The sequence below is a fragment of the Notamacropus eugenii genome, chromosome 5 (genome assembly GCF_028372415.1).
Source record: "Notamacropus eugenii isolate mMacEug1 chromosome 5, mMacEug1.pri_v2, whole genome shotgun sequence".
Taxonomy (NCBI): domain Eukaryota; kingdom Metazoa; phylum Chordata; class Mammalia; order Diprotodontia; family Macropodidae; genus Notamacropus; species Notamacropus eugenii.
In genome coordinates, this window is record NC_092876.1 from 16,577,245 (window position 1) to 16,649,333 (window position 72,089).

At 37.3% G+C, this 72,089-nt stretch overlaps 2 protein-coding genes, 1 long non-coding RNA gene and 1 pseudogene across 3 annotated transcripts; 3 read left to right on the forward strand and 1 right to left on the reverse strand.

The window, feature by feature from the left end:
- Positions 1–4,597: 4,597 nt before the first annotated feature.
- Positions 4,598–29,158, reverse strand: LOC140508512 (uncharacterized). Its single transcript, XR_011968458.1, has 3 exons — positions 28,997–29,158; positions 25,433–25,516; positions 4,598–5,413 (listed from the first exon to the last, which is right to left on the reverse strand). It is a non-coding gene; the product is annotated as an uncharacterized lncRNA (long non-coding RNA).
- On the forward strand, positions 15,473–16,420 carry LOC140503158 (olfactory receptor 2AJ1-like). The gene has a single exon (XM_072606973.1). It carries the CDS (start codon positions 15,473–15,475, stop codon positions 16,418–16,420), a length of 948 nt encoding a protein of 315 aa, XP_072463074.1.
- Positions 29,159–32,693: 3,535 nt separating the features above from the next.
- On the forward strand, positions 32,694–33,528 carry LOC140508513 (olfactory receptor 2AJ1-like; annotated as a pseudogene).
- A 33,158-nt stretch (positions 33,529–66,686) lies between these two features.
- On the forward strand, positions 66,687–67,652 carry LOC140507368 (olfactory receptor 2AJ1-like). The gene has a single exon (XM_072615472.1). The coding sequence runs from the start codon at positions 66,687–66,689 to the stop codon at positions 67,650–67,652; it is 966 nt and encodes a 321-aa protein (XP_072471573.1).
- Positions 67,653–72,089: the final 4,437 nt, after the last annotated feature.

A 72,089-nucleotide genomic window follows, 5' to 3' on the forward strand; every position in this document is an offset into this window, starting at 1 on the left:
TCAAGCAACCCTTTAGATATGCCAGCTACCAATCATACAATTTCCACTGGGCTTTGGATTACTTAATTGTTCCATGAAGTGTATGATTCTTGCAATATTTACTGCCAGAGTAGTCGTGGACCATTGATCAATATGTATTTGCTATCTAAGTGGCACAATGGAGAGAGAATTGGGCTTGAAATCAGGAAGACACATCTTTCTGAGTTCAAATCTGACCTCAGACACTTAGCTCTGTGACCCAGGGTAGTCACTTAGTCCTGTTTGCCTTAGTTTCCTTGTCTCTAAAACGAGCTGGCAAAGGAAATGGCAAACCAGTCCACTATCCTTTCCAAGAAAGGCCCAAATCAGGTCATGAACAATCAAACTCAAGTGAAACAATTGAGTAACAACCCAGAGTGTCCGGGACAATCAAATGGTATTATATTTGCAAGTCTCAAAGCCCTACATAAATGCTGTTACTAAATGGAATGAACCTTCATGTCTCCCTGCATCCTCAGTCTTCACTAGGCATGAACAGAAAGTTCATGGTCAACCTGTTTGTCCTCTCCCAATCACTCTTCACAAACCCATTTGGTGAACCATCCATAGTTCTGCAGAAAACATTCAATTAATCTATAAAACCAGTAGGGGAAAGTGGAGCAAAGGGATTCTCAGCAGGACCATAATAAATCCCAAAGGGGACTTTGCTGTGTTTTAGACCAACAAATAGGCATTTACTTCAGCAGCACTGGCTTATATTTTGTACATCCTTGGGCTTTGCAGTTTTAGTGGACAGTGATAAAGAGCCAGTACCACCATTCACTTTCTCCATGCTCAGGCTGTTTTTCCATCAGATCATTTTGACTACATTGATCAGGCAAGTTAGTATAAAACAAGCAGTTTGGAAACATAAATGTTTTAAATTGTATCACTCTTTTCTTATTTTAGTTACCATCAAGTGATTTCATCCTTTGTAGATGACAAAGGGATCTCCTAGGTGTGTCCTAGCCTTTTGGGATAGTAGTGAGAAAGAGGGTATCCCAGGAGGTAAGAGACTGGTTCAGCTGATCTCTGGGTTCTGTTCCTGAATTTTCACAAAATTTAGATCAGAGGGTAAGAATAACCATAGCAGCAACAATAAGAGATATTTTAATAGTGTTTGTCAATTTGTGATGCTTGCAATATTAGATATGTTGTCATGATCTTTTAAAAAAAAGTTTGTGTATTGACTGACTCCTTACATCGTTATCCTACTTGTTCTTCACAGCAAATGTGGGATAGTTATTATTTTTCCATTTTATAGATGAAAACACTGAAATTCAGAGAGGTTAAGTAAATTGTCTGGGGTCACTGTCATCTTCAACCTGACTGGAACTTAGATCTTTATGATTCTTGTTCCCCACTCCCCCACCTTAACCCTTAGTGTTATACTTAATTTGTGGACCTGGAAGTTTGATTACAACAGGCAAACAGCCTAGGTAGTATATAAATTCATGTTGTTTATTCCCTGAAGGCTAGCGAATTTATATGTACATGGAGCCAGATTCTAATTCTGGCTGTCTTATAAAAAAGAACGCGATCCCTTAAATACATTTTAGAACAATCCCAACTCAGTATGTCTGTCACCTAGATTTACGATTTCCATGTATGTTTAACCATAGTATGATAACGGGATTTCAAATTGTCAATTGAAATTTCAAGCCGGGATATCTGTTTCCTTTACCATTAACATGACACAACATAGTATATACATATATATATATATACATATATATGTATGTATATAATATAATATTATATTATATAATATAGTAAAATAATTAAGATAAGAAAAGTCCCATCTTGAATAAGCTTTTGTCTTGGGTTAAAGTGCCTCATTCTTAATGGTCAAAAAAAGGAAAAAGCTCTTAGTCCGTTCCACGTAGCCTTGTAGTTGCTGACACAGGAAGAGGTATTGTCTGGTTTTCCTCAGTGATCAAAGACCTGTATATCTCTTAGGCCAAGGTTTTTCTGGTAGATGGATTCAGGCTTTGGTCCGTATTGGGGTTCAAGTGATCTTAAATGATCATCAAAAGAAATTGAGGACCTAAAAGTGGACTGAGTGACTGATGGTCATAGAAGTAGTGAACAGCAGGGGAATTTGAACTCATACCCTCTAACTTCAAATCGAATATTCTTTCCATTATAGTCTTTTGATTACACTGCTATTTTTTGATTAAAAGGGAGTGTTTACTTGATGACAATGTATAAAATGTTTGAAATGAAATGATCAGGTATTCAATCTAGCAACCAAATCTGCTGCCTTTCTGGTTGAACAATTCTTTTTAAGTAATTTCAAATCTTTTATTCAGGAATTGAGAGAGAAGTTTGAGATCAGCTGGTTCACTTCTCTATCCAATACAGGAGGTGGTCCCTTTAAAACATTTCAGACAAGTGGTTATCTAGCCTCTTTTTTCAATGTCTCCCCTAACAGGAAAGTGACTAATTCATGTCAGCACATCCCTTTATTCCACAGTACTCAGAACCTGACTTTACTTCCTTCTTTTAAAACTAAGATGCTTTCCCTAAAATGTTTATGCATCTTTCTGGCAAGTTGGACCCTAGGACTGCAGGCATTAGGAGGAGATTTGTAGATCCCCTGACAGTAATATTTGACATGGTTTATATGATTGCTTTCATTAGAATCTAACTCCTGGAAAGGTCAGAGTTAAGTGTGTAGAAAGGGAAATGGGTCAGAAGGTGAGATAACAACGTAAAAATGAGGGAACCTTTACATAACACTTTCTCCTGGCTTCTGGGCCAGGAGACAGCAGAATATATGGTTCTTTTGAAAGACATTAAGCATGCCTTTCCATCAATTTGATTGACTTTCTTTTTTTTTTTCTTTTCTCTTTCAATGAATTGACTAAATGGGAAGGAGGGGATTACTCTTTCTATGCAAGAAGTTAGATCCTACTTTGTCTGGAAAAAAAATGTAAGGCTGAGTGGTAATGGATAGTCTCCCTTTAGTCCAGGAACAGTTGCTGAGATCAATGATGATGACGAACTAATCTCTGTTGAAGGCAGTAAGAGAGTAATTCTGCTTCAATGTGGACTAAGATCTTAATGGCATAGGATGTTTTAGATAAGAGGAGATGGTGAAATAAGTGATTTTGAAAAGTGAAAGGTTATTCTTCTCTGGTAGTGATCAACTGTGCTGTGCCCACCTACAAAAACTGGTTTAAAAACATTAATATTGAATAATGAAATGGCATTGATGTACTAAATGAATATACTGGGTGGCGCTAGATGTTCACAGTCCTTAGATTGTGTGAGTACCTGGAAAAGAGATCACAACTGCTTTTCTTCGTACATCCATTGCTTAACATAATGCTTGATGCATAGGAGGCATTTAATAAATACTTACTGATTTACTATTGGGTTTACAATCATTTCAATAGTTAAAAGCTCCTTCCAAAGAGCTTACAGTTAAATATAGAGGACCAAACAGGCAGTCAGCTGAGTAGAATGTGATCAGAGCTAAGAGCTCTCCAGGCATGTTGCTCTGAGAAAGCCATAAGTAAATAAGAGGAAGAACAGTTCAAGGTCATCCTGTAGATAGGGAAGATCCTGGGTAGTGTGAGGGGGGTAGGCTAGCAGTGGAATTAGGACTGGAAGGAAGAAAAGAATTTCTACCTGCAGAGAGAGGAATCTCTATGCCAGGCACATGGTATAGTCTGTAAGAGGGGGAAAAACAAAGTCCTAGACTGCTCCAGGTGAACTGGAGAATGGGCACTTTTTCTTTGTCTCTGTATGCTCCTTGCAAGGTGCAGTCTTCTACATATTGCAGGACTTTAAGAGAATCTTGATGATTTGAACTGCATGATAATGTTGAGAGCATTGAGGGGAGTCTCATCGTCACAGTCCAACACTCTGAAACTTGACTCTAGCATAGTGGTGTCATTTTAGTCATCTTCCAGAACAAAGAACAACAACCAAGCAACTGTAAAATGGGACTGGATACAGAGATTAGAACCCGGTTGTTAGGGGCCTTAAATGCCAGGTTAAAAAGTCTTTTTTATATTATCAATAGTGGGAAGTTAGGAAAATCTAGGAACAAGTTATTGTTTATTTCGATGGATCAAATCCTAAGACAGAGAGATTCTCTGAATCTAATTTAAGATCGCAGGAACAAGCAGAAATGGACTTGACAGACTGAATAAGTGCGAGACATTGCTATGATAGTCACCCAAGTAGGTTGAACAATTAGACAGTCTAATCAGATGCATGGGGCTCAGCCTAAGGGCAGAATAGCTCATCTTCACTAGAGTATTTGGAACCCAGAAAAATTTTGGGCAGTCCTTGGTGCTAGGGTGGACTACTTCAAATCAGGCTGGCTGGATCGCAGAGGTATTTCCGAGAACACTTAAAACGTACTACATATACAACCTACTAATTTCGTTAATTAACTCAAACAACAGTTACTTTGCTAAGTTCAAATATACCAGTTGTATTTATTCTCTGATTAATTGTATGTATTCTCTGATTAATTCTCTCAAGATCAGATCATAGACATAGAACTGGAAGGATCTTAGAAACAAGTGAGTCTAATGACTACATTTTGTTGATTTGACTTTATTTTACAGTTGAGATGTAGCAAAGTAAAATGGTTTTTCCCCAGTCACACAGTTCATAAAGATTTGATAAGGGATTTGAACTCACCTCCTCCTGTATCTAAATCCAGCACCCTCTCAACTATACCACAATCTTCCCTCTAGAACCTAGAACACTTTGTTAATTTTTTGAAAATTACTTTTCATTTTGATATCTCTCATAACAATGCATTCTAGAAAATCCAATGTGTAGACTGATTCCTCCAGTGAAATACATTCTCTGCCTCCTGATGATTTCTTGGAGAAGTGAAGTAGCACTGAGTGACATTTCAACTAATAGTCACATATGCTTTTGTATGAATAACTTAGAGAAAAGTGTGAAAGCAGATTTTAATAAAAGGTAAGAAAGATGAATCTTAAGAGACAGTTGCCTGAAAAGGTGCTATCAGATGGGTAGCTTGAGACTGCATCTCCTGAAGATAAAGTTGGTGGATTTTGCAATTTTGCTAAAAAGTTGACAATGAAATAATAGCTTCTAAAATCAGAGTTTCCTTATTTTTTATCTCAGAGACATTTATTGAAAGACATTCTCCAAGGTACTTTGTGGGATGTGTGTAAGATAGGACACCGAAATTTCTGTTTCTTAAGACAACAATAAAATGAGATTGATGAGGAAAGCAATTGAGAGTATTCTTTTAACTATTTGGGGTGGAAGAGCAAGAAGGGGAAGACCATTGCTCAGTATGATTAAGATGAAATTCACTTGCCAGCAGACAGAAGTGAGAGCTGTTCAGTTTATATTCGACTTCCTTTTTTTTCTGTCAAGGAGGATGACTTTAGTGCTGGAAAGAACATAAGAAAAATGATGATTATAATTTTATTACTCAGAGTTTGAGAAGGGATAGTGTATTAAGTGATAACCCTTTGCAAATTCAATTAAGCTAACTTATAGGATCATAAGCAATATTGATAGCGTTATAATACTCTCCATGTGGTTTTCTGGGTAAAGATATTGGAGGGGTTAGCTGTTTCCTTCTCCAGTGGACAAAGCTATGGCTTTTCCAATAGCAATGCGTGGCTATGAAAGATAAACTATAAGAAAAGTTGAGTTTCACAGAACTAGCACTTTTGAAATGTGGTGCTAGAGAAGACTTTTGAGAGCCTAGAAAAGCAAGATCAAATCAATCAATACTGGAAGGTCAAAAACTAAGGTTGAAGCTTAATACTAAATGAAAGGCTTAATCCATCTGGAAAAGGAAGCAATGATCACAAAGAACTAGTATAGTTTCATCAAGAGTAACTTAGGCAGCATTACCGTATTGAATTTGTTGGCAGGGTTACAAAAGTAACAAAACCTATGAATACTGTGAATATAGTTTAGACAAATTGAGTTTTTTGTCAGAATCCTCTATGGACACCCCCACTTTCTTCTACTTGTTCATTTTATTACTCATTATCATCCCTAGTTCTAAAGTGACTAATGAATTTATAATATTTCCTCACAGACCACTTAAATTAAAATATCCCTCATTAATTAATAAACTCTGAGCTCCCAACATAGTTAATAAAGTATTTATAAAACCAACTAGAGAAATCTCTTTTCTCATCATATGTAGTTCACCCCTTTTTGTTGTCTTTATGTGTGTGCACATGCAAATGTGCTTGTGTGTGTGTGTGTGTGTGTGTGTGTGTGAGTGTGTTGGGAAATATAAGATCTCTGGTGACTATTTCAAGAAGACTGTACAGTGAGACCATATTTCCAGAATTGAGAAGTTACCAGTTGTACGTGTATGGATGATGGATATAGGTAACTCTGCATGCAATCTATTTCACCACTTTTACATTAGAAACAATCATTTATGTCTGCTTCATTGTTTTTATGCTATTTGTCAATTGCAGTGTCAGAAACCTTGGTGTTGTTTTAACCGAAGTAGTTCAGAGGGCCTGAGATTATCTATTTATCTATCTATCTATCTATCTATCTATCTATCTATCTATCTATCTATCTATCTATCTATCTATCTATCTGTCTGTTTGTCTGTCTGTCTGTCTGTCTTTCTATGTATCTCAAACGTGTCATATATGTTAAGATGTAGGAACATAACAATATTATGACACCATAAAAGTACTAAGAGGCATGGATTCAGAGACATGTGGCAATATTTGCACGAATTGAAATAGAGAGAAGTGAGTCTAATCATGAGAACAATTTATACAATGATAAGAACACTGTAAAAAAAACTATGAAAAACTTAAGAATCAATTATCAATACAATTATAAACCAATCTATCAATATACATTTATTAAGCACCTAGTGTGTATCAGGAAAAGTATACCTGAGCCCTAGGAACACATAAAAAGCAAAAGGCAGTCCTAACACTCAAAGAATCTAAAATCTAATGGAGGAGATAACATGCAAAAAATATGTACAAATAATCTACAGACAGAATATATAGGAATATATCAACCTGGCGAAGACAATGGAATTCAAGAACAGGAAAGATTGAAAAAAGAATAGGGAGTGTGTCTTGTAGAAGGTTAAGTTTCAATTGGGTCTTGAAAGCAGCCAAGGAAACCGAGAAGCAGAGAAGAGAGGGCCTTCCAGAGAAGGAGCCCAGTGAACATGCCCAGAGTAGGCAGATGAGAGTCCAGTTGGAGGAGTAATGGACATCAGTATTGCTGGATCACAAAATGCCTGGTAGGGAGGTCATGTATAGAAATTCAATGCCATTCAGTCAGCATTTATTAAATGCCTGCTTTACACCAGCAACTAATCTCCATGCTAGGAGTCACATATTTTTGTTGCCAAAGATCTGACAATCTAGAGAAAATTGGAAACTATGGGTACAGGTTATGAGAGGCTTTGAATGTTCAATAGACAATTTTCCATTTGCTCCTAGAAATAATAGGGAGCTACAGGAGTTTATTGGTGACACTGTAATTCCTGTGCTTTAGGAATATCACTTTAGCAGCTGAGCAGAGAATGGCCTGGTTTTAGATAAAGCCTGGAGGTAGGGAGGCCAACTATCGGATGATGGTCATTGTCCAGTCATGATGTGATGATAGCCTTCTCCAAGGTAGTGGTAGTTTCAGAGCTGAAAGTGGGCATATCCAAGAGATGTGTGCAAGATAAATTGAGAGCTATTGGTAAGAGATGTATGGTGTGGGCTGAGGGAGAGTGAGGATGACGCCTAGATTGTAAGACTGGGTGTCAACAATCTAATATAAACTCATATATGCTTTAATACTCAGGGCATTTAGTACAAAAGTTGATTAATGGGCACATGTTAGGAAAATGCGACTTATGAGGAAAGAATGAAAAGATCAAAAGTTTATTGACTGGGTCAACACTATGCAAATATGTGATGAATACTTTAATTGAAAAGAGAATTAGGAGGTGTGAGACATGATGGATATCAAATAGAATAAACAGAACAATATGAAAATAACTTCATTGTATTTGATATAAAGTGACTGGTTATCAAGGCAGGATTCATTTCCAAATAAGCTGCTGACAATAGTCAGTCCTATGACTTGTTTATTTTTTTTCAGATGAAGGGTTATGCCCTACTAAAAAATATTTTTTATTTTTATTTCCGTATTTCAATTTTTAAAATTGATTTATTTTACTTGTTTTCAGTATTAAACAGTCACTTCCATATAATTTATATTTTTTCTACTCCTTCCCCCTTATTCCTCCCTCCTTCCCTCCCCACTCCTTCCCTGAAACGACGTACAGTCTTATACAGGTTCGACACATACATTCCTATTAAATGCATGTTTCATAGCAGAATTAAAATGAATGGGGGAAACCATAAAACAAAACAAAACACAATATAATACAAAAGAAAATGATTTGTTTCTGTCTGTGATCTAATCCCATAGTTCTTTCTCTGAATGTGGAAGGTGTTATGCCTCAAGAGTTATTAGAAATTTTTTAATTCCACGTATTTCAAAGAAATACTAAGTCTACCAGAAAAATTCTTCGCACACTGTGGTTGTGGCTGTGTACAAAGTTACCCTCATTCTGCTTCTTTCACTCAGCATCAGTTCATATAAGTCTTTCGACACTTCTCTGAAGTCATCCTATTCATCATTTCTCATAGCACAATAGTATTCCATTACATTCATATGACACTTGTTTAGTCATTCCCCAACTGATGGGCATCCGTTTGATTTCCAGGTTTTGGCCAACACAAAGAGAGCTGCTATAAATATTTTTGTACATGTGAGACTGTTTTCCATTTCTATGATTTCTTTGGGATAGAGTCCTGGGAGCGATATTTCTGGGCAAAAGGGTATGCACATTTTTGTAGCCCTTTGGGCAGAGTTCCAAATTATGCTCCAGAATGGCTGGATCACCTCACAGCTACACCAATAATGAATTACTGTTCCAACTCTCCCACAAAGTCTCCCACATTTATCATCTTCCTGTTTTGTCATGTTAGCCAATCTGATAGGTGTGAAGTGCCACCACAGAGTTGTTTTGATTTGCATCTCTCTAATCAATAGTGATCTAGAGCATTTTTTCTTATGATTATAGAGGGCTTTAATTTCTTCCTCTGAAAATTCCCTGTTCATATCCTTTGATCATTTATCAATTGGAGAATGACTTCTATTATTCTTGATCGTTTGACTCAGTTCTCTATATATTTTAGAAATGAGGTCTTTATCACAGACGCTAGTTGCAACAATTCTTTCCAAGTTTTCTGCTTCCCTTTTGATTTTGGTTGCATTGGGTTAGTTTGTGGAAAAACTTTTCAATTTAATGGAATCAAAATTATGCATTTTGCACTTCATAATGTTCTCTGTCTCTTGTTGGGTCATAAAATTCTCCAATCTCCATAAATCTGACAAATATACTATTTCCTGTTCCCATAATTTGTTTACAGTATCAGTCTTTATACCTAGAACATGTATCCATTTGGACTTTATTCTTGTGCATAGTGTCAGTCATTAATCTATGCCCACTTTCCACCACGCTGTAATCCAGTTTTCCCAGCAATTTTAGTCAAACAGTGAGTTCTTATCCCAGAATCTGACGTCCTTAGGCTTATCAAACAGTAGATTACTATATTCATTGACTAATGTGTCTTCAGTACCTAACATTTTCTACCCCTGTGTTTCTAAGCCAGTACCAAGTGGTTTTGATGATTGCTGCTTTATAATATAATTTGAGATCTGATAGGGCTAAGTCACCTTCCATACCATTTCTTTTCATTAGCTCCCTCGATATTCTGGACCTTTTGTTCTTCCAGAAGAAATTTGACATTATTTTTTCTAGCTCTAGAAAATAATTGTCTGGTAGTTTGAGTGTGGTGGCACTGAACAAATAAGTTAATTTAGGTAGAATTGTCATTCTTATTATATTAGCTTGGCTTACCCACGAATAACTGTGGTTTTCCACTTACTTACATCTGACTTTATTTGTGTGAAAAGTGTCTTGTAATTGTGTTCATATAGTCCCTGAGTTTCTTTTGGCAGGTAGACTAGCAAATATTTTATAGGAACTATGGTAGCTTTAAAGGGGATTTCTCTTTCTATCTCTTGCTGTTGGGCTTTGTTAGAAATATTTAGAAATACAGATGATTTTTGTGGGTTTATTTTGTAACCTGCAACTTTGCCAAAGTTGTTTATTATTTCAAGTAGTTTTTTACCTGATTCTCTGGGATTCTTTAAGTATATTACCGTATCATCTGCAGAAAGTGATAACTTAGTTTCTTCTTCGCCTATTCTAATTCCTTCAATTTCTTTTTTTTCTCTTATAGCTACAGCTAGTATTTCTAATATACCAAACTGCATAACAGTGGTGATAAAGGACTTCCTTGTTTCACCCATGATCTTATGCATCTAACTTGTCCTCATTGCATATAATGCTTGTTGATGGCTTTAGGTAGATACACTTATTATTTTATTGAAAGTTCCATTCATTCCTATGTTTTCCAGTGTTTTCAATAGGAATGGGTGTTGTATTTTTGCTGCAAAAGCTTTTGCTGCATCTATTGAAATAATCATGTGCGTTCTGTTAGTTTTCCTGTTGATATGATCAATAATGCAAATAGTTTTTCTAATATTGTATCAGCCATTCATTCCTGGTATAAATCCTACCTGATCATAATGTATTATTCTCAAGATAAGTTTCTGTATTCTTTTTGCTAATATCTTATTTAAAATGTTTGCATCTATATTCATTAGAGAAACCGGTCTATACTTTTCATTCTCTGTTTTGACTATTCCTGGTTTAGGTATCAGAACCATATTTGTGTCATAAAAAAATTTGGTAGTACTCCTTCTTTGAAAATTTTCCCAAATAATCTATATAGTATTGGAATTAAGTGTTCTTTAAATGTTTGATAGAATTCACTTGCAAATCCAACTAACCCTGGAGATTTTTTCCTAGGGAGTTCATTGATGTCTTGTGCACTTTTTTTCTGAGATGGGGTTGTTTAAGCATTCAACAACCTCTTCCGTTAATCTTTGCAATTTATATTTTTTAAAATAGTCATCCATTTCATTTAGATATTTTACATTATCCTCTATCTTTTCATTCTTTAGATTCTGTTTGTCTAATTACTGATTCTTGATGTCTCATAGATTCATCAGCTTCTGCTTGCCTAATTCTATTTTTTGTCAAATTGTTTCCTTCAGTGAACTTTTGCATCTTATTTTCCATTTGTCCAATTGTTCCTTTTAAGGAGCTATTTTCTCCAGTTAGGTTTTGTACTTTCTTTTCTATTTGCCCAATTATCCTTTTAAATTTTTCTGTGATTTCTTTTTTCATATTTTTAAAGTCATTGGTCAGTTTTTCTTCCATTTCTCTAATTTGGGTTTTAAAATCCTTCCTGAGCTCTTCCAAGAAGGGTCTTTGTGATTCAGACCAGTTCGTATTCCCTTCTCTAGTTTCAGATGAGTGTACAGTGTCAATGCTGACCTCTTTGGTATTTGTGTTTCATTCCTTGTCCCCAAAGAAGGATTTCATGGTCCTTTCTTTTCTGCTTTGCTTCTTGCTCATGATAGCCACCCTTTTCCTAGCTTTTAAAATAGATCTCCGCATCTGTAGCACAGGGAGCTCTGTCCCACAGTTCTTGTGCATAAAACTTGAGGCTTTGTGTGTTGTGGCCTCTGGTTCTGTCAACTAGAAGATAAAATACTGCAGCTTATCTTGTGCTGAACTGGCTGGTATTGGAAAACAGAGACCAGGTGAGGTCTTTTTGGGGTTCCCCACAGTTACCCTGAAGCTAGCTAGTTAAGTGTGGGGGAGGGGTGATCTAGACACCAGAGGTCTTTTTTGCTGAGGTAGAGCACAGAAAAGGTCAGTGGTTGGTGATCCTGTGTGTGCTAATGTGTTTCTGATTCTCCTAGGGTGCTGAGGCACGCTTGGGGTCCTGGTGTTGGCAGTTGTTGGCTTCAACCCCTGGGGCTCAGGAGCTTCTCCTGGTTTGTTTAGGTGAGTCTGTCTGGGATAGGTCTGATCCTGCACTGGTCCCCTTCAGACACAGCATGAGGGACCCTCCTAGGAGATCTTCCTAGCCTCATGTGCTAAGAGTCTGCTTACCCCTTCAGCTGCTCCCACTGTTCCAGGGTTTTTCCCAGGGAGATATTTTCTGGGCTTGTCAAAGTAAACAAGGGTAGTGAGGTAGAAATTACTGATCACTTCACCATCTTGGCTCCAGGAACCAGAAATCCCCCACATGACTTGTTATAAGAAAATATTCAAATGAGGAGAAATGTCCATTGTAAATGACACTCGAGCACGTGAATTTGGGAAGAGTGTCCAGGATAAACCAGCAACACATGTTGGAAGGAATCCTGTTTTGAAAACACATAAATTTCCAATATAATTTCCTTTTAGACACAATTATGTTCTCTTGAGTAGGATAGTTAAGTGGTACAATAATGGATAGTGCTACACCTATGATCAGGCAGTACCGAGTTCAAATGTAGTTTCAGACAATTACTAGCTGTATGACCATAGCCAAGTCGCTTAACCTTCGTTTGTCTTACTTTCCTTATCTGCAAAATGAGAATAATAGCAGCACCTCCCTTTAAAGGTATTCGTTAGGATCAAAAGAGACCATAACTGTAAATCATCTGGTGCTATGACTGGAATATAGTAAGAGCTACAGGAACATTAGGCATTATTGAACAGGATGACATCAAAAATTTTATTCAAAAAGCCTTAGTTTTAACAAGAATATTAAGAACATCTAAATACATGAGGAAATATTTAATTGTAAACATATCAAAAATAAAAAAATACATTATTTAACTCAAAGACAATATCAAGATGATATAGTTAAGTGAAATGGTTTTTGCTCATTTCAACAATTTTAGTTTGCAAAAAGGGAAAGTGAGTTTTAAGATATTTGTAAAAATAAGATGATATCATTGTCTTGAAAAATTTCAGACCTTGTTATTATGAAAAGGTCATCTGCAAAACTATATTATTTTTTCTCACTCCTATATGATTTTTCTAAGAGTCAACACAGACAGTACACTAGAAAAAGGTTTGAGAAGAGGATAGGCTGGATTTGATATAAATATGGTAGTGGAGTAGTGTACCCCAAGCTTTTGGGATAAATGAGGAATAAGCAGTATACCTCAAGCCTTCAGTTTAAATGTGGGAGATGGACAGTGTCCCCTAAGCCTTTCGTTTAAGTGTCGGGGAATGGCAGTATCACTCAATCCTTTGGCACAAATTTCGGAGATGGGCAGTATGCCCCAAGCTTTTGATACGAGTGGGGGAGCGTCAGTGTTCCCAAGCCTTTGGTAAAAATGTGGGGGACAGGCAGTATCCTGCAAGACTTTGGGATAAATGAGGGGAGGGACAACATCCATCAATGATTACCAAAGGCAAAAATTTCCAATTTAGCCATTCAGAGGTTAACTACGTGTGAAAAAGCCTATTTATCTCTTTTGAATTAATTCATAAATCTCTGGATTTGGTTCAAAAGTGGTCGGTCAAGTTTGAAGTCTTTGAAATACATTAGATTAAAAGGAGCAAAAAGGATATTTAGATTACTTGAGGAGCTATGGTAATGTTCTGTATTGGTGGTTGTTGTTCAGTCCTTTCTCAAACATATCTGACTGTTCATGACCTTATTGAGTGTTTTCTTGGTAAAGATACTGGAGAAATTTGTTATTATCTTCTCTAGCTTATTTTACAAACGAGGAAACTAAGGCAAAGAGTGTTAAGTGGCTTGCCCAGGGTCATACAACTGATATCTGAGGCCTGGTCTCAGGTCTTCCTGACTGGAGGCCTGGTTTTCTATCTATTTTCACCTAACTTATGTGTGCCTGAATGGATGAATAGGAGAAGCATTTCAAATAGATGTGGAAATATTAAATTATAAACACACTAAAAGTAAAAAGCTATTTCATTTAAATAGGAAAAAATATCAAGATAACATGACTGTCCCAATGTCCTAGGCCTTGTATAAAAGCAGCAGTCTAGTTTGGAATCAAGTTTGCAAACACGGAGCAGACTAAAGAAACCAAAGTCAAGTTCCTGTGATGGAGTGTAGATCAGAATTGGAGGGATTGGGAAGAGAGTGGGAGCTGGATTCTTGGAGAAGTGGATGGGACTGGGAAGGGGAGAATGAGGGGGGGGAGGAGATAAGGTAATGGGTATAGAGTAAAAAGAGAGGCTGACAAAGAAAATAGAAAAACATACTGAGGGAAATTTAAAAATAGTAATTATAACTTTGAATGTGAATGGGATGTTTATAGCAGCTTTCTTTGAATTGGCAAAGAACTACAAATTTCAGGAATACCTATCAGTTGGGGATTGGCTGGACAAGTTGTGGTGTATGATTGTGATTGAATACTACTGTACTATAAGAAATAAAGAGTTCATTGATGAAAATATTTTGGACAAAATGGTGGGGTGAAATGAGCAGAATCAAGAGAACATTGTATACAGTAACAGCAATATTGCGTTCAGAATGACCTTGAGTAAGTCATTTAGAGAATTAAAAATGCAAAAAAATTAAAAATAAACGAAGTATAAAGAAGGAATCTATCAGCATTCAAAGGCAGAATTGACAAATACAAGTGCATATATGATAATTTGACATATATACGTACATATTTGTGTGTAATGGTAACCATCTAAAGGGTGAGTGGGGGTTAGAGGGAAAAAACGAAAAAAAAGAATTTTACAATATTATTTTAATTTATTATATATTTAAAAGGAATAGCAAGTTGTCCATAAATGATTTGAAGTTTCATATAATATCATTTTTATTTTAATATGTTTAAAAATGCTTGCTTATTTTAAAAATTAAAATATTTTTAAATGATGATCATGGTGACAGTGAAAATGATGATATGAACAAAACAAACCTTGAAGTAATTTAATTCATGTTTCTCAACAGAAATGTCTAGAAGAAATTCCCATTCAGTTTAGATTTCTGTATCCAACCCTTTTTTACTCCTGAGTTGGTGTATTTGCAGAATTTACAAACAAACAGTTCTCTCCCAAAGTTCCTTTAGTTTACGATGTCTTCACTGTATTGGAAAATGTTTCTGGCAATTAAACTGGAAAGAAAGACTAGACAATGAGAGGCTGAATCAGCTTACTGATAGCTTATCAAGCAAAGAAATCAACTAAGAATGGAACATGAATGTAGAATAAACCAGATGAATCACTTTGATTTCTTTTGCAGCAATTCAGTGGATTCAGATTGATTCAGTGAATCAATCACCCCAAGGACTCAATTAGTTCAAATAATTCCTGTGACTGATTTTTTTGAATTGTAACCTATTGACCAAATCAATGAGATGACTTTGGCTGACAGTCATTATTTGCAGCAATAGGCACAGTCCTGGGCTTTGTATTTATTCAATATTCTTCCTTTTTTAAAACTTGTTTTTTGGGCTTTAGGTAGAAAGTGAAATAATGCTAACGTGGGAAGAAGAGAATCAGACTTTTGCTAGAGATTTCATCCTACTAGGATTATTGCATCCAAACCAGTATGGATTGCTGTTCTTGACACTTATTCTCATCACTTTTATGGTGGCAATTATGGGGAACACAGTCTTGATTCTTCTTATCCAACTCGACAGCAGGCTCCACACTCCCATGTACTTCCTTCTCAGCCATCTCTCCTTCATGGATAGCTTGCACATCTTCAACATCGTTCCCAAGATGGCCTTTAACTTCATATCTGGTCAGCAGTCCATCACATTTGCAGGTTGTGGGTTCCAGATATTCCTTTCCATCACCTTTTTGGGAGCTGAATGCCTTCTTCTGGTAGCCATGTCCTATGATCGCTATGTAGCCATCTGCCACCCACTGCGTTATCCCATCCTCATGAACCATCGGATCAGTGTCCACATGGCTGCTGGGTGTTGGATTGTGGGAACCATCAACTCTACAGTTCATACAACTTATGCACTGCATCTCCCCTTTTGTGGCACAAGGGTCATTGACCACTTTTTCTGTGAAGTCCCAGCCATGTTGAAGCTTTCCTGTGTTGACACATCATCCTATGAAGGAGGAGTCTATGTGAGTTCTGTATTCTTTCTCCTAATTCCCTTTTCCATCATTCTTGCCTCTTATGCTCAGATTCTCCACACCGTGCTTCACATTAAATCTGTGGAAGCCCAGAAAAAAGCCTTCTCCACTTGTTCCTCCCACCTGACTGTGGTTGTCATGTACTATGGGCCATTCATCTTTACATACATGAGGCCAAAGTCCTATCATACTCCAGGTCAGGACAAGGTCTTGGCCCTCTTATATACCATTTTCACTCCCATGCTCAACCCTATAATCTACAGCCTCAGAAATAAAGATGTCTTGTGCGCCCTAAAGAAGGTTTTAGGAAAGACACTTAGGCAAAAATAATTAAGTTTTATTTGAAATTGGATTCAATGCATATGACTTTTTTCTTTCATTCTCGAAGACAATTTAAATGGAGGTGATTCCGTTTCCTAGCATGGCGCTGATATTTTGTCCAGGTTTCACAAGAATACAGCAATGAGGTCACCACATTGCTTCTATGTCCACGGATGACCTATTAGAACTATGTTGAAAATGTAACAAATGGCATTCATGATTTCTGGGGTTGACACCAAAAATGATGCTTCTTATTACTTTTTAAATATACAATGAAATGAACTCAACCAATTCACATATTTGCCTCTTGTAAGAAAATCTATTGGCAATCCTATTTGTTTAATTTCTTTAATGATTGGTGATTAAATTGATACCAAGAATGATGTTATTTATTTGAATTTCAGTTCCTTCAATACACAACAATCTCTTATGTACAGGGTACCAATCAAATGTTGAAATAATATGTAACGATTATTTAAACGCTTTGTGATTCATAGCAAAATCTTCCATTGTCATGTATACCTCAAAGGTACTATCACATTGCATTGTTCTTGGTATCCTAGGTTGAAATTGTCAATGAATTCCTCAGCAGTCAACCATCTGGAATCCAACTTCTCTGTGCTCAGAGGGGCTTACTCACAGACATACACACAGACACACACACAGACACAGACACAGACACACACACACACACACACACACACATACACACACTTCCTTCTTCCCCAATGACTTTGTCTTAAATATAAAGAAAGGTCACTTGTGATGGTGCAGTTGCAGATGATCTTGGGTTTTCCCTTTGAACTACTAAATAACCCTAGTAGGAGTAAGGATTATTGGTTGATATGTGAGTCCATCGCTCTACTGATAAAGATAGAATGTAAGCCTTCCACAACAATTCATCCTATGAATTGTTTGTGATACATAAATGTTTTATAATCTATCCAATATACTGAAAACACACAAGCACATCTCTCTCTCTCTCTCTCTCTCTCTCTCTCTCTCTCTCCTCTCTTCTCTCTCTCTCTTCTCTCTCTCTCTTCTCTTCTCTTCTCTCTCTCTTTCTCTTCTCTCTCTCTCTCTCTCCCTCTCTCTCTCTTTCTCTCTCTCTCTCCATATATGTGAGTATCATAGATATCAATTTATTTATCAACTTATCCAACTCCAGCTTTTGATCTTTTCTGTATCTCCAAACAACCTCCTTTTGTGTTGTCCAGCTAATAGAATAGGAAGTCCTTGGGAGTCTGAATTGTCTGCTTTCTCCTCATGGACATCCATTAAAATATTGATGAATTAAATTTTAAACAAAGGCTATAAAAACATGCATACCGTTTGATCCAGCAATGCCACTTCTAGGTCTGCATCCCACAGAGATAGTACATATGGGAAAAGGACCTACATGGACAAAAATGTTTATATCATGTTTTTTTTTTAGTGGCCAACAATTGGAAATTGAGGGCATATCCATGGATTGGGGAATGGCTGAACAAGATGTGGTATATGAATGTACATGAATGTAATGGAATAATAACATGGTATAAGAAATAATGACCATGGAGATTTCTTAAAAACCTGGAAAGACTTTTATGAATTGTTGCTGGGTGAAGTGAACAGAAACAGGAGAGCATTGTATACAGTAACAGCCACAGTGTGCATTAACTGACTTTGTTAGACTTAGCCCTTCTCAGCAATGCAAGGACCTAAAACAAATCCAAAGGACTCATGATGAAAAATGCTAACTACATCCATAGAAAGAACTATGGGGCCTAAATGCAAAACAAAACAGACTATTTCCTTTTGATTTTGTCTCATAGTTTCACCCATTCATTATAATTCTCCTATGAAACATGAGTAATGTCAAAATGTGTTTAAGAAGAATGCATATAGACCCACAACCCATAGAACATCTATAAAGAAGTAATTCACGGCGAATTCTGCACCCAGAGGCCACAGAACATTGGAGTGAGGGAGATTTCTGTTCCAGAGAGACCTGCAAACCTCTCGCGGAGGGTCCTTCACGGCGCAGACTGGGCGCCGGGACTGGGAGCTGAGTATAGCCCTGCCTCGGCCACGGCACTGAGAGGAAAAGATCCGAGCGGGCTTCAGGGACGGGATCTCCAGCGCCCACGCGGGTCCCTCCACCCACAGGTGACAGGGGTCGGTGAGAGGGTCTCTTTGGCGGGTCGAGAGGGGAGTGGGGTGCTCCCATAACTCAGGCCCCCTCGGGAGGCAGAAGCTGAGTCAGTGGCAGACCAGGGCTCTCCAAGCAGGCAGGAGCCTGGATCCATTGTTGAAGGTCTCTGCATAAACCCCCTGAGGGAACTGAGCCCGTGAGGCGGCCCTGCCCCCACCTGAGCAAATGAACTTAATCACACACTGAATAGCAGCCCTGCCCCCGCCAAAAGCCCTGAGGCTGGCAAGCAGCATTTGAATCTCAAACCCCAAGCGCTGGCTGGGAGGATCCGGAGGCGAAGTGGGTGTGAAGAGAATATTCAGAAGTCAAATCACTGACTGGGAAAATGCCCAGAAAAGGGAAAAGAAATAAGACTGTAGAAGGTTACTTTCTTGGGGAAGAGGCATTTCCTCCCTTCCTTACTGATGAGGAAGAACAATGCTTACCATCAGGCAAAGACACAGAAGTCAAGGCCTCTATATCCCAGCCCACTCAATGGGCTCAGGCCATAGAAGGGCTCATAGAAAATCAAGTTAGAGAGGTGGAAGAAAAGCTGGGAAGAGAAATGAGAAACATGCAGTCAAAGCATGAACAGCAGATCAGCTCCCTGCTAAAGGAGACCCCAAAAAATGCTGAAGAAAATAACACCTTGAAAAATAGGCTAACTCAATTGGCAAAAGAGGTTCAAGAAGCCAATGAGGAGAAGAATGCTTTCAAAAGCAGAATTAGCCAAATGGAAAAGGAGATTCAAAAGCTCACTGAAGAAAATAATTCTTTCAAAATTAGAATGGAACAGATGGAGGCTAATGACTTTATGAGAAACCAAGAAATCACAAAACAAAACCAAAAGAATGAAAAAATGGAAGATAATGTGAAATATCTCATTGGAAAAACAACTGACCTGGAGAATAGATCCAGGAGAGACAATTTAAAAATTATGGGCCTACCTGAAAGCCAGGATCTAAAAAAGAGCCTAGACATCATCTTTCATGAAATTATCAAGGAAAACTGCCCTGAGATTCTAGAACCAGAGGGCAAAATAAGTATTCAAGGAATCCACAGATCACCGCCTGAAAGAGATCCAAAAAGAGAAACTCCTAGGAACATTGTGGCCAAATTCCAGAGTTCCCAGATCAAGGAGAAAATATTGCAAGCAGCTAGAAAGAAACAATTCAAGTATTGTGGAAATACAATCAAGATAACACAAGACCTAGCAGCTTCCACATTAAGGGATCGAAGGGCATGGAATATGATATTCCAGAAGTCAAAGGAACTACGACTAAAACCAAGAATCACCTACCCAGCAAAACTGAATATAATACTTCAGGGGAAAAATTGGTCTTTCAATGAAATAGAGGACTTTCAAGCATTCTTGATGAAAAGACCAGAGCTGAAAAGAAAATTTGACTTTCAAACACAAGAATAAAGAGAAGCGTGAAAAAGTAAATAGCAAAGAGAAGTCATAAGGGACTTTACAAAAGTTGAACTGTTTACATTCCTACATGGAAAGACAATATTTGTAACTCTTGAAACTATTCAGCATCTGGGTACAGGGTGGGATAATACACACACACACATGCACACGCACACGCACACACACATAGAGACAGAGTGCACAGAGTGAACTGAAGAGGAGGGGATCATATCTTAAAAAGAAATGAAATCAAGCAGTGAGAGAGAAATATATTGGGAGGAGAAAGGGAGAAATGGAATGGGGCAAATTATCTCTCATAAAAGAGGCAAGCAAAAGACTTTTTAGTGAAGGGAAAAAGAGGGGAGGTGAGAGAAAAACATGAAGTTTACTCCCATCACATTCCACTAAAGGAAGGAATAAAATGCACAGTCATTTTGGTATGAAAACCTATCTTACAATACAGGAAAGTTGGGGATAAGGGGATAAGCAGGGTGGGGGGGATGATGGAAGGGAGGGCAAGGGGAGGAGGGAGCAATTTGAGGTCAACACTCATGGGGAGGGTCAGGATCAAAAGAGAGAGCAGAAGTAATCGGGACAGGATAGGATGGAGGGAAATATAATTAGTTCCTACACAACACTACTATTATGGAAGTCATTTGCGAAACTACACAGATTTGGCCTATATTGAATTGCTTGCCTTCCAAAGGGAAGGGGTGGGGAGAGAGGGAGGGCAGATTGGCAGACAGGGGCAATTAGAACGCTCGGTGTTTTGGGGTGGGGGAGGGGACAAAAGGGGAGAAAATGTGGAACCCAAAATTTTGTGAAAATGAATGTTAAAAGTTAAATAAATTAATAAAAAAAAAGAAACAAGAAAAAAAAGAGAAAAAAAGAAAAAGAAAAAAAGAGAAGAAAAAAAGAAGAAGAATGCATATAATATGTGTAAATCCCATATCAGATTTCCTGCCATCTTGGGGAGGAAGTGGAAGAAAATTTAAAATTGATGAAAGTGAATGTCGAAAAGGAAAAATAAATGAATTAACTAAAAAAAAAAAAAGAATGAGCCAACAGAAGCTGAGAGAGGTTAAGGTACTTCCACAAGGTCACACAGCTAGGAAGTGTCACAAGCAGGATTCCAATTCCAATCTTTCTAATTTGAAGTGTAGCAAAGTAACCACTGCCCTGTCAAGCACTTTCCAATATTCGGCAGATATTTCTCTCAACTCTCATTTGATGGAGTCAGAGCAAGTACTGTTACACATTTTACTGTTGAGTAAAGGGAACAAGAATCCAGTAAGTACTAAAGATAGGAGTAAAGCTATAGATTTATTGTTAGTTCGAGGACACACTCATCATGCCATCCTGAATTTCTTCAAATTTTAATTAGGAAAAAAGTGTGCTTTGGCACACCAGCCAGCTCAGCACCAGGTGGTCTTTAGCATTCTAGCTGAAAGAGCCAGAGGTCACAATACACAAAGATTCAAGTTCTAAGCACAAGAACTGTGGGACATAGCCAACTGTGGCTCCGAAGCAGAGATACATTGCAAATATAGGGAAAAGGCAATCATGAGCAGGAAGGAAAGTAGAAAACACTACAGAATCTTACTAAAGGGAAAATGATCAAAACATGAATATCATGAGTGAAACAAGGATGATCATTATCACTACTGTTATTCAATATGATAGTAGAAATTTTAGCTATAGCAATAAGAGAAGAAAAAGAAATTCTAGGAATCAGAATAGGCAAAGAAGAAACTAAGTTTTCACTCTTTCCAAATGATATCACTATATAAAATATCCTAGAGAATCAAGTAAAAAACTACTTGAAATAATGAACAACTTTGGCATAATTGGAGGTTACAAAATAGACCCACACATGTCACCTGCATTTATATATGTGTGTGTATATATATATGTGTGTGTGTGTGTGTGTGTGTGTGTGTGTGTGTGTGTGTGTGTGTGTGTGTATATATATATATGTGTGTGTGTGTGTGTGTGTGTGTGTGTGTATATATATATATATATATATATATATATATATATATATATATATATATATATACACATATTACTAATAAACTACTAATAAAGTCCAACAGCAAGAGACAGAAACAGAAATCCCATTTAAAGCTGTGGTAGACACAATAAAATATCCGGGAGTCTGCCTGCCAAAACAAACCCAGGCACTATATAAACACGATTACAAAACTCTTTTCACACAAATAAAATCAGATCCAAGTAGGTGGAAATATATCAGTTGTCCATGGGTAGGCCAAGCCAACATAATAAAAATTACAATTCTACCTAAATTAATTCACTGATTCAGTGACATACCAATCAAACTACCAGAACACTATTTTCTGGAGCTAGAAAAAATAATAAATTTTATCTGGAAGAACAAAAGGTCCAGAGTATCAAGGGAATTAATGAAAAGAAATGCTAGGGAAATTGACTTGGTCCTACCAGATCTCAAATTGCATTATAACGCAGCAATCAACATGTGCACCTTAACCCTAAACGCAGCAGGTGCCTTCAGTATTTGCATCAGGACCACCTGAGTAACATGAGCCTATTATTTTGTTGGTCATCACTTGTTCACATGAGAGGGGCATCAGAACTGGGATAATAGACTGGGGTCACTGAGATTCCGTATTTAGAGTTGGAAGGACACTTGGAAATCATCAAGTCCAACTTACTCATTTGACAGATGAGGAAACTGAGGCCAAGTGAAATGAATGCTCTTTCGAAAGTTCTCAAGACCAGTAATTTTCTGAGATAGAATTAAAAATCAGGCCGTTCTGAGTCACAGTCCATTGCTCTATGCTCTATGCCAAGTAAGCATGGAGGAGATCTGTAGAAAGTCATTGACTCTTTCCATTGAGTTCTACATGGTAAGACGTACTTCAACAGATAAATGCTGAAAGCAGCTCACATTTATATAGTATTTTTTTCCTTATACAGAACATTTTCTCAAGAGACCTTTCATTCCAAGCATTTTTATCCAAATTAAAGATGAGATAACTGAGATTCAGAGAAATGTTGTAAGTTTCAGAGGCATGACCAAAACCCACATTTTTATATGTTGTACACTTATTTCAAATCAACTGTCTCCATCAGACAATGCTGCCATCAATGAAATGTGAATTAGAAAAAGAACAAAGTCCTAGATGTGGAGAAGCAATTAAAAAACTTGTGGAACATCTTCCTCTGAGAATCATCACCAAAACCAGGTTCTCTTGCCACGAACAGGATCGCCATGGCTCTCGTAAAATGTAAGAAAGAGGTCACTTTGCAGAGACTGTTCTTACATAAATAATCTGTGATTGCTTGAGGGAGTCATTTGGTGGTAACACATCACATATGTGCAAGTGCTCTGAAAATCAAATAAGTAGGAGCCCAGGGACATGTCTGCAGCTGTGTGTGGAAAGATGGGGGAGGTATAGGAGATCTACAAAAAGAGTAAGCAGTGCCAGAATGTGACAGAATCCCAGTGTGGCCTTGGACTCAGGCAGTGTGCCGTCTTCCAAGCCATGCTACCACTGAAACTGCCAGGCACTCCATTCCTCATACCAAACCTCCAATGCCCAAGTTCATTCCTCAAAAGATGGGTATTCTGTCCTTGACTCCCCAGCTTTGTGCCTCCACTGTTGAGCACCTCCATGGCAAGGAATAATGACTCTACTGAAAGAGAGAGAAAAGTCCAGAATTCATTTATCTGATTTCTTTACCTGAATTCCTTTACCTGAAAGGGCAGCCCTAATGAGGAGCAAGGTAATGTCAAGAAAGACTTATTTCTTCAAAAGCTGCTGAAATGGAGGAAGTATTGGGGTCTGTGTATGCATTCTCTCTGAATGTGAATGTATCTGTGGGTGTGCCCACATACATATATGTGGTAGTCAAGGTGTGACAGTTTACTGACTTAACTCCTTCATTCAGTGAATCTAATTCACAACACTTTTCAGCAAATGCACCTTTTCCAGTCCCTGAGATGTCACTTTCTCTTCCTTAGTTCTCTTTAAGCTCTTCAGTGTGGGTTTGCATTGGGCACGTTGGATACCACAGACACCTTTATTTGTCCATTTGGGCTATTTGTCACCACCTGATTGACATTCGTTCACCTCTACAGTCTGAGGGACCAATGCTACCGTGTTTCTTAATATTACACTCAAAAGACCCAGTCAAATGAGAAAGAAGAACACTAACATTTATAAGGTAAAAGGACCCCAGAGATCATCTGACCGAATTTTCTCAATTTACACATAGGAAAACAGAAGATCAGTCAGGTGAAGAGTTTTCCTATGGCACACAACAAGGGCAGAAACATCGAAACTCAAGTCTTCTGATTCCCAAACCATGCTAAAGGCAGTGTCCCTACCTAGTATTTCATAGTTGTGGGGATCTCCTTGTGTGGAAACTCTCCAACAGTGCAAATTAGGACCTTCTACTCAAATAATGTCCTGTATTGTGCAGAGCTGACAGACCTTGTCAGGATGCTGAATCTGTCCTTCCACCCACCTCTCAATAGTTTCCAACTCTGTTACTCAGCAGCAACAACAGCATTAGTTCATGCTTACATAGTATCTTAAAGTTAGCACAGCAGTTTTTATCCACTTCTTCTACCCAGGGCTTTAAAATTATTTCCTCTAAATATGCTGCTTCACCAGGACCATGCCAGGTTTCTGAGGCTTTATTCTTCCTTCTTGGAAGATAATTTGCTTAAACTCAAGTGCTTATAAGTCAACTGAGACAATTGCTTTGATTATGTCCTTACTGTTTTAATTGTTAATGTTATTATGGGGTGCTAGAAATGAAGTACGCTATCAGGGCATTCTTTGATGCAGTGGCTAAAGGGATGCAAGAACCTTCTGCAGTCTATCTGTGTTTCATTCTCGAGACAGATAGGGACTGGCAAGTGATGCACATTAAGTAAAGACTCACATTCTCACCTGACTTTTTTGAGGACCTAAGGGGAAAACAATCAAAAGAGTCTTCATATTCATGTCAAATGCAAAATGAATATATTTATATGTCCATCTTCAATATAAGATGATGATGATAATAAGACATTAGCTAGTAATTACAAAACTATGGCATCACCTGAATATGGTGCTTTATGAACGTAAAGTACGTTGAATAAATATTATACCCTTTGAGTCATGAATAGGTCCATGAATGAGAAGATTGAGTATGAACATGGTGAAATAATTAGCGCCAGATTATCCAAGTATAGTTCTCTTGACTCTGTGGTTACTACTCCTTCTGAAGTTTCCATTTCATGGTAGCAGATCAAAATGACCAGAAACCCTGAGTGTCTACCTCTCCTAGATGGATTTTTTTTTACTAGGTAAAGAGGTCATTCTCTGCCATATTTCCCATTACCCCTTAATAACTCCGTGGGCATTGCCTCAGTCAAACTGAACCCTGTTAAAGACCTTACCTGGACAAATTCTAGGTCTCCCACTGCATCTTGGTTCATCTCCAGTTGTTCTGATCTATCTTTTGCCGCTTGACTCAGATGGCACTGGAAGAAAAAGTGAGACTGGTGAAATTGCACAGCCCGCTCTGACTTAAATACAACTCACTTGTCCGTTATAGCATCTTCCCTCTGACTTCTTGGTCATCATCTAGAATGAAGGATAAACAACAAGACAAACATTTAGATTATCTGTCTGTTTCAAGTTACTATGGTCTTGGTGAAAGATGTTGATCTAACCCTAGTTGCTTCCTGACTGAATGCCAGTTTTCCTAGTAATCCCTATGTAATAAGGAATTCTTTCTTAGATAACAAGTTTTTCAGTTTATTTTTATATTCTACTAATTCTGTTCAAAGGTGTCATAGATATATACATAGATATTTTAGTCAGATTGGAGTTATCCTCTTTTACTGAGACTATAGGTATTTGCTTGGATTAGGTGAATCAACAGCTTTCATGTGTCAGTAGGACTCATCTCCTGAGGAAGAATAAATTGGGAGGTGCGATCTCAGGTATGGAATATGTTTTCAGATTTCAAAATAAGATACCACCTCAGAACCGGTGTTTCATAATAATACATACTCAGATTTTACAATGCTTTGAATTCTACAGGGTTAAAATGATTTAGGAATGCTTTGAATTCCTTGGTATGATTTGATTTGGTTTGACTGGAATGGTTTAATTCCTGTGATATGCGTTAAAGTTGAATACACACACACACACACACACACATGCATTAGTACATTTATAGCTATCATATATCTGGCATGTACTCAGGTACTTACTGTGTGATCCTGGGCATGTCACTTAAGTGTTCTATGAATCAGTTCCCCCATCTATGAAAAGATATAATAATAGCACCTATCTCCCAGGGTTTGTGTGAGGATAAAAGAGGCAGACAATTCACTGCACTTTTAAAACCCCAAACCACTATACAAATTCTATGTACAAATATACAATGTATTTATATAAATTGATTACATAAATTAATATTTATAAATAAATTATATATGTATGCATATATACATTCTACATATGTATGTGTTCATATATGTGTCTATGTACAAATGTGATGAATTTTTATATGTAATAATATGGTAGTATAGGGGCAGATATGGCAGGAGCATTTGGAGAAGTGAAAGGAAGGTTTTGTGCCCTCAAGGAAGATACTGCTCCTTTGAGGAAGGAAAACTTCAGTGTCGAAAGCCATTGGCATTGCTAGATACATTAGGACTTCAGCCTGCAGAAATCTGGGGGAAGCAGGATAGTAAGCAAAGGCACCTGGACGGACTGGAGGATTGCCAGGACCCTGAACGATGAGAAGGCATAAAAGGCATCTTTCTGAGCAAAAGCAGCCTAGTCTGTGCTGGAGCTCATTGCCACTGTTAACTATTCAGGGTGAGCATTCACACCTCAGAAATCAGCAGCTGTGCATCAAAGTTTAGGGGATTTCTCTCTTTCATTGTTTTAGACCTAAGAAAGTGATGGAGAGCATGTCAATATTGCAGACTCAATTTAAACTCTAGCCAACTTTTCAGATGACTGGTTGTTTAACATTTACAAATCCATGGAAGGGAATATACAAAGCATGATGTGAAGAGAAGGTGCTTAGGAAATAATTATTCTGTAGATGCCATAGGATCCAATTCACTCATTAGAGATGTACAAAATGGCTCAGACTGCTAAAGGGTACTATTCCCATCGCAACTTGTTAGGTACGAAGTAGCGTCTGGAGTCCCAGTCATCTTAGGGCATACAGACACACACACACACACACACACACACATACACACGCATACATATATGTGTATATATGTATGTGTGTGTATGCATATATGTGTGTGTGCGCATTTGTATGTATATATGTAGTCCTAAATGAAGATCTAGGAAAGGAAACATGGATTACAAAGAACCAACATTGCTCCATCCAGGATAAGTTAGGCCAGATTTGCTTTTCTGTCTTTTTGGATAGGGTTACAAAAGTGGTACATCATATGCATACAATGAATACAATTTATGAGCACAACTGAGCATTTTGTCAGTACCCCCTATGGATACCCCCCTCTTTCCTTCTACTAACTCATTTTATTGCTCATCATCATCTCTAGTTCTAGGGCAACTAATGACTATATACTATTTCCTCATAAATAAGACTAAATCTTAACTTTACATTTTAGATTAAATTATCACTCACTAATTAGATTTAAATTTGCTAGATTAAAATATCCCTCTTCAATCAATAAACTCTGAGTCCCCAATGCAGTTTTTAAAGTATTTACAAAATTAGCAAATCTGTTTTTTCATCATATCTAGCTCACCAGTCTTTCTACTCTTTCTTTGTGCGTGTGTGTGTGTGTATGTGTGTGTGTGTGTGTGTGTGTGTGTGTGTGTTTCTGGATGTGTGTGTGTGGGCGGGGGAGTGGTGGTGGGTGAGTACATGTGCATTGGGAAACATAAGATCTCTGGAGGAAATTCTAAGAAGATTATCCAATGAGACCCTGGGATGAAATAAATTTCATCACATATATTGAAAATGATCATTTATGGCAGCTTGATTGATTTTTGTGCTGTTTATCAATTGTAGTATCAGTAACATTGATGATTCTTTAAGCCATGTGATTTAGGAGCCTGGGATACCTATCTATCTATCTGTCTGTCTATCTATCTATCTATCTATCTATCTATCTATCTATCTATCTATCTACCTATCTATCTATCATCTATCTCTAACTTTCTTTTTCCTCTCTCTCTCTCTCTCTTTCTCTCTCTCTCTCTCTCTCTTTCTCTCTCTCTCTCTCTCTATTTCTTTCTTTCTTTCTTCCTATCCATCCATCTTTCTCTCCATCTGTATGTCTGTCTGAGAGTTGTCATATGTATTAAGGCATAAGAACATAACAATATTTTTTCATAAGAAAATAGTAAAAGGGATAGATTCAGAAAAAATGTGGAAATATTTGTATGAATTGAAATGGAGAACAGTGAATCTAACCAGAACAATTTACATAGTGATTCTGATGTACACAAAAACAATTTTATAAAACTTAGGAACAATTGTCAATTCAATTACAAACGAATAAGTCAATAAACATTTATAGTGCACCTACTCTGTACTAGAGATTTTTCCCAACGCTAGGAGTATGAAGTGGGACAAAAGACAGTCCTGAACCTCAAGAAGCTGACAATCTAACGGGGAACATAACACGCAAATAGCTATGTTCAATCTATAGATAGAATATATAGGAAATGGTTAACCTAAGGAAAGCATTGGAATTCAATGGAGAAGGTTGAAAAAGAAGAGAGAGGGTTTCCCGTAGACGCTGGTAGTTCATTTGTTATGTGAAGACAGTCAAGGAAACCAAGAAGAAGAGAAGCAAAAGCCTTCCAGAGATGGAGCCCAGTGCACGTGCCCAGGGCTGCCAGTTGAGTATTCAGTTGGAAGATTGATGGACGTCAGTATCATGAGATCACACAATATTTTGGGTAATATGATGCATACAAATTCTGTCCAGTAACCCTTTAGTACATACCTGCTTTACATGAGGAACTAGTCCCCATTCAGGAGGTACGAAAAGAAGCAGACGATTCTCACCTTCAAGGAGCTTACAATCAGGAGACAACTGAAAAGTCTGTGGGACAGATGTGAGAGCGTTCAACTGTTAAAGTGACAGTTTGACATTTCTTCCTAGAAGTGATAGAAAGTTACAGGAGTTTATTAGTGACACAGTAATTTCTGTGCTTTAGGGAGATCATTTTAGCAGCTGAGCAGAGAATGGCCTGATGTTTAGAAAAAGCACTGAGGCCAAGAGACCAAGCAGGCAGGTGATGGTCATAAGGCAGGCATTAGGGGATGATGGCTTTCCCAAGGTAGTGGCAGTGTCAGGGCTCAGAAAGGGAGAAAGTCTCAGAAAGTCCAAGAGATACTAGGAAGGAAAAATTGAGAGGTTTTAGTAAGAGATTAATAGTGTGAGCTGAAGGAAAATAAGTATGATGCCTAGGTTGTAAGCCTTGGTGTCAACAATTTAAAATAAACTCGTCTATACATTAATACTCAGCCCATTCAGTGCAGAAGTAGGACAATGAGGATATGTTGGGAAAATGTCACTTATGAGTACAGAATCAAAAAATCAAAGGCTAATTGACTGGGTAAAAACATTCTGTCAATGTTATGAATTCTTTAAATGAGAAGAGAAGTGGAACATGGGAGATATGATGGATACCAAACAGAATCACCAAAACAAATAAAAATAACTCCAAAGTAACTGAAATAAAGTGTCTAGATATCAAGGTAGGATTGATTTCTAAATAGGCTGTCTAACAATATTCAGTCCTATGACTTGTTAGAAGAAAGATTTCAAATGAGAAGTAATGTCCATTGTAAATCACATTCAAGAAGGTGAATTTGGGAAGAGTGACTAGAGGAGACCAACAGCACATGTTGGAAGTAAAACTGTTTTGAAAGCATTAAAAGCTATAATCCTAGTGCAGAAATCTCTGATAAAATTTTCTTTTAGATAAAATTATGTCCCTCGAACTTGGCAGTTAAATATGATTATAATGGCTATCGCCAGGCCTAGAGACAAGAAGACCTGAGTTCAAATCTAGCCTCAGATATTTACTAGCTGTGTGACCCTGAGCAATTCACTTCACTTATGTTTTCCTTAGTTTCCTCATTTATAAAATGAGGATAGTAACAATACCTCTCTCTAAGTGTTGTTGTGAGGATCAAAAGAGATCATAATTGTAAATCAGTTGGTGCAATGACTGCAATATAGTGAGAGCTACTGAAATGTTAGGTATTATTATCGAACAGGGTGACATCACAAACTTCACTCAAAAAGTCATAAGAATAAAAAAATACGTTTTATATAGATGTTGAAATATTAATTTGCTAACATATCAAAAGTAAAAAATATATTTTACTTAGCCAGGAAGATATTATCAAGATGATATGGTTAAATGAAGTGGTTTTTGCTAATTTCAATCATTTAATATTGCAAAAAAATGGAAACTGAATTTAAGATATTTAGGTGAAACAGAAGATATGACTGCCTTGTAAAGTTCAGACCTTGGTAGTATGAAAAGAAAAGCAGTTATAGACCTCTGCCATTTTTTTCTCTCCTGTACACAATTTTTATCATAATCTACACAGAGAATATCCTGGATAAAGGTTTGAAAAGCAATTAGGTAGGTTTTGATGTTCATATGGGAGTGGGTCAGGATCCCCCAAGTCTTTGGTATAAATGGGGGGAGAAGCAGTGTTCTTCAAGTCTTTGTTATAAGTGAAAGGAACTGCAGTGTCCCTCAACACTCTGCTATAAGTGTGGGGGAGGGGCAATGTCCCTCAATGATTAACAAAAGCTTAAATTTCTCAATTAACTCAATCCAAGGTAAAGAAGGTGTGACAAAGCCTACTTTTCACTTCTGAACTAACGTATAAGGCTTTAGACTAGGTTCAAAAAGTGCTTTGTCAGTTTTCAAGTCTTTGACATCCATTAGGTTAAACAGAGTAATTTTGTACAAGAAACATATTTGAATTTCTTGAGGAGCTATACTAATGGTATTAGTGGTTGTTTTTCAGTGCTTTTTCAAACATGTCTGACCCTTCACAACACTATTTGGGGTTTTCTTGACAAAGATACTGGAGCAGTTTGCCATTAGCTTCTCCTCCTCTTTTTTTTTTTTCTTACAGATGAAGAAACCGAGACAAATAAAGTTAAGTGGTTTTCCCAGGGTTACAAAGCTGTGTCTGAGTCCTTGATCTCAGGGTTTCCTGATTCCAGGTCTGGTTTTCTATCTATTGTTACTTAGCTTCCCCCCTCTACCTACTTGCCCCCAGTATCCTGTAGGGCTCCTACAAAAGAAACAATCTAGCTTGAGATTAAATTTTCAAGCATCTAGCAATCTAAAAGGGAGAGAGCCAAGTGCTTCTAATGGAGTGTGGATTGAGATTGGGAGGGTGGAGAAGAGAGTTGGAGCTGGATTACTGTAGAAGTGGATGGGATTGGGAATGGGAGGATTGGGGGAGATAAGGTAATGGAAATAGGTTAAAAGAGAGACTGAGAAAGAAAATAGTGGAAAAACAATATGGAGAGTAAGTTTAAAATAGGAATTACAACTTTGAATGTTGTTTAAAGCAGGTCTCTTTGCTTTGACAAGGAGCTACAAATTGTAAGGATTCCTATCCGTGTCTGTGATGGATTTCTGTTGTACTCTAAAAGATAATGAGTTCAGTGATCTTAAAAACGCAAAGAAAGACTTATGCAAGATGGTGGAATGAAGTGAGCAAAACCAAGAGAACAGTGTATATAAAAAAAGCAATATTGATTTAACAACGGCTTTGAGTTAATAGGTCTTTTTGACCACTAAAAATACAAAAAGTAAAAATAAAGGACGTATAAAGAAAAAAGTTACTTGCATCCAAAGAAATAATTGCTGAATAGAAGCATGTATAAAGTAATTTTACGTATGTACATATATATTTGTGTCTAATGATAACTATCTATAGCGTGAGTTAGGGGTAGGGAAGAAAAAAAGAAAAAATGGAAATGAACATGATAACTTTAATAAATACTTAAAAGAAATACAAGGTTGCATATTACTGATTTGCAGTTTCATATACAATCATGTTTTCATTATATTATGCTATAAAAATTTATTTTATGAATTAAAAATAAAATATATATTTTTAAAAAGTAATGATGATTTTGGTGACACTGATAGTGATGAGGATATGAACAAAATGATTCTTGCTTGGCTTAGGAACTTTTTTTTTCCTGAATCTGTTGTATTTGCATATTTTACAAATTGTTCTCTTCCAAAGTTCTTTTAGTATCTGAAGTCTTCATTGTATTGGGAAATGATTCTTTCTATTCAACTGGGAGGAGAAGCAAGGCATTGAGAGGCTGAATCAGCTTCTTGATGGCCTATCAAGTAAAGAAATTAACTAGGAAAGGAACATGAAGGTCGACCTACTCAGATGAGAAACTGATTTCTTTTCAGTGCTTCAGTCAATAAATTGATCATCCCAAGAACTCAGTTAATTCAAATAATTCATTTGATTGATTGCTGTGAATTGCAGTCTATGGACGTAAATCAATGAAATGACTTTTGCTGACAGTCATTATATGTAGCCACAGACTCAGGCCTGGGATTTGTATTTGTTCAATCTTCTTCCTTGCCTAAAAATTGTCTTTCGGGCTTTAGGTGAAAAGTGAAATAATACTTATGTGGGAGGAAGAGAATCAAACTTTTCCTAGAGACTTCATCCCATTAGGATTATTGCATGAAAACCAGTATGAACTGCTGTTCTTAACAGTTATTCTCATCATGTTTATGATGGCAATTATGTGGAACAGCCTTCATTCTTCTAATCTGCCTCAACAGTCAGCTACATACTTCAATGCCTTTCCTCCTCATCCATCTCTCCTTCGTGGATATCTTGCACATTTCCAACATCATTCCCAAGATGGTCAGTAACTTCATCCAGCAGTCCATCACACTTGGAAGTTGTGGCTTCTAGATCTTCTTCTTCCTCATCTTTTTGGGAGCTGAATGCCTTCTTCTTGTAGTCATGTCCTATGATTACTATGCAGCCATCTGCTGCCCACTGCGTTGTCCCATCCTCATGAACCACTGCATCAGTGTCCGTATAGCTGCTGAGCGCTGGCTTGTGGGAACCATCGACTCTGCAATTCACACAACTTTTGTGGCACAACGGTCATTTTCCACCCTTTCTGTGAAGTCTCAGCCATGTTGAAACTCTACTGTGTTGGCATATCACACTACGAAGGAGCAGGCTATGTGAGTGTTGTAATCTTCCTCCTAATTCTCTTTTACATCATTCTTGCTTCATGGTCAGATTCTCTGTAATGTGCTTCACATTGGTTGTTATGTACTATGAGTCATGTATCTTTATGTCCCAGGACAGGACAAGATCTTACCCATCTTACACACCGTTCTCACTTCCATGTTCATACCTATTACATACAGCCTCAGAAATGAAAGTATCTTATGTGCCCTGAAGCAACTTTTAGGAAAGGTACTTAGGCAGAGAAACTAAGATTTATTTAAAATTAGATTCAATTCCCATGGTTGTTGTCTTTTATTGTTGAAGAGAACCAAAATAATGTCACGATGCTAGAGTCAACTTACACTGTGTCCCACTGTAGCTTATCAGACTAATGCAAGGTCAGAATTCTCTGCCACAGGTCAGGCACAGAGTCCATATGAGCATTTGGGGTGGATCCTCTAAATTTGTGTATCTCATGTTTCTTTGAGCTACTTCAGTTTGGCTTTGCTAATAGTGCACCACACCTTTTCTGATCTGGGTATGCCATGGGGGGTGGTCCTTTGCCAGGGTCTCCCATGTCACACAATCAATTCCAAAGAAAGACCATGAAACTGTCCTTGTATCATTCCTTCTCAACGCCATGTGAGTACTTGCACTGTGTGAATTCCCCATAAAATTGTCTTTTTGCAAGTGGGGTGTTGCAATGCAATCTTATTTGCTTCAGTTTAGCTTTGGTTTGGATTGGCTCAGAAATGACATAGTCTCAAGTTTTCATATACATGTATATATATATATATATATATATATATATATATATATATATATATATATATATATATATATATATATATATATATATATATATAAAATCATGCACACATACATACAGATACATGTACATAAATGTGCGCATGTGTACATATACATACATGGATATATAATACTAGTATTTATTATTTATGATAGTAGTAATAACGATAATGGTGATGATGATGTACATCATACAATGAAGGTATCAATGAGTAAAAATCAATGGTTATGTCACAATCAGTAAATCTCAGCAATTGTGCCACAATTAGTAAGTGTAAATACATATGTCACAATCAGGAAGCCTCAACATATATACAATATTACAACAATTGATCAGCACCAATGGGAGAATTATCTATATCTGAATCACATAACTTGGGAATCCTGGGTCAGCCTCCAGAGTCCCTTTGGAAAAATCCCATGCTATATGTCCATGAGAGATGGGGAGAATCCCGAAGATGGCTCAGGGCTGCCGATCTTCAGTAGTTCTTTCTAACCAAGAAGGCATTTTGCAATGAAACGCGTGATTTATAGGAAAGGAGCTGTTCTCAAAATATCCTTGAGAGCATTTCTGTTAAGGAATGTTTGATTCCAGAAGGGGTGGCCAGTCCTACCTGAAAGCAGATGTCGTAAACAGTTTTTTTTTTTTAATTTCTAACTAGGAATGTGATTAGTTAAGGGTCCTGTTGCAGGCATACTGATAGAGGTCAATATGTTCTAACTGGATTTATGCATTATAAGTGGACATTTTGAATTTGGGCAATGTGGCCAGAGCATTGGAGTTGGACTCTCTGCAGTAGAGTTTGAATCCTCAGCAATTTGGTTCAAGAAAGGATTTCAGTGCCTGGTAACTTCTCCTGCCAGATGATTTTTGCAATCATCCTAAGACAATTTAAATGGAAGTGATTCAGTTTCCTGACATGGCATTGATATACTGTCCAGGTTTCACAAGCACACAAAACGAATTCACCTTAATGACCCTGTGCCCGTGGACATGTTAGAACAATGTGGAAAATACAGCAAATAGCATTGCTGCATTTGGGGCATTGAAACCAAAACATGATGCTTCTTATTAGTTTTAAATATACAATGAAATGAATTCCACCAACTCACAGATTTGCAGGTCCAACGCAAAGCTATTGGCAACTGTATTTGTTGAATTTCTTTCATAAATGATGATTTAACTGATAGCAAGAATGATGTTATTGATTTGTGTTTCAGTTCCTTCAAAAAAGACAATCTCTCATGTAGAGGGTAGCAACTAAATGTGGAAACAATATATAAAAGTGATTTAAAAGGTCTGTGATTCATAACAAAATCATCCATTTTCATGGCTACATCAAAGGTACCATCAAAGTGTTCTTCGTATCCTAGGTTGACATTGTCAATGAATTCCTCAGCGGACAACTATCTGGAATTCAACTTCTGTATGCTCAGCAGGGCTTACGCACAGACAGCAAACAGTACACACACACACACAGAGACAGACATACACACAGACACACACGCACATGCACACACACACACACACTTCTCTCTTCTCCAGTGAGAAAACAGAATTATTTTACCCTGCATATATAGAAAGTTCACTTATGATGGGACAGTTGCAGATGATTTGGGGTTTTCCATTTGAACTACTGTATGCAATAAGCTAGGATTCTGGATTATTGTTTGATATGTGAGTTCATCACTCTACTGTTATAGAATGTAAACCTTTTATAATTTTTCATCCTATTAATATGTTTTGCTATATAAATATTTCATAATCTATCCAATGTATTAAAGCACTTTGTATAATACACACACATGAATATATGTATATTCGCATATGCATATACGTGTACATCTTGGTGTTATCAATTTATTTATCAATGTATCCAACTACTGCTTCTGATGTCTGCTATATCACCAAACTGCCTGCTTTTCTGTTCTCTAATAGAACATGAAGTCCTTGGGATCCTGGGCTATCTATATTTTCGATAGGTATTCTGAGTGCATAGAAATGTGCTTTGCACATAGTACACACTCTGTACTCTCTTGAGTCCCCTCTCTCCTCTCTCATTACACCATGTATTCAATTTTTTCTCATTCCCATCATTTATTAACTTCATTCCTCCACACATTCTGCTTAACAAAAATGAAGACAATCATATAACTATTTTGAATGGGACAACTACACATTGATGATTCACAACCTCACTTGGACCCTCATGGCCTCTGGATATCGTACAACATTTGCCTTATCGACTAACTATTCTAGTCTTCACAGTGGCTCTTACAAACTCTTTCATCCTACTTTAAGTCTCACTTGGGTCTCCCTCTCCCTACCCTGTCAGTTAAGATTTTGTTGTCTCATATTTTGCATAAAAATGATGCAAAAAGCTCTCTTTTCTCTCCTCTTGCACGTCTCACATCACTTATATGGCTTTTCCAACTATTTCTTCCCTCACTTTAACTCACATGATGAGGTAGCTTTAATCTTTACTAAAAGGAACCCCTCTACCTGCTCAAGCAATCCATTTATTCTTGTGTCCTGCAACAGACTGTCCCCTCAGTTACCCCTAATGTATGACTTATTTCCAATATCTGCCTATCCAATATCCACTTGCTCATTTTCTACTATCTACAAACATATCCATATCTTCCCCATCTTAAAAAGAAAAAAAAAAACCTTGCTGGATCCTTCCATCCTTGCTATTGATCATAATATATCTTCTGTCTTTTGTGGGTAAATTCTATTTTTTTTTTCTGAGCACTAGCAGTTTATTAGTTAACATGAATTTACTCAAAAAGAGGGCCTTGGCTTTGCCATTGAGTTCAAAGACCTGGAGGAAGTGAGGCAGTTTTTGTATACCACTAGGTTTTTTGAACTTGCCCTTTAGATTTTATGAGGTTTCAGGGGTACATTTTGGTAAGGAACTCTAAAGATGCTTAAAAGACAAACAAATAAACAAAAAACACACACTTTCTTTTGTCATTGTCTTACTCATGTGTTTGTACATTTTTTCATATGTTCATTTTTGAAAGACATTTTTCAATAAAAAAATTCAAGAAAAAGGTAGAACAAAGAACAGAAGCTGGTAGGTAGGGAAAGCAATATAAAATGGTTAAAGGACTGACAGCATCATGGAGGCAGGAACAGTGTGATTGGGTGAAAGTCTGAAAGGTGAGTGAAAAAGTTGATTTTCCACTTGGATCACACAGAAACAACTAATGATAGATAACAAATTTCCTCTAATTGTACGAAAATATCAGAGACAATATTTCCAGGGATGGTGTCATGCTGGCTGGTGGAGAACACAGATGCCCTGGAATTCAATCAGAAAACTTAAAGTTATAGAAGATCACAAGTTTCCTTGACAGGAAGTGAGTTGCAGCTGGTGCTGACATAATAATTCCTTTTGAAGTAAAATATCTTAAGAGAACACTGCACTTTTAAACTTAGCTCAGAGTTTTTCTTCAATTGAAAGGGACTGACAAGAATACTGAACTTTTGCATTTAACTGAGAGAGGAGCACTGACCTTTTGAACTCATCAGCTTCTTCACCCAGATTGTCGTGGTTGGACCTTTGTTTGCAAGTGAATTGAGTCTAAGTGAGGCAGAGCTGTGCAGTCATCAGCCTCACTAGTTCCTCCAGAGTTCTCAGAGTCTACTGGTGAGACATCTGATGATGGCCCTCCACTTCCACCTAGTCTATAAACATAGCCACAACTGACAGATTTTAGGGTCCCAAAGTCATGTTTCCAATATGGTTAAGAAAAGCTGATTTACAAACTAATTTATACTCCAGTTTGCTATGAACTTTGGCAGCTACCTGCAGACAAATAAATATGTATAAGCAAGATGTCTACTTTTACCTAAGGTCTATGACCAGTTGAAGGAAACCACCAAGCAGCATTGACTATTTGGAACATATCCAAAGAAAGTCTATGAATATGCCGGATTGGAGACCATGCCACATGAGGATTTATTGAAAGAAGTGAGGTTACTTTTCCTGAAGATAAGAAAACTTGGTGGGCAACAGGAAATACTCTTCAAATATCTGAAAGGCATGATAAAGTGTAAGATGAACCACACTTGTTCTGCTTGACCCCAGAGAGAAGACTCAGGATCAGTGGGTGTAAGCTGTAAGAGGCAGGTTTCAGTCTGACATGGAGAACCATGGCCTAATGATGAGCTGCCTTCTTGGCTGACCTTCAATCACAAGTGTTTTCAGAGAGAGGCCTCTACAGGTATGAGTGTGGCCCAGAAGGCTCCTGAAGGTGCTTTCAACTCAAGATTCTCTAATCAGTTCACTGACAAGGGAACAAGAACCAAATGAATTTCATTAGAAACCTTTCTTCCTATCAGTTTTTACCTTTTCCAGCAAAGCAAAACTCCTTTGACTTTCCTTGATGAGAGAATATAGAGACTTCCCATAATACCTCTTGAATTTCTCTCTCATGCTCAACCTGCTGGTGTCTGCCCTGTAAACCATCATTCTCATGAGAGTGCTGTCCTCAGGACCTGAGCCCTTCATTGATCTATAGAGCACATGTGACCAGCAGCCCAGATGACTCTGATGTGGAACTGGGTTTCTTTCCCTTTCCCTTCCAGGCTGGCAGAGCAGGAGCAACCATGGGAAGCTTTGTAGATAGAGACAGCCAGGAGTCTTGCCTGCGGAGGAGGGGCTGCTTTGTTCACAAAATGACTCTGCTCTGCCTCAAGTCCATCAGAGGAATCCCTGCCTCCTCATCATGATTGTTGGGTCACCAAAATCAGGAGGTAGAAAAGATCTCAACCTATCGAGAAGGTTCTTGACTCTCACATGCAGTGGCCTCGATGTAGGCTGAATACATGCATGGAGGTGGCCTCTGGAAGAACACAATTGCTCCAATTTTTATATCCTTGATTAAACCAATATGAATCTTTCTCTTCATCAAAGATTGTTCCCCAGTTGACATAATATTGACATAAGGTCTTTTTCACTTTCTGAAGACATTCTATTTCTGAGAACATCCAGATGGATTGTCTCCAGTAATTCTGTAGATTGTCAGCCTATTGTCTCTTTTTTGGACTTTGAAACCTTGAAGATCACATGAATTATTTTCCTTACCTCACCTTTCTGCTATGGTCAGACATAAAATTTAATCTCACCTTGTGACCTTCATGTTCTACACAGAGACATGAACCCACTGAGCACATTTTAAGGTTTCTTTTCCTTACAAATCCTCTAATGAAAAGTAAACAGATGATCTCTGGCTGAAAGTCTTTCCACACTGATTCCTTAGAAGGTTTGTACACACAGTGAATTTTCTGCTAAGAAGCTCCGTACACCAATATCTACTTGCTCATTTTCTGTTATCTACAAACATACCCACATCTTCCTCATCCTAAAAAGAAAAAAAAACCTTGCTCGATCCTTCCATCCTGCTATTAACAATAATATATCTCCTCTGACTTTTGTGGATAAATTCTTGAAAAAAGAGGTACATTACATACCTATACTTCTTTCCTTTCACTGTCTTCTTAGTACATTAGAGTAGAACTTGAACCTTATCATTACACCAAAACAGTTCTCTCAAAAATTATTAACGATGTCTTTATTGTCAAAACCTTTGTCAAAAGGTTTTTTTTATTGTCAGAAGCTTTTTCTCAGTCCTCATTCACCTTGACCTCTTTGAAGCCACTGAATGTGTTGATTAATCTCTGCTCCATAGCCTTTGCTGTCTAAGATTTCAGAATATCCTTCTTTTCTGGTGCCATCCATCTGACCATTTGTTTTTGGTCTCCTTTGGTAGATCTTCCTCCAATCATGCCCTGGAACCATAGGTTTACCACAGATTTCTAACTTCGGTCTGCTTCTCCTTCACTTGATGATCTCATCAGCTCACATGGGTTTAACTACTCTGTCTTTACTAAAGATTATCAAATCTACTTGTCTTGCCCAAACTCTCTGCTGACCTCCATTCTTGCAAGTCTGACTGTAATTTTCACACATCCTAAAGCTGATACGTAATAGATATCTTAAATTCAAGATATCCAATAGAAAACTCATTACATTTCTCCTTAACTCTCCACCCTCTGAACTACTCTATAATATCTAGGGTAGCATCAGTCTCCCATTCCCTCCAGCACACAACCTATGAGACGTCTTGGACAAATCGCTGTCTTTCTCCATGATGATGCTGACAAGGTCTGTTGATTTCCCCTCTGCAACATTTCTCAAATATATTCCCATCTCATACCTGGACGACTGCAATAATCAAGTAGTACGTCTACCTTCCTCAAATATTTCCTCACTCCAAACTATCGTAAACCCAGTCACTAAAGTGATTGTCCTAAAGCACAGGAAACAATTGCTATTTATACCCATCCTAAGTTATCAAAAACCAACCAATGAGCCACAGAGTTTGTATAATTGTGCCATCTTTTATCTCACTTCTTACCTTGTCTTTAGTCATTGGATGGGTGTTGCTTCACATAAACTGAGACCAGGGAAAGACCTTAATTTAGAAATGCCAAGGCCACTGCTTGCTGGACTTCCTCCAATGATAACATGATCATTAACAAATAGAATTACATAATAGGATAAATTTTGATTGCTCATATTTAAGTAAGTTAATAGAATATAAAGGTATCACAATCTCTATGAATATGCTTGTGCAAATAGTAATTTATACTACCAAAGGACTACCTTAAAGAACTAGACAAAATGATAACAAAATCCATCTGGATTTTGGCCAAAAATACCCAGGGAAATAATGCAAAATCTCGTTGGCTAAGAGTTACAGGAGTGATTCGGTGGAATACATTTCTTACAAAATATACAAAAATTGTGGGCACAGTAACCTAGTGTGTGATAAACCGAATGATCCTAGCTTTGTAGGTTAGAATCATTATCTGAGGGAAAAAAGCCGCTGAGAAAACTGGAAATCAGTAAAATAGAAACTAATATAGGCCAACATCTCACATTATACGCTAAAATAATCTCCAAATGGTGTCATTTATTAGGCAAAAAGGATGACATTGCAAACAAATAATAGGAACAAAGAAGAAAAAGAAGCCTTTCAAATCTATAGGTACAGAGTCTTTATAGTTAAAGAAGTGACAGGGGCAGTCAAAGAAGATAAAATGGATATTTTTAGTTAACTAATTAAAAAAAATTCTTGCAGGAAAAAAACCCCAATGCAGATAAAATTAAAATAGGATCAGGAAAACAGGGAAAGTATTTGAAAGTTTCTCTGATAAATGTCCATTCCCAACATATATAGAAAATTAATAAGTAAATAAGAATGAGAGATATTCTCGAGTTGATAAATGATCAAATACATGAACATGCAGTTTTCAGAGGAAGAAATCCAAGTTATCAATAGCCATAGTTTTTAAGATGCTTCAAATCAGACAAATGCAAGTTAAAGAAACTATGAGGCATCAACCAGCACCCATAAAGGTTGGGAAAGTTGCCAGAAAATGAAATTCATGAATTCTAGAGGAGGTTTGGGAGAACAGGTATACTAATACATTGAGTGGCATTGTGAACTTGTCTGGCCAATCTGGAAAGAAATTTGGAGCAATACTCACAAATTTTTTCTACTGGGCATACCCTTTTAGCCAGCTAATAGGTCTGTATGCTATGGATATCAACTTGAAACAAGATTTCTTTGTTGAATGGCATGCTAAGGAATCTTCCAGTTCAAAATCTTGTTTTCCCTGTAGTAGAAAAATTTAAAACTGCTCTTACTGTCAGAAAAAGAGGTTGTACTCCTGACTCTACAAGGAACCCTGAATTTAAAGCTAAACAAGTCGCTTCTCATATCTGGAAGATAGTCTCTATATTTTTAAATTTGAGAGATTCAATTCTAAAAGTTATTGCTAGGTCACAAATTGTCTCCTTACTCTATCACTCAGTCTCAATATGCAAGCCAGCAATGACCTTCAGAAAGAAGATGATGTATGAACGAGGTTGAGTCTCTGGGTCCAGGATCAAATAAATACACAAATAACAAGCTTATGAGCAGTATTTGAGAAGGAATTGGGAGATGGTTGTACAGGGTTTGGACAGCACAGTTGCCACAGAAACAGGAGGAGTAAGCTAACATGATCAGGTGAAAGAACAAGTTAGAATTTCGATTCTGCCTTTCCCTTATGAAACTAGCCTTGGAAATTGCATCAGGAAGACCTAGACAAATTCAATCAGCCTCTTCATAAACATCATATTTAGAGGTGAGTAGGCCATCAAAACTGAGATGAAACAATTACATCTTTATAAAGAGAGTAACATTTGAGATGACCAATTCCAATCTCCTCATTTTAAAGGTAAGGAAACTGAGGCAATTAAGGGACTTACCCAAAATCAAATGAGTACTAAATGCCACAGTCTATATTTGAAAGCTAGGTCTTACTGAGTTCACCTGTACAATCAGCAAGGGATCATATAGGAAAGTCTGTGTAAAATTATTCTTTATTTTTGTTGAAGATTCTACCATAGCAGATATTACAAGAACTCTAGACAGCTTACATTGATGTGATGGCCTAGCATGTATAAAATACTCCAAAGTTGGCAGAGATGATTTCATTTTGCGCTCAAAAATCTCCTATAACAAAGGTGCTGTTACCGTTATTTTAAGAATGAGGAAACTGAAACTGAGAGAGGTTAAGTTCCTTGCCCAGGGTCATACAGCTAGGAAGTGTCACAAGCAGAATTCTAATTGCCACCTTTCTGGCTTCAGTTCTAACAAAGAAACCACTGCCCTATCAAGCATTTCCCAATACACAAAAGATTTTTCTCTCCCGTATTCAATGATGGAGGCATCAAAAAGTGTTGGTACTCATTTCACTGTCAGTAATCCAGTAAATGCTAGATAAAGGATTAAAGCCATAGTTTTAACATTTTTTCTAAGTCGTTTTCAATATGCCATCCTGACGTCCTTGAAGTTTTAATCAGAAAAAAAGCAGTGACTCTCAGATAGTAATGTAATAGATCATATAAACACATGAGTCAGTAGACTCCTTAGAATGAGAGCAGATTCTCCTTCACCATGCTTCTCCTTTGGTATAGGAAGGAGGCTGCGTTTTGAAACAGCTGCTGGGACCAGGAGTCAATGATTTCTGCAGAGACAAAGAAAAAGCTGATGATTCTATATCATGTACATGTTGGGGATCTGAGGAGCATGGAGACTGTAGATGAGATGGTAGGCAGTTTCAGATGCGACCAAATTACTACAAGCCTTCAAGGAAGGTGAGAAGGTTATACCCTGTGAGAGATGATGGAGGAAGGGATGAAGATGTAAATCTCCCTGTCTGACCTCCAAGATGTATGTTTGTATGTGTATGCTGGTGAGTATTTATGTGTTTGTATTTGTGAGTGTGTGCTCATCCTTCTTTGCCTAAGGAGACCATACCATTAGAGAAATAATGACATGATTTGCACTTGACTTTGTTTTGAGTGAGGGAGAGCTGTGCAGGTCACTATCCTCACTTCTCCTCCAGAGCCATCTGAATCCAGATGTTCATCAGGATGACTGGAGATGACCCCGGATAAGGCAATTGGGGTTAAGTGACTTGCCCAAGGTCACACAACTAGGGACTGTCAAATATCTGAGGTGAAATTTGACCTCAGGTCCTCCTGACCCCTGCACTGGTGCACTATCCACTGCACCACTTGGCTGCCCTTATTGTGCCCTTCTTTGTGAGCATAGATAAAGTGTGTGGGGTGGGGGAATAGTCAAGGTATGTCTGATCAGAGCATGCTCAGTAATTCTTGGAGTGGGGACTAGGGTAGTGTTTGCTCTTTCCTTATCTATTCTGATTCTAGTACTTATTCCGGGCACTTCCTTGATCTCACTGAACCTTCAAACGGTGATATAAGGCAACTGTAGTGTGTTGCCCGGAAGATCCAAAGTGTCTTTGTACCCCAGTAGATTTGGGGAACAGTAAACTCAATGGCTAGTGAAAGGAGTGGATCCTCATTTCTTTCACCAATGCCTCTACCAGCAAGCAATACAAAAGCAACGCAAATATGTCCACTGTACTGTTAAGTGACCTGAGAAGTGAAGGGAATTTTAGCGAATTGGGCAACTCCTGTCCCAGTCAGGATTCAAGTCTCCCTTCTAGAGTTCTCTTGCTCCTGTCACTGGTTCAAACTGTGTCTCCTGAAATGAAAAGAAAATAGCCTTCCAGTCAGGACTCTGCTAGTAAAGGTTTAACAACTGCCTCTCCATAAAAGATTATGTTTGACACAATTTTAACTTAAAATCAATTATTAACGTTTTGATCATTTTGAGTCTGTACAATGAAGAAAACAATAAATTATGCCCTGATTTGAAGCAATTTCTGGATTTCTAAGGTTCACTTTGAAATTTTAACCATCAGCTCTCATGATCCAGTTTAAGCTGGCTCCACCACATCTCAGCTTCCAGTTCTAAAATTCTAAAACTGTCCTAATTGAGAGACATGGAGAGTGCTCTCCTCATTCTACCAGGGACCTACAAGGTCAAGTTAAGTAAATCCTTTCTTCTATCTAGAAATGAGTCTTACAATTTTAAAATGAAGGAATTGCCTTAGATGACTTCTAAAAGCCATAGCAAACTCAGACATTGTCTTGCTAATGTATTTTTCAGTGATTGAGGGTCAGTATGCTTCCTTTTCTTCGGCTCTTGGTGAATATACAAGCCAACTATCTTCTCTAGAGAGAAGATGAGTATATGATGGAATGTTAGTAAGTCAAGAGTCAGGGATGTACAAATAAATGAGCTCAGGGGAGCTGTTTGGGTCAAAGATGGGGGATGCCAGGAGAGGTGATCTCTAAGGATTTGGGCAGCACAATCCCTGTAGAAAGTGTTATCACCACACCTGACTGTATCAGAGAACATATATAGGCTTTCCTGGTTGCCTGTTCCCATAGCAGAAGCCTTCAGGATTTACATCAGGACCTCCCGAGCAAGAGAGTCTGTTATTTTGTTGGACATCATCATTTGTAACGGTGAGAAGGTCATCAAAACTGGGATCATAGACTGGGATCCCTGAGATCCCATACAGAGTTAGAAGGACACTTTGATATCATCAAGTCCAACTTGCTCATTTGACAGATAAGGGAACTGAGGCCAAGGGAGATGACTGTGCTTTCCCAGGTTCTCAAGACTAGTAGCTATCTGAGACAACATTAAAAGTCAGGCCATTCTGACTCAAACAGTGTAGGAAGGAGGTCACCTTGGATAGTCCCTTTCCACATAAGGAATCTGTGATTGTTTCAAGGAGGCACTTGGTAACATCACACATGTGCAATGGCTCTGAAAAGCAAGGGAAGGAGGAGGCTAGAGGCAGGTCTGCAACTTTGTATGGAATGATGGGGACGGGACAGGGGGGCAAGATGTTCAAAATAAGTAAGGAATGTCAGAGTGTGACAAAGTCCCAGGGAGGTCATGGAGTCAGGCAATGTTCCATCTTCTGAGCCATCGTACGTCTGACACTAATGCCAGTCACTCCATTCCTTATAGCAGACCTCCAATCTTTAGCTTCATTCCTCCAAAGAAAAGTATTCTGTACATGATTCCCCAACTCTCTGCATCAGCTATTGACCATCTCCATCGCTAGGAATAGTGACTGTACTTTAAAATACAGGAAACTACAGAATTCTATTGATTAATTTCTTTACATGAAATCAAAGGGCAGCCCCGATGAGAAGCAAATTAATTTCAGGAAGGGTTTATTTTGTCAAAAGCTTCTCAGTTGGAGAAGATATTTGGCTGTGTGTATGACATTTCTGTGTGTGTATGTGCATGGATTTTTTTGTGCCCACATGCATGAAGGTGGTGGGCAAGATGTGACATACAGTTCCCTGACTAAATTACTTCATTCGGTGAAACTATTCAATTTCCCTCCATTCTTTTCAGAAGCCAGATCTTTTCCAATGCCTGAGATATGCCTTATTCTTTATTACATATCTTCTAGCTCCTCAGTGTGGGTTTTTATAGAGCAAAATAACCATTTGGGTTATTTGTCAAAACCACCTGACTGATATTCATCTACATCTAAAGTCTAAGGGGCCAAGTCCACTGAATGTCTTAGTACCACACACACACCAAAGTCCCAGTCAGATGAAAAAAAGACAAAACATTACGTTTATAGAGTAATTTGGGCCCCAGAGAAATCTGACACAATTTCTACATTTTACACCTAAGAAAACAGAATATCAGGCAGATGATGGGTCTTCTTATAGCACACAGTAAGGGCAGAAAGATCCAAACACACATCTTCGGATTCCCAAACCATGATAAAGACAATCTGAATACCTAGCAATTCATAGTTGTGGGAATATTTTTGTGTGGAAACTCCGTAAACCACAGAAAATCATATCTTCCACCAAAATAACTGGTGCCTCTAATGTACTGTAATGTTAAGAAAATAACAGATCTTGTCAGGATACCAAAGCTATCCCTCCCCCCACCTCTTCAGTGTTCACTGCTCTGCTACTCAGCCCCAACAACAGCATTAGCTTATATACTTTAAAATTATATAGTACTTTAAAATTAGAACAGTATTTTTCCCCTTTTCTTCTCCCCAAGCCTCTAAAAACTGCTTCCTCCCCAACATGCTGCTTCACGAGGACCATTCCAGATTTGTGGTAATATGATTTGCCTAAAGCCAAGCGCTTACAAGTCAACTGGGAGAATTGCTTTGATGATGTGCTTTCTAGTTGTAAATGTTAATGTTATTACTAGGTTGCTAGAAATGAACCACTTCATCAGGGCATTCTTTGGCGCACTGGCTAAAGGGATTTAAGAACTTTTGCAGTCTAGTACTGCCTGCTTCTCTAGTCAGATTGGGACTGGGAAGTGATGCACAGTAAGTAAAGATAGATATTTTCACCTTATCTCTTTGAGGACCCAAGGGATAAACAATAAAAGAATTTCCATATCCCTTGTGAAACGCAAAATGAAGATTTTTGTATGTCTACCTTCAATAAAAGATGATGATGATAAAAATGTCAGCTAGAAATCATGAAATACTAGTATCACATAAGTATGGTTATTTATGGATTTAAAATACTTTGGATACACATTACACCATCTAAAATTTGAATAGGCCCATGAATGAGAAAACTGAGTATGAGTGTTGTGAAATAATTTTCCCAGATTGTACAAGTACTGTTCTGGTTACTCCAGGATTGCTGCTCCTTTTGGAATTTGCATTGGTATAATATTCATGGCAGGAAAGCAAAATGGCCAGAAAACCTGAGGGTCTTCCTCTCACAGATAGATTATTTTTTACTAGGTAAAGAGGTCATTCTTTGCCATATTTGTTATTATTCCTTAATCACTTAGTGGGCATTACTTCAATCAAACTGAAAGCTCTTAAAGAACTTCGATTGAAAAAGCCAAGATCCTCCACTGCATCCTGAGCCGTCTCCAGTTGTATGGATCTGTCTCTGTCCACTGGACCAAGATGGCTCTGGAGTAAAAACTGAAGCAGATAATTTTGCAAAGCACTCTCTCACTTAAATCGAACTCACTTGCCTGTCATAATATCATGCCCCAGCTGTCAGGGTCACCGATGAGAATGAAGGATAAACAATAACACAATTTAGATATTTGTCAGTTTCAGGTTACTGGGGTCTTGGTGTAAGATGTTGATCTAACTCTGTTTTATTCCTGACTGGATACCAGTTTTCCCAGTAATCATTATTCAATAAGAAACTTTTTCGTAGTTAATAGGTTTTTGAGTTATTACTTTTTCTTTACCAAAGAATCATAGCTATGAACATGGATGTTTTACTCAGATTGCAGTCATGCTGTTTTAACCAGACCTTAGGTATTTGTTCAGACTAGGTGAATCAATAGTTTTCTTCTGTCAGCATGACTCATCTACTGGGGAAAAGAAATTGGGAGGTGCAATTCTCAAGTATGGAATATGTTTTCAGATCTAAAAAGAAAATGCCACCTCACGACAGGAATATCATTATAACGGATACTTAGATTATAAAATGCTTTGAATTTTATGAGGTCAAATTAAATTGAACTATTCAGAAATGGTTTCATTCCTTGATGTGAGTTAGAACAGAAAATATCACGCATGTATACTTGTGCATCTGTGTCTATCACGTATCTAGTAGGTATCTTATTTGATATGTGACCCTGGGCAAGTCATTTAATTTTTCTATGCTTCCATTCCCCCATCTATAAAAGCAGCATAATAATAATACCTACATCCCAGGCATGTAGTGAAGGTAAAAATTAGATAATAATTACAGTGTACTTTTAAAACCTAAATGCACTATAGAATTGCAATATAGAAATATATAACTCATAAATATAAAGTGATTTTATAAAAAATATAATATAAATAGTATAAATGCATATATATATGAATCCTATATTTTTATATATGTGAATGTACACATGTAATGAGTATCTATACTTAATAAAATGATATTACATGGGAAGGTACATGAGTGGAGGTTGAACAAGTGAAAAGAAAGTTTTGTGTCCTCGAGGAAGTTACTACTACTTTGAGGAAAAAAATTACAGTATTTAAAGCAAGAGTTATTGATTCTAGGTAGAGTGTAATCTCAGACTGTCATAAACCTGGGGAAAGCAGAGTAATCAGCAAAGCCACCTGGAGGGACGGGGGCATTCCCAGACCCCTAAAGGAGGAGAAGACTATGAAGGCATTTTTTCTGAGCAAAGATAGCCCAGGGTGCAGTGGAGCCCATTCCCACTGTTAACTCTTCAAGGTGAACATTCACACCACAGAAATCAGCAGAAGCTGCACATCAAAGCATTGCTTTGTTTCAGTATTTGTTTAGACCTAAGTGATGGAGAACATGTCACTAGTACACATTAAATATGAACTATATTGTACTTTTCAGAGTGCTGGTTGTTAAACATTTACAAAGCCATAAGAGAACATATAAACATGATGTGAAAAGAAGATGCTTAGTCAATACTCATTGTGTAGATCCTTTAGAATCTAATTTCCTCCTTAGACATGTACAAGATGGCTACTGTAGTGTTAAAAGGATCTACCCCCATCACAAAGTGCTAGTTAAAAAGTAACAATCAGGTTCCCAGTCCTCTTGATGCACAGGTATTGGGGGAGTGTATATAGGTATACATGTATATATGTGTGTATGCATATACGTGTGTATGCATACACATACATAGATGCATTTGTGTATCTATACATACATAACTTTGTATGTATATGTGTGTACACATACACAGACATATATACATACACGTGTATATGTGTGTATTTGTGAGTATATATTTGTATGTTTATGTATATGTGTATGTATATGAATGTGTGTATGCATGCATGTATGTGTGTGTATGAATATAATCCTAAATGAAGATCTAGAAAAGGAGGCAAATATTACAAAGAACCATCATGGTTTCATTAAGAAGAAGTTAGGTAGTACTACCTTACTCTATTTTTTGACAGGAGTACAAAACTGGTAGATCATGTGAATGCTCTGAATATAATTTAATACCACAACTGGGCATTTTGTCATTTTCTCCTCTGCACACATCCACTTTTTTCTACTGGCTCATTTCATTGTTCATTATCATCCCTAGTTCTAAGGTGACTAAAGAATATATAATAATTTCTCATAAATCAGAAAAAATATTAACTTTAAATTTTAGATTGAAATCATGCTTCATTAATTAGAGTTCAATTTGCTAGATTAAAATGTATCTCTTGAGCCCTGAGCTCTAACCCATTTCATTAATTATTTACAAAATAGAGAATCCTGTCTCATCATCATATCTAGCTCATCCCTCTTTCTACTCTTCCTGTGGGCATGTGTGCATATCTGTGTGTACGTGTGTGTGTTTGTGTATGTGTGTGTTGGGAAACATAAGACGTCTTGTGGTTATTTCAAGAAGAATGTAAAATGAGGCCAGGTGACCAGAATTGAGAACTAAGAAGCTATGGATGTATGGCTGATGGATGTAGGTAACTCTGAATGTAATGTATGTCACCGCTTATTCATTGAAAATAGTCATTTATGAGAGCTTGATTGAGTTTTAGGCTATTTATCAACTGTAATATCAATAATTTTGCTATTTCTTAAAGCCCTGTGGTTTTAGGATCCTGGGATATCCATTTACTATCATCTATCTATCTATCTGTCTATCTATCTATCTATCTATTTATCTATCTATCTGTCTGTCTGTCTGTCTATGTATCTATCTCAGACCTGTCATATGTATTAAGAAATAAGAATACAACAATATTATTTCATCATAAAAATAATGAGGCACATTTAGTGTTGAAATGTTTGCGTGAATTGCAATAGAGCGGTGTGAATCTAACTAGAGCAATTTATGCAGTAATTTTAATGTAAAGAATAACAATTTTGAAAAACTTAAGAATAGCCAATGCAACTATAAGCCAATAAATTAGTAAATATTTGTTAAGTACTAAGTATATATTAAAGATTTTGCTAAACTTTGTGATTATGAAGTAGGCCAAAATACAATCCTGACCTTCAAAAAGTTTACAATCTGATGGAGAACATACCACGCAAATGACTGTGTACAATCTCTACATAAAATATATGGGAAATGATCAACCTGGCGAATGCATTAGAATTCAAGAATATGGAAGGCTGAAAAAGAAGAAGGTTTGTTTCCTGTAGATGCTGAGAGTTCATTTGAGATGTGAAAGCAGTCAAGGAAACCAAGACGCAGAGAAAAGAGAGCCTTCCAGATGAGTAGCACAGTGAAACTACCCAAAGTTGGCAGATGAATGTCCAGTGTGAGGAAGAATGGTGAAGGTCAGTATCATTGGACCACACAGTATATTAGGGCTATGTGATGTATACAAATTTCGTTCAATAACCATTTATTAAACACCTGCTTTGGACCAGGAACTAATTAACATGCTGTGGATACAAAAAGGAACAACACATTCCTGCCCTCAAGAAGATTACGATCTAGAGAAAATTGAAAAGTGTGGGGGACAGATTTGAGAGGGTTTGAATGATAAAGAGACAGTTTTACATTTGTTACTAGAAGTGATGGGGGCTACAGTAGTTTATTTGTGACACAGTAGCAGCTAAGCAGAGAATGGACTGGTGTTTAGATAAAGCCATGAGGTAGGGAGACCAGGGAGGCAGATGACTGGCATAGTGCTGGTACTGTGTCATGATGGCCTTCTCCAAGGTTGTGACAGTGTCAAAACTGAAAGAGAGCATGTCCAAGAGAATTTAGAAAGGTAAAATTGAGAAGTTTTGGGTTGATGGAGAGTGAGTATGACATCTAGCTTGTAAGCCTGGTGTAAACTAGCATATATTTCAACACTCAGGCCATTCAGTGATGAAGTAGGCCGATAAATATGTTGGGAAAATGTGACTATGTCTAAAGAATCAAAAGATCGAAATCATTAGTTGGACCAAAACACTGTCACTCTTTGATGAATGCCTTAATTGAAAAGATAATTGCAAGGATGTGAGATATGATGGATGTGAAATAGAATCACCAAAACAAAACGAAAATAACTCAATTGGATTCATTTCCAAATAGGCAGTCTATAAATAATCAGTTCTATGACTTGTTCAAAGGAAGAACTCACATGAGAAGGAATGTCCATTATAAATGATATTCAAGAGGGTGAATTTGGGAAATGTTCAGAATAACCAACAACACATGTAGGAAGCAACCCTGTTTTGAAAACACTGACAGTTATAATGCTACTGCAGAATATTTCAATATAGTTTCATTTTAGTCACATTTATGTTCTCTTGAGTAGAGTAGTTAAGTGGTACAATAATGGATAGTGCCAGGTCTAGAGTCAATAAGACCTGAATTCGATTCTGGCCTCAAGCACTTACTAGCTGTGTGGTCCTGGGCAATTCACTTAATCTAGGTTGCCTTAATTTCTTATTCCTTAATAAGGATAATAATAACATCTCCCTCTAAAAGTTCTTATTAGGATCAAAAGAGATCATTAATGTAAATCAGCTGATGCAATGTCTGGGATATGATAAGCATCATATAAATGATAGTTATTACTATTGAATACGATGGCATCAAAAACTTCATCCAAAAATCCTTTTAAATACTTGTGGAAATATTAAATTCTTAACATGCCAAAAGTAAAATATTGTTTTATTTAACTAAGATGACACTATCAAGATAATATGATTGTGGTTGTTGTTCATTTCAATCATTTTATTTTGCATGAAAAAGGAAACTGGACTTTAAGATATTTAGAATAAGAAGATATCACGATATTCAAAATTTCAGAAAAGAAGGGCAACTATAAACCTATGTTATCTTTTTGTCACCTCTGTATATTCTTTGCGAGAAATTACACAAGAAATATCCTAGATCAAAATTTAAGAAGAAAATAGGAGCTTTTGTTATAAATATGGAAGTAGAGTAGCATCCCCCAAACCTTTATTTTATGTGAGGGAGAGGGGCAGTGTTCCTCAATGATTAATAATAGCCTAAATTTCTCAATTAATTAAATCAGAGGTAAACTAGGTTGGAACAAAGCCTAGTTATCTCTACTGAACTAGTCAATGAGGCTTTAGATTAGGTCCAAAAACTGTTTGATCAATTTGAAAATATTTGAAATCCATTAGATTAAATGGAATGATATTGTACAAGAAACATATTTGCATTTCTTGAGGAGCTATCGTAAAGTTCTGTATTGGTGGTGGTTGTAAATCCTTTCTCAAACATGCCCGCCTCTTCACGACCCTGTTTGGGGTTTTCTTTGCAAACATACTAGAGAAGTGTGTGATTTCCTTCCACAGTTCATTGTACAGATGAAGAAACTGAGTCAAACAGGATTAAGTGGCTTGCTCAGGGTCACACAGCTAGCAAGTGTCTCAGGTCTGGTCCAAGGGCTTCCTGACTCCAGGCCTAGTTTTCTTTCTATTATCACCTAACTTCACCCCTCTAACTAGCTGTACCAATATTCTTTGGGGATTGAAAAGAAGTAGCAATGTATTTTGGAATCAAGTTCTCAATCACTTAGTATTCTAACAGAGAGGGAGAGTCAAGTGCCTCTGATGGAATCAATCAGTGGGGAGAGGGGAGAATCTTGGCTTTCAGACCCATTCTTAAACAGAGCACCTGAACGATAACCTTGTAAATTTCAGAGTTTCAGAGGTCTTGGACTTTTTCACTGGTGTCCTAGACATGCCTCCATACAGGATCACTGCAACTGATTCAATAAATACTTATTAACCACCTACACAAGGCATTGTGCTAAGTGCTGAGAATACAAAAAGAGACAAAAGAAAGGTCCTGACCTCCAGGAACTTACAATTAATGGGGGAGAAAATGTAGAAACAAATATATACAAAACAAACTATATAATGGATAAATCAGAAATAATTTAAGGAGGGAAAGCACTGGAATTAAAGAGGTTAGGGCATGTCTCCTTAAGATGATAAGATTTTAGTTGGGACTTAAAGAAACCAGGAAGATCAGTACTAGGAATGGAAGTGGAAGAGTGCTACAGGAATGGGACCAGATGGAAAGAATGCCCATAGCTGAGAGATGGGGAGATTTGTTCATGGAACAGCCAGAACATCAGTGTTACTGGATCACAGGGTCCATGTTGGGAGTAAAGTGTAAGAAGATTGTAAAGATAGGAAGGAGATGTGTTCTTGAGGGCTTTGCTCCTTGAGGCAACTGGGAGGCCCTCACCTTTATTTTTTGAGTCAGGAGGGTGTGCAGGAGCTAAATGGAGAATGGATTAGAATGGGGAGAGAGACTTGAGGAAGGCAGACCCACCAGCAGCTATTGCAATAATCAAAATATGAAGTGATTAGGGCCTGCACCAGCCTGGGGAGTGTCATAGGAGAGAAGGAAGTATATTCAGGAGATGTTGCAGAGGTGAAATCTACAGCCCTTGGCACCATATTGGATATGGTGAGGGTGGGAAAGTTTGAGAGATAGAGAGGAATTCAGGTTGACTCCTAGGCTGTGAGCCTGAGTGACTAAGAAGATGCTATAGTCCTAGACAATTATAAGGAACATAGAAGAGGAAATGATTTAAGAACAAAGATAAAAATTTCTATTTTAGATATAATGAGTTTAAGATGTCTACTGCACATCCACTTGGAGCTGTCTGAGACACAATTGGTGTTATGAGATTGGAGGTCAGCAGAGGAATTTTGGCAGGAAAGGTAGATTTGAGAATCATCAGCATAAACATGGTAATTAAATAGAAGCTGATGAAATCATCAAGTAAAGTTGTGTGGAAGAAGAGAAGAGGGTCAAGATAGAACCTTGGTTCTGTTCCTTTCACTCAGCATTAGTACATATAAGTCCATCCAGGCCTCTCTGAAGTTTTCCTATCCATGATTTCCTATAGCACAACAGTATTACATCATGTACCACAACCTTTTTTCTAACCAATGGTTAGACGGTATGATATGCTAGAGGATCCAGCAAAAATACATGAAAGGGGAAGTCAGAGAGGTAGGAGGAGAACCAGGAAAGAGAGGTGTCCTGAAAACCTAGAGAGAAGAGAATATCATGAAGAAGAGAGTGATCAACACTGTCAAAGTCTGCAATGAGGCCAAGAAGAGAAGACTGGAAAAAGATCATTTTCTTTGGCAACTGAGAGATTAGGAGGCACTTTGGAGAAAGTAGTTTCAAGGGAATGATAAGATTGTAAACAGAAACCCAGAACAAACTTGAGGCATTGAAGAAAGGAAGCTTTGAGATTCTTCAAGGAGCTCAATACATAACCTAAAGGCAACTATTGATGTTAGTACTGCAATTATTTTGGGGATCCATGAACTGTGATCATATAAGACAGCAAACATAATTAATAAAGTTTAGCTAACTTTCTTTCCATAATTTTCTTGAATTGCTTTTATCTTTGTTTCTATTTTTTCCACATTTTTTCTTATTTCATTTTTGAGTTCCTTTATAAATACTTCCAAGTTTTTCGTTTGGTGTTCTTGGCCTTTGATGTAGACATTTTTATCTCACAACCTTCCTCTGAATAAAAACTCAGATCTTCTTTCATACCAAAGCAAATAGTGATGTTCAGAATCTTTTTTTCCTTTACTTACTCATTTTCCTTTTTTAATTTGTCTTTTTTTTTTAATTTTTAGCAATAATATTTGTTGTTGTTGTTGTTGTTGTTGTTGTTGTTAAAAAGTTTTAACCCCAAGTTGTGGATAATAAGTCTCTGGTCCTACTTATTTTTATTATTTGAATTCTCTCTGGACTTTCAACCTCAGGAACATCTCTTCTCCCCCAACCCCGCAGTCACACTATTCTGAAAATGTTCTTACTCCCTGTGGTATTGAAGTAACCAAGCTTGTGTACTGTCTTTTTCAAGACCAGTCACAGCCCACACCTCGTCAGAACTATTAGGCCTGGCTTCTGGAAACGTTAAGGGGGTTTTTCAATATTCCCCTACTTTAGATGACTGCCATTTAGATTCCCCCATTCTTTAGATGAAAATTTGTGAGGTAAAAGTTTATGAGTTGAAATTTCATGAGGTGAAATTTCTTGAATCCTTGAATGATGTGAAAGTTGAGGTGCAATTGCTTTTTTTAATTTGTTTTCAGTTTTTTACAATCATTTCAATATACATTAGATTTTTCCCCTCCATTGCCCTCTTTCTGCCCTCCCTCCCCACTTCCTCCCTGAGAAGGCATGCAATCTTATATGGGTTCTACACACACATACCCATTAAATACATTTTCACTTTACTCGTGTTGTATAGAAGAATTAAAATGAATGGGAAAAACCATAAAACAATACAAAAAAAAAAACCATAACACAATAGAAAATGGTGTGCTTCATTCTGTGATCCAGTTGAAAAGTTCTTTCTCTTAAGCTGGAATTCATTTTGTCTCAAGAGTCCACTGGGAATTTTTTTGGTATTTGCATGGCTGTGAAGGACTAAGTGTAACAGAAATTCCTTGCTCACTGTGGTTGTTGCTGTGTACAAAGTTCTCCTGTTTCTGCTCCTTTCACTCAGCATCAGTCCATATAAGTCCATCCAGTCTTCTCTAAAGTCTTCCTGTCCATGATTTCTTATAGCACAACAGTATTACATGAAATTCATGTACCACAGGTTTTTCAGCCATTCCTCAATTGATGGGCAGCCCCTGGATTTCCAGTTCTTGGCCACCACAAAGAAAGCTGCTATAAATATTTTTGTACAGGTGGGACCCTTTCTCATTTTTTGATCTCTTTGGGATACAATCCCAAAAGGGATATTGCTGGATTAAAGGTATGCATATTTTTGCAGCCCTTTGGGCATAGTTCCAAATTGCTCACTAGAATGGTTGAATCAGCTCACACTTCCACCAAAAATGAATTAATGTTCCAATTAATGTAAAACCCCAACCACATTTTCTCCAACATTTATCGTCTTCCTGTTTTGTCATGTCAGCCAATCCAAAACGTGTGATGTGGCACCTCAGAGTTCCTTTGATTTGCATCTCTCTAATCAATAGTGACTGATAGAATTTTTTCATATGACTAGAGATAGCTTTGATTTCTTCCTCTGAAAACTTCCTGTTCATATCCTTTCAGCATTTATCAATTGGAGAATAACTTGTATTCTTGCAAATTTGACTCAGTTCTCTATATATTTTAGAAATGAGGCCTTTATCACAGGCAATACTTCCGAAAATTCTTTCCCAGTTTTCTGCTTCCCTCTTAATCTTGTTGGACTTGGGTTGGTTTGTGCAAAAACTTTTCAATTTAATGTGATCAAAATTAATCATTTTGCACTTCATAATATTCTCTATCTCTTATTTGGTCAAAATTTTCCCCATTCTCCACAATTCTGACAAATACCCTATTCCTTTCTCCCCTAAATTGTTCATAGTATCAGGCTCCATACCTTGATCATGTATCCATTTTGATTTAATTCTTGTGCATAGTGTCAGGCATTGGTCTATGCCTAGATCCCACTCCACTGTTATCCAGTTTTCCCAGCCATTTTTTTCAAACAATGAGATCTTATCCCAGAAGCTGGAGTCCTTGGGTTTATCAAACAGTAGGTTTCTATATTCATTGACTACTGTGTCTTGAGTCACTAATCTATTCCACTCTTTAACTCCCACATTTCTTAGCCAGTAATGAGTGGCTTGGATGATTGCTGATTTACAATACAATTTGAGATCTGATAGGCCTTCCTTAACATTTCTTTTCCTTAGTTCCCTTGATCTTCTGGAGCTTTTGTTCTTCTAGATGAATTTTTATAGTATTTTTTCTAGCTATAAAAATAATTATCTGGTAGTTTGATTGGTATGGCACGAAGTAAATTACTTTAGGTAGAATTGTCACTTTTATTACATTAGCTCAGCCTACCCAAGAAAAAGTGATGTTTTTTACTTACTTAGATCTGACTTTACTTTTGTGAAAAGTGTTTTGAATTGTGTTAATATAGTCACTGGGTTTGGTTTGGCAGGTAGACTCCCACATATTTTATAGTGTCCATCATAGATTTCAATGAGATTTCTCTTTTTATCACTTGCTTTTGGGCTTTGTTAGTAATATATAGAAATGGAGATGATTTATCTGGGTTTATTTTGCAGCCTGCAACTCTGGCAAGTCCTTTATTATTTCAAATAGTTTTTTACTTGACTCTCTGGGAATCTCTAAATATATCATCATATAATCTGCGAAGAGTGGTAACTTAGCTTCTTTTTTGCCTATTCTAGTTCCTTCAATTTCCTTTTCTCCTCTTAATGTTAAAGCTAACATCTCTAGTACCATCTTGAATAACAGTGGTAATAATGGACATCTTTGTTTCACACCTTACTGCATTGGAAATGTATCTAGCTTATCCCCATTGCATATAACGCTTGCTGAAGGTTTTACATAGATACTGTTTATTATTTTATGGAAAGTTGAACTTATTCCTATGCTCTCCAGTGTTTTCAGGAGGAAAGATTGTTGTATTTATCAAAAGCTTTTTTTCTGCATCTATTAAGATAATCATGTGGTTTTTATTAGGTTTGTTGTTGATGATAATACTGCTAGTTTTCCAAATACTGAACCAGCTCTGCATTCCTAGTATTAATCCTAGCTGATCATAATGTATTACTCTTGTGAAAAGTTGCTGTATTCTTTTTGCAATATCTTCTTTAAAATTATTTTTATCTATATTCATTAGACAAATTGGTCTATAATTTTCTTTCTCTGTTTTGGTTCTTCCTGGTTTAGGTACCAGAATCATATTTTTTATCACCAAAAGAATTTGGTAGGACTCATTGACCAATTTTCCCAAATAGTTTGTATAGTATTGGAATTAATTATTCTTTAAGTGTTTGATAGAATTTACTACTAAATCCATCTGGCCTTGGAGATTTATTCCTAGGGAGTTCATTGATGGCTTTTTCAATTTCTTTTTCTGAGATGGGGTTACTTAAATACTCATCTTCCTCTTCTATTTACACTTTTTTTATAATACTCATCCACCTCATTTAGATGGTTGAATTTGTGGGCATACAGTTGGGCGAAGTAATTTCTAGTTATTGTTTTGGTTTCTTCTTCAATGGAGGTGAGTTCATCCTTTTTATTTTTGATATTGGTAATTTGGTTTTCTGCTTTCTTTTTTAATCAAATTGACCAAATGTTTATCAATTTTATTGGTTTTTTTTCATAAAAGTAACTTTTAGATTTTTTTTTAATAGTTTACTTAATTTCAATTTTATTGATCTCTCCTTTGGTTTTCAGTAATTCTAATTTGGTATTTACCTGGAGATTTTCAATTTGTTCTTTTTTAGCTTTTCAGTTGCCCAATTCGTTGATCTCCTCTTTCTCTATTTTATTCATGTAGGCGTTCAATGATACAAAATTTCACCTAAGAACTGCTTTTGCTGTATCTCATAAGATTTGGAAGTTAGTTTCATTATTGTCATTCTCTTGAATAAAGCTATTGATTGTTTCTACGATTTATTGTTTAACCCACTCCTTCCTTAGGATTAGATTGTTTAGTTTCCAATTAATTTTTAGTTCATCTTTCCCTGGCTTTTAATTACATATAATTTTTCTTGCATTCTGATCTGAGAAGGATGCATTGACTATCTCTGCCATTCTCCACTGGATTGTGAGGTTTTTATGCCCCAGTACATGGTCAATTTTTGTATATGTGTTATGTAATTCTGAGAAAAAATTATATTCCTTTCTATCTCCATTCAGTTTTCTCTAGATAGATATCATATCTAACTTACACAGAGTTTTTTTCACCTACTTAACTTCTTTCTTATTTATATTGAGGTTAGATTTATCAAGTTAAGAGAAGTGGAGTTTGAGGTTCCTCCCTAGTATAGTTTTGCTTTCTATTTCTTCCTGTAACTCCCTTAACTTCTCCTCTAAGGATCTGAATGACATACCACTTGGAACAAATAAGTTTATTGGTGATATTGCTTCTTTGTCTGTGGCGCCTTTTAGCATGATATAGTTTCCTTCCTTATCGCTTTTGATTAGATCTATTACAGCTTTTGCTTTTTTTGAAATTAGGATTTCTACCCTTGCTTTTTTTTTTTTTACATCAGCAGAATGAAATGCAATATATTCTGCTCCAAACTTTTACCTTTACCCGTCCATATCCCCCCTTTTACATGTGTTTCTTGTAAACAAAATATTGTTAGATTTTGGTTTTTAATCCATTCTGTTATCTGTTTCCGTTTTATGGGAGAGTTCACCTCATTCACATTCACAATTATGATTACTATCTGTGTCTTTCCCTACCCCCTCTTTCCCACTGTTTGTGCTTTTACTTCTCACTTTTCCCTTCCCCTCCAAAATAGAGTTCTAATTTTCTACCACTGCCTCCCTCAGTCTTCCTTCCCTTCTTTCAGCTCCCCTTCATTTTGCTCCCCCTTTCCCTTGCTACTTCTTCTTCCTCTTTTAGCCTCCACTCCCTTCTTTGCCCTTTCCCCTTCTACAGCCTATAGAGCTAGTTAGATTTCTATACTTAACTGAGTTTGTTGTTTCCTCCTTGCACCACATCAGATGAGAGTAAATCTCATACAATGCTCGTCTCCCTCCCCTCTTTCCCTCTCTTGTAACATGTTTTTGTGCTTAATTCTGTGATGTAATTTACCTTTTTCTGACTCCTCCTTTTCACCTCTCCCATTACAATCCTTTTGCACCCTTAAATGACATTTTTATCATCATACGATTTGCTTTATACCTACACACTATGTCTATGTATATCACTTTTATATATCATAATAAATATACAATTTTCAAGATTTAAGAAGTATCATCTTCCCTTAAAGGAAGGTAAACAATTTGCCCATATCGAATAACAATTTTTTTCCCCTGTTTACCTTTTTATGCCTCTCTTGGGTATTGTGCTTGAACATCGAATTTTATATTGAACACTGTCCAATTCATCAGGAAGGTCTGAAAGCTCCTTAACTCATTGAATGTCTATCTCCTTGCCTGAAATATTATGCTCAATTTTGCTAGGTAATTGATCCTTGGTTATAGTCCCAGCTCCTTTGCCATGTGGAATAATATATTCCAATCCCTCAAATCCTTTAATGTAGAAGCTGCAAGGTCCTGTGTGATCCTGATTGTAGGCCCTTGATATTTGAATCGCTTCTTTCTGGCTGCCTGTAGTAAGTGATTCTTGGTTTTAATCCTAGTTCCTTTAACTTCTGGAATATCCTATTCAAAGCACTTCTTTCCCTTAATGTTTAAATTGTCAGAACCTGTGTTATCCTGATTGTATTTGCACAATACTCGAATTGTTTCTTTCTAGCTGCTTGCAATATTTTCTCCTTGACCTGGGAACTCTGAAATCTGGCCACAATATTCGGAGGAGTTTCTATTTTCAGGTCTCTTTCAGGAAGTGATTGGTGAGTATTTTCGATAGTTATTTTGCCCTCTGGTTCTAGAATATTAGGGCAGTTTTCCTTGATAATTTTATGGAAGATGATGTCTAGAATCTTTTTTTGATCATGGCTTTCAAGTAGTCCCATAATTTTTAAATTGTCTCTTCTGGTTCTTTCTTCCAGGTCAGTTGTTTTTCCAATGAGATATTTCACATTATCTTCTATTTTTTCAATCCTTTGGTTTTGTTTTGTAACTTATTGTTTTATCATATAGTAATAAGCTTCCCTGAGTTCCACTCTCATTTGTAAATAACTATTTTGTTCAGTGAGCTTTTGAACTTCCTTTTCCATTTGGCTAATTCTGCTTTTTGAAGCTTTCTTCTCCTCATTGACTTTTTGTACCTCCTTTTCCAGTTGAGCTAGCCTATTTTTAAAGGTATTAATTCCCTCAACATTTTTGGATCTCCTTTAGCAAGCTTTTGACTCGCTTTTCAAGCTCTTTCATGACATGAGCCCATTGTATATTCATTTTGGAATTGCTGAATGTGGAAGACTTGACTTCCTCTGACAGTATGCATTGTTTTTCCTCATCCAAAAGGATGGAAGGAAATACCTGTTCACCAAGAAAGTAACCTTCTGTGGTCTTATTTTTCCCCCTTTTTGGGCATTTTCCCCATCAGTTACTTGTCTTCTGAATCCTTTGTCAAGAGGAGGGTCCTAGTGCTCCTCCTCACCCCAGTATCGTACTCAGGGTTGAGGTTCAGATCAGCTGCACGGTTCCTCCAAGGTCTTTAGGAGGAGACGAGATCATCACTCAGTGCTGATGCCACTGAGCCACCCCTGCTGCCATTGCACCACCCCTTCTGCTTTTGCCACTACCTCCACCACCGCTTGGAGTCAGTGCTGGGGGTGGGGGGAAGAACCTGTGCCCCTCTTGCCCACTTGGGAAAGCCCCCTTACTGACCTTTGAAGCCTTTTTTGGCACTTGTGGGATGAGGGATTTGAGAGTCTCCTTGTTGGGAATCCTGCCCCAGAGGCCTGCTCTGGTCCTGTTCCTCCAGGTGCTGTGCTGCTAGGTCAGGGCTGGGCCCTGCGTCACTCATTGTCCTGTGGTATAGACTTTTCCTGTCTGCCTTCCAGGTTACTTTCGCCTGGAAATCTTTCACTCTGTCATTGTATGGCTTCTGCTGCTCTAGAATTTGTTGAGAGTCATTTTTTACAGGTATTACATGGGCTGTGGAGGAAGCAATAGAACATGTGTATCTTTCTACTCTACTATCTTGGCTCTGCCCTGTCTTTCATGCATTCTTGATGGAAAGGTCACAGCTGAAGAGAAAATTTGACTTTCACATACAAGAATCAAGAGAACCATGAAAAAGTAAACAGGAAATAGAAATCATAAGAGACTTATTAAGTTGAATTTCTTACCTTCTTACATGGATACATAATATTTGCAAATTTTTTAAAGATTTACATATTTATTTATTTTTAGTTTTCAAAATTCATTTCCCCACATTTTGAGTTCCAAATTTTCTCCACATCTTTCCTGTTGCAAGACTCTGATGTAGCATGCATTCTGATTACCTCTCCTCTAAATCTGTCCTCCTTTTAATCATCCAACCTCTTATCCCCTTTCCCTTTACTTTCTTGAGGGACAAAATATGTTTCTATACTCCATTGACTGTATATCTCATGTCCCAGTTGCATGCAAATACAATTTTTTAACATTTCGTTTTGAACTTTGAATTCCAAATTCCAAATTATCTCCCTTCTTCCCTCCCCACCCATCCCCACTGAGAAGGCAAGCAATTCAATAAAGGTTAAACTTGTGTGGTTATGAAAAATACCTCCATAACAATCATGGTGTGAGAGGCTACCTATATTTCCCTCCATTCTATCCTCCCACCCAATTATTCTATTTTCTCCTTTGATCCTATCCTTTTTCTAAAGTATTTACTTCTGACTAACTCCTCCCCCTCCCTTCTAACATTCCCCTCTCCCCTTATCTCCTTTGCCTTATAGGGTTAGATTCACAACTGAATGTGTATATTACTCCTTCTTTAAGCCAAATCAGATGAGAGTAAGGTTCACTTACTCCTTCTCACCTTCCCCTCTTCCCCTCCATTGTAACGTTTTACTTGGCTCTTTTATGTGAGATAATTTACCCAATTCTGTCTCTCCCTTTCTTCTCCCGATATATTGCCCTCTCACTCCTTAATGTTTTTTTAGATATCATCTCTCTATATTCAACTCCCCTTGTGCCCTCTACCAATCAATCAATTAATCTATATATCTATCAACTTATCAGTCTATCTATCTATCTGTCTATCTATTTCTTCCAACTACCCTCATACTAAGAAAGGTTTCATGAGTTACAGATATCATCTGTCCATGTTGGATGTAAGCACTTCAACTTTAATAAGTCTCTTATGATTTCTCTTTGCTGTGTACGTTTTCATTTTTCTCCTGATTCTGGTATTGAAAGTCAAATTTACTATTTAGCTGTGGTCTTTCCATCAAGAATGCTAGAAAGTCCAATGTTTCTTTGAATGCCCATTTTTCCTCTTGAAGGAGTATACTCAGTTTTGCTCACGTACACTCAGGTGATTCTTGGTTTTACTCCTAGCTCCTCTGAGCTCCACAGTACTATATTCCAAGCCTTTCAATCCCTTAATTAAAAATCTTGTGCTTTCCTAATTGTATTTCCACAATATTATAATTGTTTCTTTCTGGCTGCTTGCAATGTTTTCTCCTTGACCTGGGAACTCTGAACTTGGCTACAATATTCCTAGAGGATTTCATTTAGGGATCTCTTTCCAGTGGCAAGTGGAGGATATTCTCCAATTCTATTTTACCTTCTGTTTCTAGAATATCAAGACAGTTTTCCTTGATCATTTCTTGAAAGATGATGTGTAGGTTGTTATTTTAATCAAGGATTTTAGATAATCCAATACTTTTTAAATAATATCTCCTGGATCCGTTTTCCATGTCAATTGTTTTTCCAATGAGATATTTCACGTTGTCTTCCGTTTTTCATTCTTTTGGTTTTGTTTTATAATTTCTTGATTTCCTATTAATCATTAATTTCCATTTATTCCATGGCACATTTAAAGGAATCGCTTTCTTCAGTGAGCTTTTGAAGGTATTTTTTAATTTCATCATTTCTGTTCTTAAGGCATTCATCTCCTAATTGCCTTTTTGTATTTCTTTGGCCATTTGAATTATCCTATTTTGTAGGGTGTTTTTTTCAGTACATTTTTGCATCTCCTTTAGCAAGCTGCTGACTCAGTTTTCATGATTTTCTTACATCACTCTTATTTCTCATCCCAATTTTTCCTGTACTTATCTAGCTTGATTTTCAAAATCCTTTCTGAGCTGCTCCATTGCCTACAACCAATCAGTATTCTTCTTGGTGGCTTTTGATGTAGGAGTTTTGACTCTGCTGTTCTCCTGTGGTTGTATACCTTGATCTTCCTTGTTACCAAAGTCAAATTCTACATTCTGAGCTCTTTTAGGATGTTCACTCATCTTCCGAGCCAAACACTTGACTTTCTAACTGTTCATCAAGACAGAATTCTACTTCCAGTAGTGTTGCAGTTAGGGGTCAAGTGTACTGTCCCAGGTTTCTGGGATTTCTATCAGCCACTCGATCTCCCACCGTCTGTGGTCCCAGAGCTCTGCTGCTGCTGCCACCGCTGATACCACCGCCACTGTCCTGTGACTGGGGTCATACCCTGACAGATCATTTGCTCCTTTTTTGCCCAGGTCTCACAAGGTTTTCCCACTGACATTTTTTGGCATTTGTGGGTTGAGAAGTTGAAACAGCCAGAGTTGTCAATGATTCAGTCCCCTGAGGCCTGCTGCAGCTGGTCTGTGCTGGTGGTGCCCATGCCAGACTGGAATTTGCTCCCAGTCCATTGCAAGTTTCCTGTCAAGTTTCCAGTTTGTCTTGCGCTGAGGATTTGTTTCACTGTAATATTTTGTGGGTTCTGTAGGTCTGAAATTTGTTTTGAGTCATTTTTTACAGATATGTGGGGGACTTTGGTGGAGAGTTTGGGGAAGTCCTTGCTTATGCTCCACCACCTTGCCTCTTTGCCCCTAATATGTGTAACTCTTGAGACTTTTATCAGTATTAGATTAGCTGAAGCATATACATATATATATATATATATATACATATGTATATATATATATACATATATATACATATATGAAGTAATGATATCTAAAAAATAAAATTAAGGGATGAGATAGAAACATATTGGGAGAAGGATAAAGGGAGAAACAGAATGGGGTAAATTATGTCTCACATAAAACAGTCATAAAAATGCTTTTTCAATAGAGGGGAAGAGAAGGGAGATGAGAGGGGACAAAGTGAACCTAACGCTAATCAAATTTGACATAAGGAGGGAATAACATGCCAACTCAATTTGCTGCGGAAATTTATCTTACACTATAGTAGTGTAGGGGGGAAGGGGATAAGCTGAGGTTTGGGGACATGATAGAATTGGAGGAGGGACTAATTACAAGTAAAGACTTTTCATGAGGAGCAGGGTCAAAAGAGAAGATAGAATAAATGGGGGTCAAGATAGGATGGAGGGAAAATATAGTTAGTCACACAACATCACTTCTATGCAACTATATCGTATGACTACACATGTATAACTTATATCAAATTGCTTACTTTCTCAATGGGGTGGGTGGAAAGGGAGGAAGGGGGAGAACATAGAACTCAATGTTTTCAAAAAAGAAATGTCAGACATTGGTTTTATATGCAACTGGGAAATAATATATACAGGCAATGAACTATAGAAATCTGTCTTTCCCTAAAAGGAAATTTAGGAGAAGTAGATACGAGAACGGAGGGAAGTGATAGAAGGCAGTAAAAATTGGGAGAAGAATGCTCAGTCTTATGGATGGGCAGAAGGGAGACATGGGGAGAAAGTCTGGAACTCAAAGTCTTGTGGAAGTGATTGCTAAAAAGGAAAAATCAATTAATCAATTAATTGTAATTCAAGGACATATAAAGAAAGGAGCTACCTGTATCCAAAGAAAGAATGGATAAATGGAAACATGTAAAATAATTTTAAATATAAGCATATATATTTGTGTCTAATGGTAGCCATCTGCAATGTGCACAGAAGGGGGTAAAGAAAAAAATGACAAATAAAAAGAAATGCCCATGATAACGTTGTAATTAAATCAAAAGGAATAGCAAGTTATGCATAATAGATTTGTCGTTTTATGTACACTCATATTGTTATCCCATTATGCTATGAAAATGATTTTTTTTAGAAATTAAAAATAATTTTTTTAAGAGCAATGATGATGGTGAGGACAGTGATACTGATGATGATATGAACAAAACAGTCCCTTGGTTGGCTCAGGGAAACTTTTATTCCAGAATCTGGTATATTTGAAAATTAAAAAAAAAAACAACAACAGTTCTCTCTCAGAGTTCTATTGGATTCTGATCTCTTCACTGCATTCGAAAATGATATTCAACTGGAAGGAAAGACAAGTCCTTGAGAGACTGAATTAGCTTCCTGATAGCCTATCACGGAAAGAAATCAAATAGGGAAGGAACATGAAGGTCAAAATACCCAGATGAACCTCTTTGATTTTTTTAGCACGTTTTTAGCACTTTTTTTGACTTTTTTTTAGTCACTGAATTGATCATTCCAAAGACTCAGTTCATTCAAATAATTCATGTGATTGATCTCTTTGAACTGCAACTTATTGACCTAAATCAATGAAATTACTTTTCCTCACAGTCATGATCTGTAGCCTAGAATTTTTATTTATTAGTTCTTCCTTTTCTAAAATTTCTGTTTTGGGCTTCAGATGAAAAGTGAAATAACACTGACATGGAAGAAAGAGAATGAGACTTTTGCTACAGATTTCATCCTGTTAGGATTATTGCATCGAAATCTGTATGGATGGCTGTTGTTGACACTTATTCTCATCATTTTTATGGTGGCAATTATGGGGAACACAGTCTTGATTCTTCTTATCCACCTCAACAGCCGACTCCACACTCCAATGTACTTGCTCCTCAGCCATCTCTCCTTCACTGATGTCTTGCACATCTCCAACATTGTTCCCAAGATGGTCAGTAACTTCATATCTGGACAGCAGTCCATCACATTTGCAGGTTGTGGGTTTCAGATCTTGCTCTCTCTCATCTTTTTGGGAACTGAATGCCTTCTTCTTACAGCAATGTCTTATGATCGCTATGTAGCCATCTGCCACCCACTGCGTTATCCCATCTTTATGAATCATCGGATCAGTGTCCATATGGCTGCTGCATGCTGGTTTGTGGGAACCATCAACTCTATAATTCACACAATTTATGTACTGCACTTCCCCTTTTGTGGCACAAGGGTCATTGACCACTTTTTCTGTGAAGTACCAGCCATGTTGAAACTCTCCTGTGCTGACACAACACCCTATGAAAGAGGAAGTTATGTGAGTGAGATATTCTTCCTCCTAATTCCTTTTTCCATCATTCTTGCCTCATATGGTCAGATTGTCCATACTGTTCTTCACATGAAATCTGTGGAAGCCCAGAAAAAAGCCTTCTCCACTTGTTCCTCCCACCTGACTGTGGTTGTCATGTACTATGGGCCATTTACCTTTACATACATGAGGCCAAGATCTTATCATACTCCAGGTCAGGACAAGGTTTTAGCTGTCTTGTATACCATTCTCACTCCCATGCTCAACCCTATTATCTACAGTCTTAGAAATAGAGATGTCTTATGTGGCCTGAAGAAGGTTTTAGGAAAGGTACTTAGGCACAGAAATTAAGATTTATCTAAAATTAGATTCAATGTCCATGGTTGATGTCCTTCTTTCTTGAAGAGGACCAAAATGACATCATTATGTTAGAATCAAGTTATAGTCTGTCCCACTTTGGCTAATCAGACCAACACAAAGTTAGAATGCTCTACTCCATGTCAAGTACAAACAGTCCACGTGAAAATTGCATGTGAATTCTCTAAATTTGTGTATCTCATGTTGCTTTTGAGCTACTTCAATTCTGCTTTGCTCACAGTGCAGAGATCCTTCTCTGATGTGGGCATGCCATGCTTGGTGGTCCTTTTCCAGTGCCTCCTATGTCCCACAATCAATTTCAGAAAGAGACCTTGAGAGTGTCGTTGTATCACTTGTTCTGACCACCGTGTGAGCACTTGCCCTGTGTGAGTTCTCCACAAAATGGTCTTCTGGAAAGTAGTGTGTTGTGAAATAAGTTTATTTCCTGTAACTTCATTCAATTTTTGTTTGGATTGGATCAGAAATTACACAGTCTCAAGATATATGTGTGTATGTGTATATACATATATTTGTATGTTTGTGTATGAATATGTGTGTATGTATGGACATATATGTATATGTGTATGTAAGTACAAGTGTATGCATATATGTATACGTGTATGTACATATGTGTATCTGTAGATACATTTATACACTTATATTGATATATATACACAAGCACATATATATGTATGTATAGTATTAGTAGTTTTTAATATTAGTAATGATGATGATGATTATGATGATGATAAAGGTCTCAATCAGTAAGTCCCAATAGTTATATCACAAGCAGTAAATCTCAATAATCATGTCACAGTCATTAAATTTCAAAACATACTTCACAATCAGGAAACCTCCACATTTATGTCACAATTAGTAAGTCTCAGTAGGTATGCCAAAATGAGGAACTCTCAATATCTAATCCAATATTACCAAAACTGATCATTATTACAGGAAAATTAACTACATTTGGATCACAAGGCTGGGGAGTTCCGAGTCAACCTCCAGAGTCCCGGTGGGAACGTCCAGGGCTATGAGTCCCTAAGGGAGCGGGGTAGTGGTGGCTGAACTTCTGAAATGGCTCATACCTATGGGGGTGGGGGAAGTAATGGGATGTGAAACTCTGCAAGATACCTCAGGACAACCTACCATTACTAGTTCCATCTAATCAAGAAGGCATTTTGTCAAATAAATGTGTGATGTATGGGAAAGGAACTGTTCTCAAAACATGCTTGAGAAGATTTCTGTTTAGGAAAGTCTGACTCCACAATGAGTGGCCAGTCCTCCATGGGAGCAGAGGTCATAAACAATTCTTTATCGTCTAGCTAGGAATAACATTAGAGTCATATTGCAGGCAAATTGGGAGAGGTCAGAATGCCCTAAAGGAATATATGCATTAAAAGTGGACATTGTAAATTTGAACAATGTGACCAGCCCGTTGGAGCTGTATTCTCTGTGGCAGAGTTTAAATGCTTGGCAGTTCAGTTCAAGAAAGCACCTCAGTGTCTAATACCTTATCCTCCCAGGAGATCTTCAGAATCTTCCTATGACAATTCAAATGAAAGTGATTCAGTTTTGTGCATGACACTGAAATACTGTCCAGGTTTCACAAGCATAAAACAATGAGGTCACCACAGTGGCCCTGTGCCCATGGATGACCTATTAGAATTGTGTGAAAAATGTCTGATTCTCACCACCTTTACTTACGAAATGCAATAAAATCAATCAACTCACGTATTTGCCTCTTCAGAGAAAATCTACTGGCAATGCTATTTAGTTGTTGAGTTTATTTCATGAATTCTGGTTTAATTGATACAAAGAATGATGCAATTGATCCATGTTTCAATTCCTTCCTTAGACAACAATCTCATATGTAGAGGGTAGTAATCAAATGTCAGAATAATATGTACAAATGATTTAAAAGCTCTGTGATTCATAGCAGAAATCTTTGGTTATCATAGCTACATCAAAGGTACTATCAAATTGCATTGTTCTAAGTATTCTAGGTTGACATTGTCAATGAATTCCTCACTGCCCAACTATCTGGAAATCAACTTCTCCATGTTCATTAGGGCTTACTCTCAGAAAACAAATATTTCACAGACACACATAGACACACACACACACACACACACACACACACACACACTTTCCTCTTCTCCAATGATGAAAGAAAATCATTTTACCCTGCATATATAGAACGATCATTTGTGATGGTATGGTTGCAGAGGATCTTTGTTTTTCCCTTTGAACCACTGTGTACACAATTAACTAGGATTCCGGATGATAGGTTGAGATGTGAGTTCATCACTCTACAGATATAGAAGGTAACCCTTCTATAATTTTTCATTCAAGGAATATTTTGTGCTGCATAAATATTTCATAATCTATCCATTGTACTAAAGCCCTTTGTATAATGCACTCACAGGTACGTATATGTACATACACATATATGAATATATATGTTTCTCTAGGTGTTAACGATTTATTTGTGAACTCATCCAGCTGCTGCTTCTGATCTTTCCTATATCACCGAAATACCTCCTTTTCTGTTCTCTCATAGAACATGAAGTCCTTGGAAGCCTGGGGTGTCTCTCTTTTCTACATTTATTTTTAGTGCGTAACAATGTGTTTTGAACACAGTACACACTACATTCTTCTCTCGAGTTCCACTCCTCCTTGTCATTACATTGTATTCAGTTTTGAATCATTCCCATCATTTACTGCCTTCATTCCTACACACATTGTGCTTAACAAAAACGAAGAAAATCAAGTAACCCTTCTGAGGGGGACAACTACACACTGATGATTCACAATCTCAACTGCGCCCTCAGTACTACTAGAATATCTTACATCTGCTTGATGCACTCAAGATTCCATTCTATATAGTGGCTCTTGCAAACTCTTCCATCCATCCTTAACCCTTGCATGGCTCTCCCTCTCCCCAACTTCTTAGCTAAGATTTTTTCCCTTATCTTGCAGGAAAATAGAAAGGAAATTCTCCCTTTTCTCTGATCTTCCTCATCTCACATAACTTACATGGCTTTTCCAACTATTTCTTCCTTCACTTCACCTCACATGATTAAGTAGCTTTAATCTCTATTAAAGCTAACCCCTCTACCTGATCAAGCAATCCATCCCTTCTTGTGTCCTACATCAGATTGTATCCCTATTTTACGACTGATCTATCATTTATTTTCAATATCTACCTTTCTACTTGCTAATTTTCTACTGTCTAGAAACATATCTGTGTCTTCCCCGTAGGTGAAAAAAATTTTCTTCATCCTTTCAAGCTTACTAGTTAATGACCATACTGTATCTCCTCTTTCTTTTGTGGTGAAATTCCTAGAAAAAGTCAGATACAATACATGCCCCTTCTTCCCCCCCTCGCACTCTCTTCTTCACATATTACAGTACAGCTTGAACCTATTATTCCAACTAAACAGCTCTCTTGCAAATAAGTAATGATGTCTTAGTTGTCAAAACCCAATGGCCTTTTCTCAGTGCTCATTCTCCTTGATCTCTTTGCAGTCTTTAGGAGTGTCAGTTAGCTCTCTGCTCCTTGATAGTATGTTGTTTCTAAGTTTTTAGGACATCTCACTCTTCTTGTTCTCCTCCTTCCCATTTGACCATTTATTCTCGGTTTCCTTTCTTCAAACTGCCTCCAGATAATTCCCTGGAACCTTAGGTTTGCCACAGAGTTTCCTCTTGAGTCTTCTTCTTTTTCGGTTGATGATCTAATCAGTCCACATGAATTAAATGACTATCTCCATGCTAGATAAGTAGATTCTCAAATTTTCTTATCCTGCCAAATCTCCCTGCTTATCTCCAGCCTTACATCACTGTAATTTTCACACATCTGAAACCACATATGCACTAGATATCTTAAATTCAAATTGTCCAATAAAACACTCATTAGTTTTCCCCTTAAGCCCTCCCCACTCCTAACTTCTGTGTACTATCAAGGGCAGTATCAGTCTCCTATTCCCTCAGGCTCACAACCCATGAGTCATCCTGGACAACTCACAATATTTCATACACTATATCCAATCTGTTGTCAAAGTCTGTTGATTTTCCCTTTGCAACATTTCTAAAGTATGTTCCCATCTCACTCCTGGACTCTGCAAAAGACTGCTAGAAGTTCTGCATTCCTCAAGTCTCTCCTCACTCCAGTCTATCATATGTTCAGTCACTAAAGTGCTTTTTCTGAAGTACAGAACACAATTGCTATTTATACCCATTCTAATTCATTAAAACCTAACCAATGAGCAATGGAAACTTGGTAAATTGGGCCAGGGTTTGTCTTACTTTTTTGCTTGCCTTTAGTCATTGAATGGGTATTGCCTCATACAAACTGAGACCTGGAAAAGATTGGAGTTTAGAAAGGCTAGGGAACCCACTACTTCTGGGATTCCTCCAACTACAAAATGA

Coding starts and splice junctions, on each gene's coding strand:
- LOC140503158 (XM_072606973.1), top strand. CDS start 15,473: ATGCTAACGTGGGAAGAAGAGAATCAGACTTTTGCTAGAGATTTCATC.
- LOC140507368 (XM_072615472.1), top strand. CDS start 66,687: ATGAAAAGTGAAATAACACTGACATGGAAGAAAGAGAATGAGACTTTT.